Source organism: Daucus carota, chromosome 2, assembly GCF_001625215.2.
Source record: "Daucus carota subsp. sativus chromosome 2, DH1 v3.0, whole genome shotgun sequence".
NCBI lineage: Eukaryota > Viridiplantae > Streptophyta > Magnoliopsida > Apiales > Apiaceae > Daucus > Daucus carota.
Window position 1 is genome coordinate 40,405,119 of NC_030382.2, and position 72,089 is coordinate 40,477,207.

Sequence of the window (72,089 nt, forward strand, 5' to 3'; positions counted from 1 at the left end):
AAAATGAAATTAGGGACATGCGAGCAACTCTCCTTCAAGGTATATACTGTTGCCCAAGGAATGTCATCCTTATCTTGTTTAATAAATCATTTCAGTCATTCTTATTCAAGAGTACCAGGAAGATGAATATGTACTATTATATAAGTATACATTCCTCTAAGCAGTCCCTTTATAAGTTTTTAAATGAATTTCTGGTTTGAACAACAGGCATTGCAGCTGAACAGAAGAAAAACGAAAAAAAGGTTGCCCTAGAGGCTGATGCTGCACTTACTAAATTAGATGATTTAGTCCTTGGAAAGCGTAAAAAAGCCCAACTGCTGATGGAGGTTGCAGATAAGTGTACTTACAAAGCAACTATGGCTCTTAGAATTTCTGAAGCAATTGGGCAAGGAAAACCACTGGTAGATGTTGCCAAAAATCTTCTCGGCTGACCTATCTAACTGCAGTTTAGTTGCTTTATTTCTGCCCAGGACAAACAGTTTCTCTCCCATTTATTTTGGGAAGATTGAAGCCTCTTTTTTGAAGTCTTCCATATCTCTTGTTGCAATATATGCAAGAATTTGTAATATATACAATAATTTTTTAATCTACCACATCTCTTGATTATAATTTATTATTTATTTCACTGTAGATATAGGTAAATAAAATTTTTTAACAGGAACAAAAACATTTAGATGAATAATTTTAACATTCTCTCTTTAAATGGACTATATGATTTGTTTACTTATATTTAGTGATATATAGTTATTATTTCTTACTAGTTTATTTTTGTAGTTGACACTTAAGTGACTGTTTTATAAAATGACATTATACATGGTTCATACCAATATTAACAATTAAGTAATTAATATTATAATGATATCACGTCTTAATTTGATTGGTTTTAAATGAAACTTCTAACCATTTTTAAATTTTCGATTTATTATGTCAAATTACATATATTATATTCAACGATTTTTTTAAAAAATTTGTAGAAAATTTATTTTCAGGCACCATAGAAATTTAAAAAGTTAATGAGACAAAAATTGGAAAGAGAGTATTCTCGATTATGCACATAGAACACTATATTAAAATTTTAGTTATTGAATAATTTAGAAAAATACTATATTGAAATCAATTTTTTAATTAAATTTTCTAAATTTAATTTTAATATTTGATAAGCATAAAATTTCATTGGTTATACTGTATGAGTCAACATTTAACTTTATGCTCAAGATACGTATTTAAAGTTCATTCTTAAGTAAAATAGTATCAAAAATATAATATAAATACTCAAATACACTATATATATCCTAATAAAACTACTTATCATCACCCTATTAAAATATATATGAACTCAATTGAGATGTTAATATATTCAAAAATATCTGTAAAAGAATAATCTCGGACCAACAATTTTTCTTAAATTATCGAGGATTAGTATACACTATGTTTTGTTGGATTCACACAACTAATTTTAAATGATAAATATAATAATTTATCAAATTATTAATTTTTAATATTTCGATGTTTTACAAAATATCTGATAATAAATAAATGATATCAACAATTTTTATTTGGAAATTATTCTTTTAATATATTAAAGGATATATCCATCAAACCATAGAAAATAAGGAAACACCCAATATTATTTAAAAATAAAAAATAAAATAAAATATATTTAATCTTTACTAGTCATGTATATTAATTTATGATTCGTGAGATTATTGAGAATATCTCACGATACTAATAATCTTAAGACATATAGAATAATCCGGAACATACTAGAACTTTAATTTCAATTCAAAATTATGAGAACATTCCGGAACTTGCAAGAACTTTGTTTGTATATTAATCCAACGGCTGAGATGAGAATATGAAAATTATATATGCGAGCTTTCTTCTTCAAATTGTTCGTTGTCCCAACCACAAATAATTGAATACCATAATAAACCCAATTCTCATCTGAGAACCCATCCACAAACTCTCATTAGCAATATCATATACGATTTTCAATGATTCAAACTTTTTCTATTTGTAAATTTTACTTTCACCAAATCCTAGCACTAATTCTTATCATTTAGGTGTGGATCAGGTATGCATTTGTGAATTTATTTATGTTTTATCTTTCAATTAAAGATTAAAAATTATAGTAACAATCAAGCCCACAAGTATATGTTATAGTTTTCATTTTAATTTTTTAATTATTTTTTGGTTGTAAGAACTTGTTGGTAAAATTATAAACTAGATTTTATATTTTCTTATGTTTAACTAATGTGATCTTTTTGCAAGGCAGGTGTTTGTTCCCTCACTCCTTAAACAATGAAGATTATGCTCCAAGTATGGTGATGCCCTTATTTTTAATCCTTTTATAAATTTTATCGGTCTTCTTAGTATCATGACTTGTCTGCAGTGTTTATGTTTACTTTTAACTTGTGCATAAGTTAAATTCTTTCATTTTTTATTATTGGGATGGTAGGTTATGGCCTTTGAAGTTTATAAGTGCAATTCAATGGAGTTTGATGAGCTGAAAACACCCATCAACCTCAACTATAAATGAGGCCTCCCTACATCTCTTAAGGGATATAGGAGGGCATTCTCTCATATTTGGGAAGAGCAGTGGACTCCGAAAGAAAGGTTCATACAAGCTGACGAAAATAATTGCAAGCTTCTTTGTCTAATATGTGATCAATAATTTCAACCTTAGTAGAAATTTTTATAAAGACACGTTGTAAGAGTTTCAAACATTATAAATATGTATTTTACTTGATGTAAGAGTTTCAAGTTTATATACGCATTTTACCCACATAATTCTACTCGTGATGAGAGAAAACTTACATATATTTATGTTCATGGCTTCTATGCTGTCAAAGTGAATGGAGAGGGCATTTTTCAAGAAAAATCAAAACAGGTTAACAAGTAAAACTCTAAATAAAATATATAGAGGAAAATATAAGGTCAATGAATTCAAGGTAAAATGAATGAGGATTATTACATTTGTATGTCTCTCCTATACTTAAATTATAGTGCAAAAATATTTGTAAATATAATTATAATAAATTTATATTGTCTATTTTAATTTATTCCCAAAATCACACTTTATCCTTCTAATTATAATTCATCATTATTAGAATGTCAATAATATTTTTAGAATCACATAAAGAATTATGAAAAATTAAAGTAAAATTCTTACAAATTAAAGCCGATTTTCTTTTTATCTTTCATTCAAAGTTCAAGCTTTAAAATCAAATTAGATTTGTAGTAAATATTAAAAATATATCTAAAAGAGGGTGCATCCAAATGACTCCTTCAAATGTATCCAATTCATATTTTGGATGTCTTTTTAACATTACTTGTACCAACTATATTGTTTATCTAATCAAAACAAGTTATTTTTGACCAGATGGCTAAAATCCACCTTATGACTGACGGCCGATTTCAACTAAATTTGACCAAATGCAGTCAAATTTAACTAAATTTGATAGGAAATGGCGGTAAAATTTACCAGTTTAATTTTTTTTATTTTAAATAATATAAAACATCAAATGATAATATTTTAATTAACATATCCATTTTTAAATTTATAATGAACATAACTTTGGAGACTTTGGCCTAAATGAGCCAAGAACCGCCTAACAAAGTAACATGCTCATCAACAATTTCAACAGTCTATTGATGAATGGAGCATAGTGAAGAAGGTGCTTTAAAGTATCAACACAAGAATTGGTCTCCATCCGAAATAGACAATTTATCAAAGAAAAAGGTGCACCAAATAAATTTAAGGAAGATAACAAGAAATCAATATACCTTCCATGCTCTATCTGAAAAAGAGCAAATCATCTTAAAAAGGATGGCTTGCACAAAAGAAAGCATTAGTGCAAAGTTTGTAAAAAAGTTTGGACCTAGTGAACAAATTTGCAGATTTAGAAAAAGCCACGAGGAGTGATTGAAGAAAATGATTAACATTTTTATGCCTATCATGCAACTAGAACAAAATAGAAAAATGGTTGGTGCACATAATTGTATACAAAATTGTGTACATAATGACATGTGCCGGGCTTTAATTGGAATGTACACAATTATGTGCACCTAGCACTACTCAACAAAATATGATGATACATGGCCCATTAATAATAGATGAACAACACACACGACAAAAATTTAAAGTCTATTTTATAATGTGGATTCTACAATAAATATATCAATCAATTAATATACCAACTTCGAATATAAAGAAAGAGTATCATTGTTATTTAATTTAAGAAAGGTACGTGTTATGGATAAAAACAAAGGACAAGCTTAGTGCTTTAATGACTGCTTAATGTGAAGGGTCAAAGGAGATGAAAAAGAACAGAAGACCTCATGTTCTAGTTCAGGAGTACGAATATTTGAAATTGCAAAACCAAAACAGATATTAACTGATATTTGTGAAAAGTCTTGGAACCTAGTGAGTTAGTGCACTTCAACAAAATTAATGGTGTTTGAAAACTACAATCATAACTCATATTCAAGTGTCTCTTGATGAAGTATATACCATAATGATGACTAATGATTTGGAGATGAAAAAAAAAGAGAAAAAGGGTTAGATAAGATTTTGTATGTTTCTTTGAATGCCAAACAAAGTAAGCAATTAGAAAATATAACTATAATTATATGCAAGGGAAAGTTGTTCAAACTCTCACTCATGTTTTATAATTTAGTGAGCCCTTAGCTAGAGAGTAGGAGTAGAGGTGGATCATATTATCATAACTAATATAAAGTATTATATTGAATTTATATTTAGGATATAATTATGAGCTAGATAATTATAATTATGTTTAATTTTTTTTAAACTTTTTAAATTTGTATAAAATGATTATATATTTAGAAACATATGTGTTATCATTTTAACTAAAATATATATACAATGATATTTAATTTAAAATTAATATATATGGGCTCTCAAAGTAGATCTTTTACTTTTAAGCAACTGATCATAATAAAATTGGTTTTTAATTTATCCATGATTAGGCCTAGCCCAATCCTCAAAACCCTACAAATTTTACTATATATACGTCTTATCCTAATTATTCAATTTGCCCCCTACTTCATCATTTCAATTTTTGCCGCCTATCTCATCATTTTAATATCTGCCTCCTACCTCATCATTTTAAAACCCCCAAAAGATACTCACACATTGTGAGAAAAGCATCTGACAATTAACGAGTGTTAATTCTAGTGGCACCTTTAGACTGAGAGCTACTTCATCGTTCATTGTGAGAAAGACAGTTGTCAGTCTTCAGTACAGTGATGTCTCTCATTGGACTTCCTAATTTGTTTGGGGTGAAATCTCACGTGGAAAATCCTATGGTGAGTGCCATTCCTGTCCCTGCTGCAGTTAAAGTATCTAGCCATGCTGACATCGATTATGTCCCGTTCAGGAGACCAGAGTCTTACATCACGTGCAAAGATGATGAGCTGACTAGAGTGTTGGGGAGGGAAAGTTCAGTTTATGAAATGGATTGTGAGGATGAGGAATGGTTAAACAAATTTTAAGACAGAAAAAGGATGTGAGGAGCCCATTTCTGCTGATATTTTTGAGATGATTATTAGTTCATTCGAGAAGAGATTATTCTGTGATCAAGGTAATCGTGTGGATGTAAAGGCTGCCGTTGACCATTGCATATCTCTGGGAAGAAGAGATGTTCTACGAACCATCTATAGTTACTGGATTAAGAAACGAAAACAGTAGCGTTCGGCCCTGGTCAAGGTTTTCCTGCAGGTACTATATCTTTTTGTGACCCATAAATATGTGTTATTCATCAGGTTTTACAGTATTTGACATGCACTAATTATTCATGATTATGATTGATCATTTCTGATAGTTGTATCAATCAAGAACTCGAGTTTTAAGAAAGGCGGATCATGGCAAGAAAAGATCATTGACTCGAGAAGCTGGAGAAAATGTAATTAGGGAGAAGCGAGCAACTGTCCTTCAAGGTATATAGTACTGTTGCACCAAGAATGTCATCCTTATCTTGTTTAATACATCATTTCAGTCATTCTTATTCAAGAGTACCAGGAAGATGAATATGTACTATTATATAAGTATACATTCCTCTAAGTAGCCACTTAAGTTTTTAAATAAATTCCTGGCTTGAACTACATGCATTGCAGCTGAAGAGAAGAAAAAAGAATTGAAGGTTGCCTTAGAGGCTGGTGCTGCACTTACTAGATTAGAGGATGTAGCCCTTGGAAAGCGTAAAAGAGTCCAAATGCTGATGGAGGTTGCAGATAAGTGTACTTACAAAGCCACTATGGCTCTTAGAATTTCTAAAGCAATTGCACAAGGAAAATCAATTGTAGATGTTGCCAATCAAATTAGATTAGTAGTAAATACTTAAAATATATCTTAAAGAAGGTGTATCCAAATGAATCCTTCAAATGTATCCAATTCTTATTTATGGATGTCTTTTTCTCACATTACTTGTACCAACTATATTGTTTATCTAATCAAAACAAGTTATTATTGACCGAAGATGGCTAAAATCCACTAAGCTATGATTGATCGCCGCTTCCGGTCAAAATTAACTATATTTGACCAAACGTGGACTACAAAAATGTAGGGCAAAACCGACCGCCTAAAACCAACTGGCGCGAAAAACGTGTCGGGTTAAAACAGATCGGCCGAAGTCCGTCGGTTTTGATAATAACTACGTCGTTTTGCTTTGCTGGCTAGACTCCGACTTATTTTAACCGACCACTTTCATCGCGGTCGGTTTTATAGCTGACGTGTCTGGGTCATAACTGACCAGGCCATCGGTCGGTTATGTTTTTGTGTAAATTTAATCAATTTTTTAAAAAATTATTAGACAAGACGACAGCGTTTTTGTGCGTAAATTTGACCGGAAATTGCGGTCAAATTTACCCATTTTTCTAGTAGTGTCAATTTAATTGTTTTTTATTTTAAATAATATGAAACATCAAATAATAATATTTTAATTAACATATCCACTTTTAAATTTATAATGAACATAACTTTAGAGACTTTGGCGTAAATGAGCTAAGAACCCCCTAACAAAGTAACATGCTCAACAATTTCAACAGTCTATCAATGAATGGAGCATAGTGAAGAAGGTGCTTTAAAGTATCAACACAAAAATTGGTCTCCATCCGAAATAGACAATTTATCAAATAAAAAGGTGCATCAGATGATTTTAAGGAAGATAACAAGAAATCAATATACCTTCCATACTCTATCTGAAAAAGAGCAAATAATTAGTGCAAAGTTTGTAAAAAAGTTTGGACCTAGTGAACAAATTTGTGGATTTATTGAAGAAAATGATTAACATTTTTATGTCTATCATGCCGCTAGAACAAAATATGATGATACATGGCTCAATAATAATGGGTGAACAACACACTTGACAAAAACTTAAAGTCTATATTATAATGTGGATTTTACAATAAATATATCAATCAATTAATATACCAACGCATAGTGATGACAGAACCTTGTCGAATATAAAGAAAGATTATCATTGATATTTCACAACTTTCCCTTACATATAATTATAATTATATGTAAAGGAAAGTTGTTAAAACTCTCAAGGAGGGCCTGTTTTATAATTTAGTGAGCCCTTAAAGAGTAGGAGTAGACGTGGATCATATGACATAAAAAATTTAAAAGCTAAATAAATATTATCATAATTAACTAATATAAAGTATTATGTAGTATTGAATTTATATTTAGGATATAATTATGAGCTAGCTAATTATAATCATGTTTAATTTTATTTAAAACTTTTTAAATTTGTATAAAATGATCATATATTTAGACACATATGTGTTATCATTTTAACTAAAATATATATACTATGATATTTAATTTAAAATTAATATATTTGGGCTCCCAAATTAGATCTTTTACGGTTAAGCAACTGATCATAATAAAATTGGTTTTTTAATATATCCATGATTAGGCCCAGCCCAATTCTAAAAACCCTACAAATTTTACTATATATACTACTTATCCTAATTATTCAATTTGCCCCCTACCTCATCATTTCAGTTTTTGCCGCCTATCTCATCTTTTTAATATCTGCCGCCTACCTCATCATATTAAAACCCCCAAAAGATACTCACACATTGTGAGAAAATCAGCTAACAATTAACGAGTGTTAATTCTAGTGGTACCATTAGACTGAGAGGTACTTCATAGTTCATTGTGAGAAAGGCAGTTGTCAGTCTTCATCAGTATACAGTGATGTCTCTCATTGGACTATGGTGAGTGCCATTCCAGTCCCGGCTGCAGTTAAAGTATCTAGCCATGCTGACATCGATTATGTCCCGTTCAGGAGACCAGAGTCTTACATCACGTGCAAAGATGATGACCTAACTAGAGTGTTGGGGAAGGGAGGTGCAATTTATGAAATGGATTGTGAGGATGAGGAATGGTTGAAGAAATTTAATACAGAAAAAGGAAGTGAGGAGCCCATTTCTGCTGATTTTTTTGAGATGATTATTAGTTCATTTGAGAAGAGATTATTCTGTGATCAAGGTAATCGTCTGGATGTAAAGACTGCTGTTGACCATTGTATATCTCTGGGAAGAAGAGATGTTCTACGCATAGTTACCCGGTTCGCGGGTCGACCTAGGGAACCGTGAACTGGTACGGTCGTTCCGGAACGCGGGTCGAAGTCGACCCGGAACACTCGGGATGGCGTTCCAGTTCGCCATTTCCGGCGAACTCTGATCACTTACCGGCGACTATAAAACGAGGATGAAATTAAGAAGAAAGAGGCGAGTAGTGGTGTTTTATCTGACCTGTGATATGTATGTATGTGGATATATGTATACATGACTGTTTGCAGCTGAAGGTGATGTGTGGTTTGTGGAGAAGATGAAGCGGGGGAGAAAACGAAGTGGGGGAGAAGACAACACAGATACCAATGTGATAACTCATGAAAGTTATGGTAGATCGTGCTGGATAATAATAATATATGTATAAGTTTTGTGTGTGTCTATTTAATGTGTAACCCCTGCATTCATTTCTAGACCCACCTAATGCATTTGCTGCTTGGACAAGAGCCCACTATGGAAAGTTTCAGCACTCTCTCCGTTATTTTTTGACGCTTTGTTTTTTTTTTAATTTTATAAATAAAAATATGTGCTGAAAATTTAATTTATAAAAAAATGATAAATAAATATAATAATTTTTACCATCCAATCAACCCGTTTAAAGACGAAAAGGGATAAAAAATTATTTTATTATGCACCTCGTTTCACATAAGAAACAATTCTTATTATTTTTTTATTTATTACTCTAGACTACGCCTTTTAATATGAATTTTTCCAAAATAAGATTTTTATATTTTTTTAATATAAAAATTACGGGATCCTTAATTCGACCCGCGAACCCGATTCACGGCTCCTCGTACCCGATTCATCCATACTCACGTCCCGCGTACCCGAATTCATACCACGTACCGAATCGATCCACGATCCATGTAACTATGGTTCTACGAGCCATCCGTAGTTACTGGATTAAAAAGCGAAAACAGAAGCGTTCCGCCCTGGTCAAGATTTTCCAGGTACTATCTTTTTGTGACCCATAATTAATAGGTGTTATTAATTCATCAGGTTTTACAGTATTTGACATATGCACTAATTATTCATGATTATGATTTATCATTTCTGATAGTTGTATCAATCAAGAACTCGAGTTTTAAGAAAGGCGGATCATGGCAAGAAAAGATCATTGACTCGAAAAGCTAGAGAAGATGTAATTAGGGAGAAGCGAGCAACTGTCCTTCAAGGTATATACTGTTGCATCAAGAATGTCATCCTTATCTTGTTTAATACACCATTTCACTAGTCATTCTAGTTCAAGAGTACCTAAGGTTGGAAGTGTACATTCCTCTAAGTAGCCACTTAAGTTTCTAAATAAATTCCTGGCTTGAACTACAGGCATTGCAGCTGAACATAAGAAAAACGAAAAAAAGGTTTCCCTAGAGGCTTGGAAAGCGTAAAAGAGCCCAACTGCTGATGGAGGTTGCAGATAAGTGTACTTACAAAGCCACTATGGCTCTTAGAGTTTTTGAAGCAATTGGACAGGGAAAATCACTCGTAGATATTGCCCAACTGCTGATGGAGGTTGCAGATAAGTGTACTTACAAAGCCACTATGGCTCTTAGAGTTTTTGAAGCAATTGGACAGGGAAAATCACTCGTAGATATTGCCAAAAATCTTATCGGCTGACCTAGCTAACTGCAGTTTAGTTGCTTTATTTCTGCCCAGGACAAACAGTTTCTCTCCCATTTATTTTGGGAAGATTGAAGCCTCTTTTTTGAAATCTTGCATATCCCTTGTTGCAATACATGCAAGAATTTGTAATATTCTCAATAATTTTTTAATCTACCGCATCTCTTGATTAATTATAAATTATTTCACTGTAAATATACGTAAATAATTTTTTTTAAGAAAATATAAGTAATTATATTTTAATATAGTTTATAATTATGGTTTTGACAGGAACAAAAACATTTAAATGAATATATATATATATATATATATATATATATATAATGATATTTAATTTAAAATTAATATATATGGGTTCCCAAAGTAGATCTTTTATTTTTAAGCAGACTGATCATAATGAAATTGATCTTTTAATTTATCCATAATTAGGCCCAGCCCAATCCTTAAAACCCTAAAAATTTTACTATATATACAAATCATCCTAATTATTTAATTTGCCGCCTACCTCATCATTTCAACGTTTGCCGCCTATCTAATCATTTCAATATTTGCCGCCTACCTCATCATTTTAAAAACCCCAAAAAAATACTCACACACTGTGAGAAAAACAGCCAACAATTAACGAGTGTCAATCCTAGTGGCAGTAAGAAAACGACAATTAGACTGAGAGGTACCTCATTCTTCATCGTGAGAAAGGCAGTTGTTGGTCTTGAGTATACAGAGATGTCTCTCACCAGACTTCCAATGTTTGGGGCGAAATCTCACCAGGAAATTCCTGTGTTGACTTCCATTCCTGTTCCTCCTGCAGTAGAAGTATCTAGCCATGCTGACATCGATTATGCCCCGTTCAGGAGACCAGAGTCTTACATCATGTGGAAAGATGATGAACTGACTAGAGTGCTGGGGAGGGAAAGTGCAATTTATGAAATGGATTGTGAGGATGAAGAATGGTTAAACAAATTTAATACCGAAAAGGGATGTGATGAGCCCATCTCTGCTGATGTTTTTGAGATGATAATTAGTTCATTCGAGAAGAGATTATTCTGTGATCAAGGTAATCGTCTGGATTTTAAGGCTGCTGTTGACCATTGTATATCTCTCGGAAGAAGAGATGTTCTACGAGCCATCCATAGTTACTGGATTAAAAAGCGAAAACAGAAGCGTTCCGCCCTGGTCAAGGTTTTCCAGGTAATATCTTTTTGTGACCTATAAATATGTTTTTTTTGACATGGTTATTCATGATTATTAATTTTATGATTCTTCATGATGGATCATTTCTGATAGGTCTATCAATCAAGAACTCGAGTTTTAAGAAAGGCAAATCATGGCAAGAAAAGATCATTGACTCGAAAAGATAGAGAAAATGAAATTAGGGACATGCGAGCAACTGTCCTTCAAGGTATATACTGTTGCCCAGGAATGTCATCCTTATCTTGTTTAATAAATCATTTCAGTCATTCTTATTCAAGAGTACCAGGAAGATGAATATGTACTATTATATAAGTATACATTCCTCTAAGCAGTCCCTTTATAAGTTTTTAAATGAATTTCTGGTTTGAACTACAGGCATTGCAGCTGAACAGAAGAAAAACGAAAAAAAGGTTGCCCTAAAGGCTGATGCTGCACTTACTAAATTAGATGATTTAGTCCTTGGAAAGCGTAAAAAAGCCCAACTGCTGATGGAGGTTGCAGATAAGTGTACTTACAAAGCAACTATGGCTCTTAGAATTTCTGAAGCAATTGGGCAAGGAAAATCACTTGTAGATGTTGCCAAAAATCTTCTCGGATGACCTAGCTAACTGCAGTTTAGTTGCTTTATTTCTGCCCAGGACAAACAGTTTCTCTCCCATATATTTTGGGAAGATTGAAGCCTCTTTTTTGAAGTCTTCCATATCTCTTGTTGCAATATATGCAAGAATTTGTAATATATACAATAATTTTTTAATCTACTACATCTCTTGATTATAATTTATTATTTATTTCACTGTAGATATAGGTAAATAAAATTTTTTAACAGGAACAAAAATATTTAAATGAATAATTTTAACATTCTCTCTTCAAATGGACTATATGATTTGTTTACTTATATTTAGTGATATATAGTTATTATTTCTTACTAGTTTATTTTTGTAGTTGACACTTAAGTGACTGTTTTATAAAATGACATTATACATGGTTCATACCAATATTAACAATTAAGTAATTAATATTATAATGATATCACGTCTTAATTTGATTGGTTTTAAATGAAACTTCTAACCATTTTTAAATTTTCGATTTATTATGTCAAATTACATATATTATATTCAACGATTTTTTTAAAAAATTTGTAGAAAATTTATTTTCGGGCACCATAGAAATTTAAAATGTTAATGAGACAAAAATTGGAAAGAGAGTATTCTCGATTATGCACATAGAACACTATATTAAAATTTTAGTTATTGAATAATTTAGAAAAATATTTAATTGAAATCAATTTTTTAATTAAATTTTCTAAATTTAATTTTAATATTTGATAAGCATAAAATTTCATTGGTTATACTGTATGAGTCAACATTTAACTTCATGCTCAAGATACGTATTTAAAGTTCATTCTTAAGTAAAATAGTATCAAAAATATAATATAAATACTCAAATACACTATATATATCCTAATAAAACTACTTATCATCACCCTATTAAAATAAATATGAACTCAATTGAGATGTTAATATATTCAAAAATATCTGTAAAAGAATAATCTCAGACCAACAATTTTTCTTAAATTATCGAGGATTAGTATACACTATGTTTTGTTGGATTCACACAACTAATTTTAAATGATAAATATAATAATTTATAAAATTATTAATTTTTAATATTTCGATGTTTTACAAAATATTTGATAATAAATAAATGATATCAACAATTTTTATTTGGAAATTATTCTTTTAATATATTAAAGGATATATCCATCAAACCATAGAAAATAAGGAAACACCCAAAATATATTTAATCTTTACTAGTCATGTATATTAATTTATGATTCGTGAGATTATTGAGAATATCTCACGATACTAATAATCTTAAGACATATAGAATAATCCGGAACATACTAGAACTTTAATTTCAATTCAAAATTATGAGAACATTCCGGAACTTGCAAGAACTTTGTTTGTATATTAATCCAACGGCTGAGATGAGAATATGAAAATTATATATGCAAGCTTTCTTCTTCAAATTGTTCGTTGTCCCAACCACAAATAATTGAATACCATAATAAACCCAATTCTCATCTGAGAACCCATCCACGAACTCTCATTAGCAATATCATATACGATTTTCAATGATTCAAACTTTTTCTATTTGTAAATTTTACTTTCACCAAATCCTAGCACTAATTCTTATCATTTAGGTGTGGATCAGGTATGCATTTGTGAATTTATTTATGTTTTATCATTCAATTAAAGATTAAAAATTATAGTAACAATCAAGCCCACAAGTATATGTTATAGTTTTCATTTTAATTTTTTAATTATTTTTTGGTTGTAAGAACTTGTTGGTAAAATTATAAACTAGATTTTATATTTTTTTTATGTTTAACTAATGTGATCTTTTTGCAAGGCAGGTGTTTGTTCCCTTACTCCTTAAACAATGAAGATTATGCTCCAAGTATGGTGATGCCTTATTTTTAATCCTTTTATAAATTTTATCGGTCTTCTTAGTATCATGACTTGTTTGCAGTGTTTATGTTTACTTTTAACTTGTGCATAAGTTAAATTCTTTCATTTTTTATTATTGGGATGGTAGGTTATGGCCTTTGAAGTTTATAAGTGCAATTCAATGGAGTTTGATGAGCCAATTAAATTCTGAAAACACCCATCAACCTCAACTATAAATGAGGCCTCCCTACATCTCTTAAGGGATATAGGAGGGCATTCTCTCATATTTGGGAAGAGCAGTGGACTCCGAAAGAAAGGTTCATACAAGCTGGCCAATATAATTGCAAGCTTCTTTGTCTAATATGTGATCAATAATTTCAACCTTAGTAGAAATTTTTATAAAGACACGTTGTAAGAGTTTCAAACATTATATATATGTATTTTACTTGATGTAAGAGTTTCAAGTTTATATACGCATTTTACCCACATAATTCTACTCGTGATGAGAGAAAACTTACATATATTTATGTTCATGGCTTCTATGCTGTCAAAGTGAATGGAGAGGGCATTTTTCAAGAAAAATCAAAACAGGTTAACAAGTAAAACTCTAAATACAATATATAGAGGAAAATATAAGGTCAATGAATTCAAGGTAAAATGAATGAGGATTATTACATTTGTATGTCCTATACTTAAATTATAGTGCAAAAATATTTGTAAATATAATTATAATAAATTTATATTGTCTATTTTAATTTATTCCTAAAATCACACTTTATCCTTCTAATTATAATTCATCATTATTAGAATGTCAATAATATTTTTAGAATCACATAAAGAATTATGAAAAATTCAAGTAAAATTCTTACAAATTATAAAACGTAGACAGAAGCCGATTTTCTTTTTATTTTTCATTCAAAGTTCAAGCTTTAAAATCAAATTAAATTGGTAGTAAATATTAAAAATATATCTAAAAGAGGGTGCATCCAAATGACTCCTTCAAATGTATCCAATTCATATTTTGGATGTCTTTTTCACATTACTTGTACCAACAATATTGTTTATCTAATCAAAACAAGTTATTTTTGACCAGATGGCTAAAATCCACCTTATGACTGACGGCCGATTTCAACTAAATTTGACCAAATGCAGTCAAATTTAACTAAATTTGATCGGAAATGGCGGTAAAATTTACCAGTTTAATTTTTTTTTATTTTAAATAATATAAAACATCAAATGATAATATTTTAATTAACATATCCATTTTTAAATTTATAATGAACATAACTTTGGAGACTTTGGCCTAAATGAGCCAAGAACCCCCTACCAAAGTAACATGCTCATCAACAATTTCAACAGTCTATTGATGAATGGAGCATAGTGAAGAAGGTGCTTTAAAGTATCAACACAAGAATTGGTCTCCATCCGAAATAGACAATTTATCAAAGAAAAAGGTGCACCAAATAAATTTAAGGAAGATAACAAGAAATCAATATACCTTCCATACTCTATCTAAAAAAGAGCAAATAATTAGTGCAAAGTTTGTAAAAAAGTTTGGACCTAGTGAACAAATTTGTGGATTTATTGAAGAAAATGATTAACATTTTTATGTCTATCATGCCCCTAGAACAAAATATGATGATACATGGCTCAATAATAATGGGTGAACAACACACATGACAAAAACTTAAAGTCTATATTATAATGTGGATTTTACAATAAATATATCAATCAATTAATATACCAACGCATAGTGATGACAGAACCTTGTCGAATATAAAGACGAATATAAAGAAAGAGTATCATTGATATTTCACAACTTTCCCTTCCATATAATTATAATTATATGTAAAGGAAAGTTGCTAAAACTCTCAGGCAGGGCCCGTTTTATAATTTAGTGAGCCCTTAAAGAGTAGGAGTAGACGTGGATCATATGACATAAAAAATTTAAAAATTAAATAAATATTATCATAATTAACTAATATAAAGTATTATGTAGTATTGAATTTATATTTAGGATATAATTATGAGCTAGCTAATTATAATTATGTTTAATTTTATTTAAAACTTTTTAAATTTGTATAAAATGATCATATATTTAGACACATATGTGTTATCATTTTAACTAAAATATATATACTATGATATTTAATTTAAAATTAATATATTTGGGCTCCCAAATTAGATCTTTTACGGTTAAGCAACTGATCATAATAAAATTGGTTTTTTAATTTATCCATGATTAGGCCCAGCCCAATTCTAAAAACCCTACAAATTTTACTATATATACTACTTATCCTAATTATTCAATTTGCCGCCTACCTCATCATTTGAGTTTTTGCCGCCTATCTCATCTTTTTAATATCTGCCGCCTACCTCATCATATTAAAACCCCCAAAAGATACTCACACATTGTGAGAAAATCAGCTAACAATTAACGAGTGTTAATTCTAGTGGTACCATTAGACTGAGAGGTACTTCATAGTTCATTGTGAGAAAGGCAGTTGTCTTCATCAGTATACAGTGATGTCTCTCATTGGACTATGGTGAGTGCCATTCCAGTCCCGGCTGCAGTTAAAGTATCTAGCCATGCTGACATCGATTATGTCCCGTTCAGGAGACCAGAGTCTTACATCACGTGCAAAGATGATGACCTAACTAGAGTGTTGGGGAGGGGAGGTGCAATTTATGAAATGGATTGTGAGGATGAGGAATGGTTGAACAAATTTAATACAGAAAAAGGAAGTGAGGAGCCCATTTCTGCTGATTTTTTTGAGATGATTATTAGTTCATTTGAGAAGAGATTATTCTGTGATCAAGGTAATCGTCTGGATGTAAAGACTGCTGTTGACCATTGTATATCTCTGGGAAGAAGAGATGTTCTACGCATAGTTACCCGGTTCGCGGGTCGACCTAGGGAACCGTGAACTGGTACGGTCGTTCCGGAACGCGGGTCGAAGTCGACCCGGAACACTCGGGATGGCGTTCCAGTTCGCCATTTCCGGCGAACTCTGATCACTTACCGGCGACTATAAAACGAGGATGAAATTAAGAAGAAAGAGGCGAGTAGTGGTGTTTTACCTGACCTGTGATATGTATTTATGTGGATATATGTATACATGACTGTTTGCAGCTCAAGGTGATGTGTGGTTTGTGGAGAAGATGAAGCGGGGGAGAAAACGAAGTGGGGGAGAAGACAACACAGATACCAATGTGATAACTCATGAAAGTTATGGTAGATCGTGCTGGATAATAATAATATATGTATAAGTTTTGTGTGTGTCTATTTAATGTGTAACCCCTGCATTCATTTCTAGACCCACCTAATGCATTTGCTGCTTGGACAAGAGCCCACTATGGAAAGTTTCAGCACTCTCTCCGTTATTTTTTGACGCTTTGTTTTTTTTTTAATTTTATAAATAAAAATATGTGCTGAAAATTTAATTTTAAAAAACTGATAAATAAATATAATAATTTTTACCATCCAGTCAACCCGTTTAAAGACCAAAAGGGATAAAAAAATTATTTTATTATGCACCTCGTTTCACATAAGAAACAATTCTTATTATTTTTTATTTATTACTCTAGACTACGCCTTTTAATATGAATTTTGCCAAAATAAGATTTTTATATTTTTTTAATATAAAAATTACGGGATCCTTAATTCGACCCGCGAACCCGATTCACGGCTCCTCGTACCCGATTCATCCATACTCACATCCCGCGTACCCGAATTCATACCGCGTACCGAATCGATCCACGATCCATGTAACTATGGTTCTACGAGCCATCCGTAGTTACTGGATTAAAAAGCGAAAACAGAAGCGTTCCGCCCTGGTCAAGATTTTCCAAGTACTATCTTTTTGTGACCCATAATTAATATGTGTTATTAATTCATCAGGTCAAATAGTTACAGTTAAATTGTTAAAATATCTTGTCTTTTTCAATAAGAAAAGCAATTTTATTTTGAACGGAAATATAAACACTACAAATATTATATTGCTTCAATTCAAATAATATTATCAAGGAATGAGGACAACGTCAGAGCTATAATCTAATAACACTGAGGCCATCAAGGAATGGGATGAATGGGTGTGGTACCACGATCCCAATTACCACGCCAATGTCAGTTGAACCCGAGCAAGAGTGACCCTAACCTAACTCTGGTGGTGAGGGTGATTGGCAGAGCTGAAATAGGCTCTATGCATCGCATCAGGTTGGTGGTCATTCGAAGGCTGTTTGGCAAGGTGAAGGAGCTTTGGATGTTGGACATGGGATTAGGCACCAATAAGGGCAACTTTGAAGCCCTTTCGGAAGATGAATATGAAGATTGGCTTTAGGAAGGGGAGGAGCGGGAGGAAAATGGTGGTGAGGAGGTGGTTGAAATTTCTGATGATGACACAAAGGATGCAAGCGAGCTGGTAGCGGGTGCTGGTGGTCCGAGTACCGGGCGTCGTTGAAGGGACAGCAGAATGGCTCCAGGTAGCTAATTCTTCGGGGTTGTTTGGGTAAAACTTTTTGACCCCCGAATTTGGAGTATCCTACTTTCACTTCGGGAGTGGGCCTCGGCTCGGCTTACGAAAGTATCTGATCCTTCCTGGGAGTGGGAGGAGACAGAGTCAAATCAATCGACGCAGCATCAAGGTCTGACCCAAATTGAGCAAGGGCGGCCTATGGGCCGCTATAACTATCCAAGAAGACACTCGGACAACACCTCTCCAACAAAGCCCAGCCTACAAGTGCCCCGTTCCTTCCCCTGACGCTGCTCCTAACCAACCGCTTCCCCATTACTTAGAAAAAGTGAGCCACCGGCTCGCGTGGTTCACCGGTTCCACCGACAGACCCCTACTTCTTCCTCAATAAGGCTAAAGCCATGCACGAATGAAGCTACGCGCAACGAAGGCTATAAGAGAATCAGTAGCTTTATAGAGGAAAGGGCATTATCAAAAAGAATCAAATGCTTCTGCTCAGGAACTTCCATAACGTTGGCGTGATTCGGTTTGAGCAGCAGATCCTGACCGCCCGGCCCCTCTCTTTAATCTTAAGGAAAGTGAAGTAAAATCAATGAAGTGAACAGCCGACTTGAATCTGAACTACGATTTTTCTCAAGTGGTCCGGATTGCTAGCTCCCGTTCATAGTTTTGAAGTAGGCACGGGTATCAACGTCTAAGCCCACAGTAAACCAGGGGCTTTCACTTCGACACGTCTTCGCTCGTGGAATAACTCCTATGAAGAAGGTCAACCCTTTGGTGGGTGAGGTTAGCTTCTTTATTGCTCTGTTTAATCCGCGCAGGTGTGTCCGCACCCCCCTGAGTGGACGAGAAAGAAGTTCCATATTCAAATAGCGGAGATTCACGAAGAAGTATTTTTAACCAGTCCCGCAAGTCAGGAAGACTCTGGCTTAGCGAAGGAAGAAGCTAATCAATCAGAATGGAGACAGGGAGGGGAGGCGAAAGATATATTTTCGAGCCTGCAAGCAGCAATTCGGGAGTTTCATTCAATCCCCGTTTGAACCCCTATATTGTTATCCTATCAAAGGTAGTGCCTCCAATCTTGGTACCCACATAGTGATTTCAAAGTGAAACCGTTGTAGGGATCAACCTATAACAAGGCTTCCCCGGATGATGTCCACCACAAGGAAAGAAAGAAGAATGCACCAAAATGCGTTCTTTTTTCTCTGACAGATGGTCAGAACTCGCGGAGCTTTCTCTCCTAGTTAAAAGGCGTTCTGGCCCACCTCCCGGAAGTCCTTCACTTGGTTCTGGTTCAAATCCCGTCCCCGTAACGAGCGATGACAACCAGGAGGTGGGCTTGGGAAAGACTGACTCCCAATAAGTCTTTGAAATGTACATAAACACATATTACATTTTGGCCTTGTTGGTTCAGAATCGTTTTGAAAGCTCCACCGTCAAGTTGAAGAAAAGTCATTCCGACCGTAAGCTTTGCCAGAAGCAAGACGAGGAAGCGGAGCTGCCTCTTCACTTCATCCGCTGTCTTGTCGCCAACAGCGATTTCTGGGTACAGTGTAACATCCCAGATTTTCAGAATTAGTTTATTAATATAGAAATAAATTTTTGAATATTACTATTGGCTTTAATTGATTTCTTCTGATAAGATGAACGGTCTGTGTAATATGAGTATAATTGTGATGTGAATTATAAGGTTAAAGACGGAATGCATTCTTCTGTTGTGATTTCGTTTATTTTAGCGACCCGGATTTTCAAAAAAAATTGTTTATCTTTATAAAAGTAATTTTCTTAGAAAGAGAGGAATAAAGTTTAATATGTTATTCTAGTTTAATGTGTTTTCAAAATTGTATATTTAAATTCCGGGTTATTGTTTTATCAATACAGGGTTGTCTTTTCAAAATTTTATTTTATATAATTGATTTTAAAGATTTAAAAGATTGCTATTGTTACATGGCTAAGTGTTGCATGTGGAATTGTGAATTTAGTTAGTTATGATAATTTAATGTGAATATTGTATGAATTTTGGTGTAAATTGATTTTCTGTAATTGGTATTTATACGTGCTAGAACTATGGGTTTAATTATTGATATTATCAGAATGAGTCATGTGTTATTTAGATATTTTCAAATGATTTATATATGGATATATGAATATCCTTTCAAAACTTATTTCAAATATTATTTCTGAAAATACAGAGGTTTGTCATGTAAAAGTTAGATGGTTGATATGTGAATATATGTATTACATGATTAAGTGTTACGTGTGTAATGGTCGTGTAACCAGTTCTGATTATTTACGAATATTATTTGAATATTTGGTAAATTATTTGATAACTAGTTTTCTATTTTGATTGCTTATATATGTTGCAATCACGAGTTTTCAATTTTCATATTCTCAGAATAAAATATGGAACATTTGGGTATTTTCTAGATAATTTATAAATAATATGTGATATTTATATGAACATTTGTGAGACTTGTGTTATCTGGTTTATTGAATTGACTGCTCATATGTGTTCGGATTTGAGATATTTCAATTTATATATGATCAGGATAAAATATAGTTTAATTGGATATGTTCATATCGATTATTGGATTGCTATGTGATTTTATAATCGATTTACGGATTTAATCTCGTTTGATTATTAATTATATTTAAATAGTTATTTAACATTTTGAACCCCGTGGGCGTTCGGGAAAATTTCGCCATTAGGCTATTTGGGACATTCTGAGCATTATTCGTGTTTTAACTTTCTCAATCCGGAGTACGGTTTGCCCCGTAAATGATCCGGTACGGTTTTATTAATATTTTTAAAGTTAATGATTATCTGGTTGTCTCGTAATGCGTGAAGCATATTCAAGGAATATTCCAAAGCATATTCAAGGAATATTCTCTTATCTTCTTCTATAAATATCCTTTACCAGTTTATTTCGCACGTACAATCATTTCGTCAGTTTCTCTGCACGAATACCGAGAGAAGACGAACGGGTGTTCTTCGTGTTCTTCATATTCAAACGAGGATTTGAAGGCGTTATTGGAATCCGATGGAGGCGTATAAATAGTCAAAACGAAGCTCTCGACGCGTAGAATCTAGTTTAATCAACCGTAACACTGCAGATTTCACGGGTAAATTATTATTAATTTTCGAAAATTCGAATTATATGGATTTTAAATATGAATTTTTGCAAACGTGATTGTTTGATTGTTTTGATGATTCCATGTTGTAGGGCGTCTCCTGCCATTCGTTTTCATATATTATATGTTGAATTTTGAGTTCGGAATCATATAGAAAATTGTGTTTGATTCTTGAAAAGTGTTCTTGAATGTTCTTGAGGAGTTTATGAATATTTTCAATTGAAATTAGGCGTTTGTTATCTAGTGATTCTGGGGACAATTGCTTGATACCATCATGTTTATTAGCTTGCAAGGAATCGTTTTTGGTGTAAAAATTGTGTGTGGGCTGTCGTATGGGGCCTCGCCGGATGTTGGAATGAAGCTCGCCGCCGGCGAGCTTCGACTTCAATTTCTGGACATGATTGACATCCTTTGATTAATCTGATGCTACCAACGTGTTTAGGACGGTTTGGTTGGCTAATCTGCACTTTATGGGCGTGTTCTGGGCGGTCTGGGGTCGCCCGCGGCGGCCGGTGACGGAAAGGGGGGCGGCGACTGTATAATTACAGTTTAGCCCCCTAACTTATAAAGGTGGTGAAGACTTTGTACCCTAGTTTCATTTCTGGCAAATCGACCCCTGATACTTTTATAAGTTACACTTTACACCCTTGCCAGAAAGTTTTAAAAACTTACAAAATAAACCTTTTGATTTTAATTTTCAGAAATTGTTTTATTTATTTATTTTAAATTCCAAAAATAGTTTTAATTATTCTTTTATTTAAAAATAAATCTAAATTAGTTTCTTAATTAATTTTAATTAGTAATTAATTATTTTAATTGGTCAATTAATTTAAATATTAATTGATTAATTAATTTAGTTAATTATTAATTGATTTTAATTGATTAATTAATTAGATTTAATTGTTCCTTTTGATTTAAAAATTCTGAAAAATAGTTTCGAGCCTTGAATTATTTTTCTAAAATATGTTTGAGGCTCGTTAATTGATTTCAAATGATTTCGGACCCGATCTTGAGCAATCGGACTTGATTATTTATTCAAAAATGGATTCTTTTACCTGTTTTAATTCCGAAAAATGTCTAGAAATTCCAGAAAATTCCCGAAAAATCATTTTTAACCCAAGACTTGATTTGACATCAATCGGGATGGGAAACCTTATATGAAAAATGTTGTCTGCTATATGTTTGATATGTTATGTACCGATAGGAGAGTTAGAAAACGGTTTTGCTCATAACTTTTGACTTGTAATTCAGAATGGAGTGAAACGAAAAAGAGATTAAAGCTTATAAAGTCTATTTTAATGTGACATAATAATATGATGGAGTATAGAATGTGAATAATTGTTGTTAAATGTATAGAATATGATTATATGTGATCTAATTGCTATTAAATGATAATTGCATGGACTATCTGATTGTTCTAGTATTACATACATGTGATAAATGATTAAATGACATAGTGTCGTGTCTTGATAGATGTCAGATAAAAGCATATGGATTATAGTGATTGGATTTGGTTGGTTGATTGTTGATTGAGATAGGATAACAGGTGGATAGTCTAATAAATAGACGAGACGATGTCGGATTTTCGATAAGATTTATATGATATTTAATTGATAATATGTTATGTGAAATATGATTAGACTATATGGTAGAGTCAAAGCATGATTATGTGTTAAGTGATATTTGATGAGTTTAAAGAGTTATATAAGTGGGTATCGATATACGTGATATGTGTATGCGATAGGTTATGCTACCGAGTTGATAAGTAGTGATAAGAATCAATAGATTATTTAGTGATAATGGTAGTATCTTATTCTCGTAAAGGGTTGGACGAGACGGATACGATCGAAGACGTTCAGAAGGTCAAACGATGTTACAAAGCGAATAAGGAACGAATCGAGTAAACGAAGCAGTGTGGCGAATAGAGTATAGCCAAAGATGGTCTAGAGACTTTGATATGCATAGAGTGTGAAAGTGGAAAGATGAGATTGAGATATGAGACTGGAATCGGATTTAAGGCAAGTATTCCTAAATCCTTCCTCATATATATATATATTGCATGTTCTGATTATTCTGTCAAGATTATGATATGGCTTATGCTGAGACCCTTCTCAAACAAACTCTTACTTCTGAGAATGAATCCCATGATGTTTTCTTCTTCCAAGTTTGAAAAGCCAAACACCTAATTACTCTCAACTTTCTATTTTGATCCATTCTTTCCAATCCTCAAGATTTTAACAATATCGGCTTTACAAATTAATTCGAAGTTCAGACCGTCATTGAAGCATGTGTTGCTCAGTGATAGTTAGAGCCTAGAATGAAATGGGATCTTCTTGATTATTCAACCCGCCATTGTCATGCTGGTTTAGCAGGCTAAATTCAGTTGCTTAGCCGATAATGGAGGATACTGAATAGTTAGGAATTTCCTGAACTATGATTTATCAAAAGACAGACTGTGGTTTATGAAATGTTGATTCTCAAAAGTTGATTTGGAATATTTCTGTTGTAGATAATGATTATGATTCTGTTCTGTTGATTAAATTGTCTATTGATTTAAATTGTTAGAATTGGATTAGTTTTTATAAAATATGTGGACCAGATTCGTGGTCAGTTATAGGCCAATGTGTGCCTTGGATCCAGTATAGAGAGCAGGGCTGTGTGCCATGTTCGGGGTTAGTGCGTGACTGATCAGCAGCCTAACCTTTGGTTTTTAAGTAAAAATGTGATGAATCCAATTCGACAATTCTTCTGTAAGTTGAATTCTGATTTCAATTGCTGATAAGAATTGTGAAGTTTTCAATTACATATCCTGAACTTGTGAACCCTGAGAAGATATTTCAGGACTATTGTTGCTTATATACACTTGCTGAGCATTGTTGCTCACCCTTGCTATTCCTTTTTAACCATTTCAGAAAAGCTTAGAGATGAATTGCTTGATTGAGGTTGCGAGTATGGCTAAGGCTAAGCGAGGAGTCAGAGTTATAGAATATCTAGAGGACAAGTGGAATGTCCATGGAGATTGTCAAGGTTGGTTCTAGATAGGATTGTATTGATGAGATTCAGTTGTAAGTCATAATTGAGGTAGACTGGCAGTGATTCTTCTTATCGAAGATGATCTGAGTTTGTAAGATAATGTTTATTAATAGTGGTTGATTCTAATTTCAATATTGTAACCTGGATGCGATCCTGTTTTTAGGGGGTTAAAGTGTTTTCTTTTAAATCTTTTACTAAAGTTTTCAGGTTTTATATCCTTTGATTTTATTACCTTTTTCAAAAATACAGGTTTTCAAAAGTGTTTTAGAATGATTTTGTGTGGTGACGTCAGAATCCAAACCCCCGGATTCTCGGGCTGTCACATACAGTCAGCGTTCTTTAATATCGGCATGGTTCTGTAGTCAAAGCAACTTTTTAGATTGAGATGGATTTCTCTTCGCTATCCATTTGAGCGAAACTTGTCGCCAGCTCGATCAAACCAAGGTGGAGCGATATCCAAGAAAGTCAACGCCTGAGCCTGAGCGCCAGAAGCGGCGCAGCTCGTAGTTCCACTTTTTCTTACTCTAGTTGAGTATCTGGCCGGGATGTCCTGATATGGTTTCTTCTATTCCACCTCTTAGAAAGAAAAGAACTTAAATCCCCCGGCATCGTCCCACACAGAAAGAAAGAATTCAGGTACCGTTTTCTGGAACACTTCTTGTGGCTGTGGACCTGTCTCACGTGCAAAGAATTTTTCGTAGGGATATTGAATAGTTACAGGTAAACGACTCGGTTGCAGCTTCTTCTCTTCGTTCGAGCTGCTTGGAATAAAGCTCCCCCCGCCTCTCGGCGAGAACTGGGCCTTCTCTTTGCCCTGTTGCACTTGAAAAAGTCTTTTATTTGTCTATCATTATAGACCGGTCCCATTTAGATTATCTATGGGACACCCGCGATTTTTTTTATCCCGAAATAATAAATTGAGTTCGCGTTATGAATCCTGTAGACCATCCACACGGGGGTGGTGAAGGTAGGGCCCCAATTGGGGGAGGATGCTGCCGTGGCCTTCTATCAATGAGTGTTCCCTTCTTCTATGCAAGAAGAAGACTTAGAAAGAGCCAAAAACCTTGATGGACTCCCCTTCCCCTTCGATTCTCAGTACTAGAGATGCGCACATCCGCTGCTAGAAGGAGTGAACTCGGGGTGAGATTGGCGAAGCCTCTTCCTCTTCCTTACAGTCGAGATACTACGTTCCTTACTGGGATAGATGGTAGAGGGCTGCCTGCGCCCAAGAATCACTAACCGCAGTTGTGCTAGAATCAGATAGATCCGGGTGGAAGGTTTTCAAGGCAATAGAAAGAGAAAGGGAAAGGTGCCCCGGACCCTGGACTAAACGGCCACTGCCTGAAAGGGGTGAAGAATTCAGTGGAGAAAAAGTAAATTGCCATCTTTTAACATTTTGAAAAAATTCTTATTAAGAGCCTGAGTTTTCCATTTTTTAGATTTCATGGATCTGGATCAATATTAATTTGTCAGTCGCGGCAGATCAATCTTCCCTGTCTGTGGTTGAGTTTACCTCATACTAGCTAGCCTTCCTCTTGATCTGAGGTGCGAAGGGTAGAAGGAGCTTTTTTATGATAAAAAATTCATTCGGCAACAAGAGTTGGTTATGGAATAGTCTTTTGGTCGGCTTTCTCGTTGCCTTCTTTTCAAAGATGGAGTTCTTTTTATGCAGCGGATCGAATTTTGTAGTTTATAGCTCCTGGAATTACGTATATCAATAGTTCAAACCGCACTCATAAGGATAATCGTTCTTATTAGGTCAGGGGCGGCCGGACCGGGGGCTAACGCCATATCCCCTTTTTGTTTTGAGATGTTTTGAGGATCATTCACTCCAGTTCATACCTTCGAGTATGTCCTATATTTTTAATTATCTATCTATTAAGCTGTTTTTGGTAGGGACCTTTGGCTTGTAAAGGTCGCTGTAGATTGGATCGTTTATTAATATAATTCCCTGCTTTCAAAAAAAAAAAGAGTTCATTCATAGTTTTCAATTTTTCATTGTAATAATAGTTTATATCAGACTAGTTATCATATGACTTATATATCTTTTATTGAAAAATTTTGACATTGAAATTTTATTTATGCATCATCATATCCGACCTTATTCAATATATATTGATGATGTCGCAAAGTCACATTTGATTACATAATTCGTCATTAAATATATAATTTAATTTCGAAATAATTAGAAAGAATTTAAATATCACTTATTCAAGTGATTGGAGAAATGCTCGTGTATTTTGTGTCAAAGGGACAATTTCACAACAACAAAAAAAAAAAATTGTCCAAAAGTGATAGAAAATAATTTTCATCCTATAAAATATATTGTGGTAATCATGAAATTTACAAGAATTTTAAAATCAGTTATCTAGAAAATCAAATCACCCCGAGGGTATTTTCAAAGAGGTGTTGTGTTAGGCAATTAGCAATATTGTGTGAAAAGCGATCAAATAATAATTTCTAAACCTAGTGTACCCAACTTTTTTGTTAAGTATTGTGTGAACCAAGTTGGACAAAGGTTCAAAAAAATATTGTTGCAATGAGACAACTGTTGAAAAATTTACGATCTTAACAAGTTTTATTATAAAAACATATAAAATAACTATTAAAATCTTAATTTTTTATGGATGACTAATATTAATAGATATTAATATCCGTGCGGTTAAATTATTGAAAAAAAATTATTTATAACCTAATGCGGAACTAATCATGTATATAACAAAAATTCTGCCCAATACATTCTAAATTGTAACATAAAATACCTATACTAATACTTCTGATATAAAAATATCTTCTTATTATAAAGGAATAATTCACACTTGTATATATGCATAATATAAATATGTTTTTAAAAATAAATAGTACAAAAATAAAAAATTATAAGAAAACAAGGATTTTCATCTCTTAAATAAGAAAATAAATTATACAACGGCCTATTTTAGATAATACATTATCTTACAACTCTATTATATGAGTAACTGTTTTCACTCGTGTGTGTTTAAATACTATTATGTGTTAGATATTAGGAAGATAAAAATTATATTATAATTATAGGACAAAATTTATGATTTTGATTAATTTTGTTAAAAACATACAAAATAAGTATATGAAACTTTAATTTCTTTATGCATGACTAATATTGATAAATATTGATATCAGTGTGTTTGGATTTTGTAAAAAATATTTTATAAATTAACACGGAGCTATTAATTATACACATAAGAAAAAATAATTCTATAGAGCACATTCTAAATTGTAAATATAAGTCTCATGTTTCAATTATATCATTATTACAGATTAACAATACACACTTGCATATATGCATAATAGATTAACAATCTTTCTTCATTTTTTTTAATGGTTTGGAACTAGGGATGATAATATTATGGCCGTGGTGTACTTTGGTTAGATAGAATGTTGCTTCTATTGGATATGATTCGATAAAGAAAAATACAAGTTTTATACTTTTGGAGTGCATATAAACAAATGGATCACATCAAGTCGGGTGAGTGCCACTTCTTTTTTTTATTTTCAAAGTCTCAAATTTTACTGCAACACTTGTGCAATGTTGCTCTACTGTGGGGTATCTTTGGTGACGCCATATTAATTTATTGCAACCAAAACCATGGGGGGTTTGCTGTAGTGAGCATCAGTGCTCCATTTCCATTATTTTCTCAGCAGCAAAATTTTTTGGCTTGCTACTGTGTTGTTAACGTTGTCTTGGTGAATCTATGGCCTAGTGATTCTAATTTTCACTTTCACTTTTCACTCCCAATTTCTAAATAACTATAACCACGGCAACAAAATAGGATTTTTACGACGAAAATTAAGGCGCAATTCCGTCGTAAGTTCCTACTTTACGACGGACTCTTTCCGTCGTTTTTGTCAAGTAGAAAGTTCCAAAACATGTCACAATGTCCAACTTGCATCGTAAGTATTACAAACCCTCGTAAGTTTATGACTTTACGACGGAACATTCTGTTGCTTTGAACAACGTTGAACTTGCGACGGAATATCCGTCGGTAGCTATGTTACGACAGAAGTAATGTATGAACATCCGTAGTAAGTTTTGAGGGAAAACTGGAAATTATAATACATTGTTCTGTCGTAAATTTAAAACTCATATGAAATAACCTACTATATTTGGGTGTATTCCCACCATTTCATTGCATTCAAATTTTTTCCACACCAAATCCTGCTAACAAACAATTCAACTAAAATAAACCAATCCAACAAATAGATATGCAATACCATAATACTTGAATTATGTGATAAACATGGATTTAAAATTAAATATAAATTTGAAATAATATTAAAAATTAAAATCTAAATTTTATACAGAGATATACATAACGTCAAATATTAAAGTGTTAACATTATTCAAAATTAACACTATTTTTGTATATTTAGTAAATAAATTATATAAAATCTTTTTAACATTTTAAAACTATTGAATAATTAATTATGGGAGATAATCAAATTTAAAAAATATATTTCCATCACTATAATCAATGTGAAACAAACACGAGATCCACATATTTTTTTTTATTTTAAATTTATATTTCATATACCGTCCTTCAAATAAATATACTATTGAAATTTATAAGATCGTACTAAATTTAATCTTTCAAGATAAACAACGGATGAAACAATTTAAAACATTAAAATTATTAATTAGAATAATATTAGAGAGATTATAATAATTTTTCCTCTATTAATCCACATTGCACCAGTCAAGACACATAATTTATTAAGTTGATCGGAAAATGAAGTGAAGACAAAGATGTTCACCATAAAAAATATGGATAATATCAATTATGAAAAATGCAAATCAGGAATGGACATGAATATTATATCTTTCGCTAATATTGTGTTAATATATATAAATTCACATATTCATTAGACTAATCCTATATATCTATTTAAATATATAAAATTCTTTTATCTATATATTTATTTTTATAATTATAATATATAAAATATAACAATATAACAAATTCTAAACATTTGAAAATTATTAGAATATGAAATCGAAGTGTAGAAAAAATTTATTATTAACCTTATAGACTAATAGCTGAATCTAAATTTAGTAATAATTATTTTTTTAATTGATAATTCTTTTTTTAATTAATTAATTATATAGACCCAGCTATTATAATAAAAACCAAACACTTGTGTATAAATATTTATGAATGATTTATATTTTTCCTTTTCAATAATCTATTTTCTCCACCTTAGAGGGGTGTATTCGATTGAGATTTTAATTGATTGTTTTTATTCTATGGATTTTAATGGATTGTGTTTGATTTTGATTTTGTGCGGATTCTTGATAAAATGTCGCAGAGTTGATAGGATTTAAGCGCAATGCTTCAAAATCCCATTGATTTTGATGGGATTTCAAAAAACTTAAAATACACTGAAAAATGCTACAAAATCCATCATTTTATGAAATGCAAAAAATCCATCAGCATTTGAATACCATCAGATTTTAATGGATTTTAAACAATCCCAATTGAATACCATCAGATTTTTAAAGCATAATTTAAAATCCCAATTGAATACCATCAGAGCATAATTTGAAATCCCAATTAAATAACTCAAGATTTTAAATAAATTTCAAACAATCCCAATCGAATACCTTCGAATTTCATGAATGCAAAAAAATGCTTTAAAATACCAATATAATACAACCCTCTTAATTTCAATATCACAGTACCGCTCTTATTGCCATCAACATTCAGTATAAGTATCGCAGCTGAGTCTCTTCTTCTCCCCTGCTTAAAATGGAAGCTGAAAGTGTTCTCCCAAAATGGGGTTCTGAGCCTTGCATTATGGGAATCGATGAAGCTGGTCGCGGCCCTGTTTTAGGTACTTCTTGTCTCTGTATCTATACATCTACATATTCATTTTGCATTGATCTCTTTGTTAGAAGGCTGAGTTGTCTTAATTGTTTTCAGGGCCAATGGTGTATGGGTGCTTGTACTGTCCACTTTCTTATGAGAACACCTTGGCCTCACTTGATTTTGCAGGTTTCATTTTCTTGGTCTCAATTTGAATTAATCAAATGTGTGTTTATATGCTTGTAATGTTGATTTTGATAATTTTTTTTGGGGATTAGTTTTAAAAGGAAGTTGTTATTGTGGTATACATTTGGATTGGTCTAATTTGGGTCGAGGTCAGATAATGAGTTTTCCCCAAAATTTGGGAATATGTACTGAAATTATTTGGTTGTTATATCGGGTCGGTCGCTTGTGGTGCTTGGATATCTTTGTTTATTTCACCCTTAAACAACTAATTGACTTCAGTTGTATTTTCTTTGTCTGGTGCTCTGAAATTTGGAGTAGGATTAGGTGTAGTGATGTAGGTGAATTATATTGGTGATTCATCATAGCCCTTTTATTCGCTGGGATTATAGTTACATAAGACTGGGTTGGGAACGAAATCGGGTACGCGGAACATTAGTTTTATTGAATCCGGTACGATGGAACGTATGGGTACGATTGGTCCTTTTAAAAAGAATTCTATAATCATATATATAAATTCCATTATAATATACAATTTTAGTTGATAATTTATACATTTATAATTTTTTTTTAAGGAAAAGATATTGAATAACAAATAAAAGTACACATTGATTGATAAAATAAACTACTTATCATATGACATAGACATGGATCTATTGTTCAGAACAAGAATAAAGTGTATTCTCGTGGGTCATCACTTCCAGCAATCTGGGTCGTGATCCCGAACGTTCCCGTTCGCGTTTGCTCCCGTATCGGGTACGAACGATCTGGATCGCGGTACGTGGCAGCGTACCCGTTTTCTTGTAACTATGGCTGGGATTATGAGAAACAACAAATTTAAACAACAAAAAACTGTATATAAAAAGAAAACTTAATAACGGCACCACAATAATATGTATTAAAGTTCATACATATAATTTGCTTATCCAAAAATTGATATAACAGATGACTGAAATGAAAGATAATATTAAAGCATTTTAGCGAAAATAATGAAATTCATAATTATTAAAAGGACATAATGCAGAAAACTAAACAAGGAACAAGTAAAACATAGCCACTGTAGCATTATGAGTCTAATACATTGAATTGCTACCGTAAAATGTTTCACCTTAACATGATGAATCAATGGAACCCCTCCACCTCAACATTAAACACATGAGGATTTTGGAAAACATATGCACTCAAAACAACCTTGCCCAAGGTGACCATCCTGAATGCTGTCCCGCCAATTAACTCGCCGTTCATCCTGTCCAATGTAACATTAAAAAAGCTTGGAGTTGCTTGTGCCAAAGGAGAGAATACATAGGTACCTGAAAAATTAATCACGGCAAGATGTTCCTTATATACTCTATATGGAGCTTGAGACGATACGTTCCTAAGAACTGCCAGTGAAACCTCGCCGAATCCAGCAGTAACAGCAATACATACTTCATTTGATTTGGCAAAGTTAGCCACCCAATTGATTATATCAACTCCAGCCGGCACTTCGAGAGTAACTGGCCTCATACCCATATTTTCCCCTTTGGGGTCTTCTTTGGGTCGATTTTTGGGCCCACGAGGACGACCACGAAGCTTTGCTGTACCTGCGGCACTATTGCAACTACTATTTCCGATATTGAAGTGTGGATAATTATGGTTTGGTAATGTTGGCGGAACGATATGTGGAGGGTGTACTTCATCTCCCTCGGACGAACCATGAGACAAGTCTCGTGGAACTGACATAGAAGAAGAATTTCCAAAATTATTCATCGTAGAGGATTCAGGTCTACTGAATAAGCTATAGGAAAGAAAGGTGGGTGGAGAAAGAGGTGGGCTAAAAATGCGTTCAACGAAGTCCTTTTTATATATGATGAATACAGAAAATGATGGTACCCTGGTAAATAGAAATATTCATATAATTCAGTAAAATCAAATAAGATTCTTTAGACATGAGTGTGATCCTTTCTTTGTTTTACTTTATTAGGTACACATACAGACACATAGCTTTATTGTAAATAATACACATTGACTTATACTGTGACTAGCACCAATTAAAACAATTTGAATGCTGTGATTCGTTAAATAACTTTAACAGGTCTGAATTTCCAATTGATTGTAAAGTTTAAAATAGCTTTATTCAGTACATATACAGAAATTAATTTGTAAGGATCTTAGATTTTTTTAATCAATTTATTAAAATTATATCCTTATTTGTATGTTTATTGAGGAAATAAATTCGTATAAACTTCTATGTCTTGATTAATACAGAATATATCAGTATTGAATAGATTTGGAATATGGGAATTGATTGATGATGCTTTCTATACAATTGAAAATTTTAGTATTCACGATTCTCGTCTTCCCTATTAGTGTATGTGTTATGGCTGATAAAAATGTGAGGCCATTCTCTACATAGTCGAAAATCCACTCAGAAAGCGGATAACCAGAGAATTCCGAATCCGACCTAGTTGAACAGTTGTGATGATCTCACCACTCATGTTATCTAAAAGCAATAAATTTTTACATTTCTTTTTTCTGACAAGACTCTGCAGTTTCTAGAAAACATTCATTATTATTTTAGTCTCGTCGACAAGACGGCATTGCTGGCTCAAGATGTGGTCTGGCGTGAAAGCAATTGATCATTTAGGGTTTGTGTCTTGTATTCCGGATAAAACTTCATTGTTTCCTTGGGACATAATTAAACAATATGCCTTTGTAAGAATAATATTAATTGAAAATGATTGTAAACGTTCAGCTAGAACTAAAAAGGCGACTCCTGGTTGACAGATCCGTTGCATCATTTGTCGGTGTTGGGTTTTCTATTATAAACTTAGAATTTCATCTCTCATTCAGGTTTGTGGTTTATCAGTCTCCTTGTTGAGATAATAGAAATAGGGTGTTTTGTATAGGTAGATGGCTTTAAATTTGTGACTTTCTTTTTACTGAATGTTACCTTCTTGTATTTATTAGAGATGAGCATTATATTGACATTAATATAGTCAATATTTAATGGCTCAAAAGTCAAAACCTTTTACAATCCAGGGACATGGAATAGTACTTTTATATTGGATTTCTTGGTCAGAGCCTTATGTGGTTGTCATTATAATGTGGAAATGTCTATTTTCGTTAATCAGTGATCTTGTTCAAAACTGTGAGCAAGTATGAGATGCACACTGTATATGTATTAATATATATATTATACTGTTTTTAGTCACTTTTGTATTTTTTTTAAAGCCCCGAAAATAGTGACTTACAAGACACTGAATATTGCATAAACACAGTAGACACCTTTCTTATCTATACCGGTCTCTTTTGATTAAGATTCAAAGACTTTAAAAGAAGAGAAGAGGGAAGAGCTATTTGAAAATTTGAAGGCAGATGAAAGCATTGGGTGGGCAGTTGATGTAATCGATCCGAGGGAACTTTCAGCTAAAATGCTGAAGAAGTGAGTTTCCTCTATATCTATCGTTCTGTAACAGATTTCTAAAACAGTTTCTCATTACATTTCATGACAGAAATAAGATCAACCTCAATGAGATATCACATAATTCTGCAATTGGTCTTGTTAGGAGGGCACTAAATACTGGAGTCCTTCTTACAGAGGTATAAATCTACTACTTTTTCATTCCATGGCTTCCATAAAAAAGTTGAAAATATGACTACTCACGTTTGGAGTGTCCTTGCAACTGACATAACTAACAAAATAGCTAATACCAAATGTCCATAATTGACTGATTTAGCCTATTTCATAGTTAAGCTCGAACATATCATTTAACATTCTAGAACATCCAGTTCACATGATGAATCTTCATTTTAAAATCTAAAATGAAAGGCCAATCAACACAGTTTATTATATTTATCTATATCAAGTCATCTATTTGGCCATACATGTTTTTGAGGGTAGTTATCTAAGTGAGAAATATTAAAAAATGTTTCTATGCGGAATGAAAGAGTGGTAGGTATAAACAAATATCCTGTTTGAAAGATTTAGAACTGAAGTACTACCAAAGTAATATTTCCTGTTATTAAATTTTATATGCCATAGTATCTGTTATTCTGTTGTGTACTGAAATTTTAATAGCTGTTCCACATATATATATATGACAAAATCTTTAACACAAAAGCATTTGAATAATAACTGATCCGTAGTTCTATCATTTACAGCAAAGCATCAAACAAGTGATGGCAGAATCTCTCACATTTTTCTGTTCTATTAAATTTCTAATTTGGGTTAAAGATGTCTATGGGCTGTTCGTTCTTCATAATATGCCAACATGATAAAGCAAAATTACTGAAGCGTTGAAGTGTTTCAGGTATATGTGGATACTGTCGGAGATCCTGAGAAGTACCGGACCAAACTGAGTGATATATTTCCATCTATAAAATTTGTGGTTGCAAAAAAAGCCGATAGCCTCTATCCAGTTGTTAGTGGTGCAAGTATTGTTGCAAAGGTCTGGTTTCTCTTATTTTCGAAAATTTGTGAGTCGTTTTTTAGTGTCTGATTATTGGTAATGCAACAATATTTCTGCTTATTAGGTCACAAGAGATCGAGCATTACGGAATTGGGTGTTTGATGAAAGCACTGAAAACATGCAGAGGAACTTTGGATCTGGATACCCTGGTGGTAAGACATTGCAACTTTTACAGTTTTGATTATTTTGTCAAATTTGTAGATTTCTTCATGACTAATTTTCAAGAAATATCATGCATTTAGACCCTCAAACAAAAGTCTGGTTGGAGCATCACAAACATACTGTATTTGGGTTTCCAACATTAGTGCGCTTCAGCTGGGGTACATGCAATTCCTATTTTAAAGATGGAATTGAGGTGTTGTGGTAAGCTGTTTATATAAACTATGTAGTATTTTATATATATATATATATATATATATATATATATATATATATATATATATATAGTCTTGTTTGGACCAGACATCCCAAATCTTTGCTATATTTTTAAAATTGTTGCTTGTTGATGTACCATATTTACAAGACATGAACCTCCTGACTGTTGCATGAACTGGGCAGCTTTAGATATATCTTCTGTAATTAGCAGTTGTAGAGTTATATATATTTATTGGAATACCAATCATCTCATGATACTTGTGCAATTTATCTATCCTATTTTGTGGTTATTGGTGTTTTAGAGGTTTAGATAATTAGCCCCTTCATAATATTTGAAACTGATGAAATGACATATTATCTGAGTTATCCCCAACTTAAAAGGTAAATGTAGACATGTCACATGAGTATTTGGATACTGATTTTACTTATATTTTTTACGTTCATAGGGAAGCAGATGCAACAGATGAAGACGATTCCTCTGTGAAGACTCGAAAGAAGCAACTAAAACTGAGCAGTGTTGGTTTTACTGGTATGAAGAGGAGCAGTGAAGAAATTGAATCAAGTGGTAAAGGGCGCTGCAAGTTTTTCCAAGCACGGAAACTTGAACAACTTTCTAAGTTTTGAGAATCAAGGTTAAATGTATAACTTATTAATTCAAATACTCATTTTAAACATTTTTAGTTAGATATTTGTCCTGTTTGTTGTGATTTAGATACAGATATTGAGTTATGCTGATATTGAGTTATGCTGATAAAATGTTCTCTTGAGTACACCAGGCACCTGCTTCCATCTGTATTGCTTAAGATATCACCATGCATGCACATGATTTACTGAATCTGTGATCCCCACATTCTTACTTGGTTGTGATGTTAGGATTCAGTTGGAGCATGGTACTTATATTATCACAAGACTGAGTTTTGTAAATTAATCTTTACTTTAAGAGCTAGTTTTTAGGAGCACGTTAATTGGTTGCTATGTGTATTGTTTATTTAAGGCCGAATATGTGAGATCTAGTCTTTAGGAGCTAGTTGGGTGCCTTACACCTTTGGTGTGTTTAATGTCTATGTGCCTGTTACTTCTGTTTGTCTGAACTTTTGCTTGCTGCATTTTAAACTAAATGATAGAACTGGAAAAATTCTGAATGTAGAAGACCAAATGAAATGGGTGAGCAAGGTAAATGGACTGATGATTTCTGTCATTAGTAACTGTAAGCCAACACCATCTAATGAAACATATTGCTACGACAAATTTATGATTTGATGACAGCATACGTAACATCTAATTCATCTTCCCAAATTCTTGACCATCTTTTGAACTACTATTACATTGTGGAAGATGTAACTTTGTCTTTCTTCTCCTTGCAAAGGTTTACGAGCTCCCCAACAACTTCGTCTATTTCTTTTTCGCCCTTTTCTCTAATCATCTCACGCATTTCCTTTGCTTTCCTCCTTACAGTCTCCCCACTTTTCTCTATTACAACGTTTCTTATCACTTTCGCAATCTCTTCTCTCTTAAACCTACCATCCTCATCTCTCTCAACCTCTTGTCCAACTCCTACCTCCTTCACAACTACCGTATTTAATGGCTGGTCAATATGCATAGGCATGGCTATGACCGGAACACCAAACATCATGCTCTCCATTATAGAACTCCATCCACAGTGACTAATGAACCCTCCAGTGCTCGAATGACGTAGGATTCTTGCCTGCGGAGCCCATCCCTCCACGACAAGTCCTCTATCCCCAACCCGGTCCAGAAACCCTATAGGGAGTGCCTCTTCAAGCTTAGTGTTTTCTCCGAAAGGAAATCTGATAACCCATATGAAGTTGAGCTTGCTTAGCTCCAATCCATATGCAACCTCTTGAATTTCCTCCTTAGTTAGGAAATACTCGCTGCCAAAGGAAACAAACACTACTGAAGACTCATCCTTTTTGTCCAGAAATTGGATTGTCTCTGTACAGTCATCACCTGTTTCTTGTAGGAATTCCTGAACAAGTGACCCAACAGGTATCGTCTTCTTTTGAGATAAATTAGATATATAATCCACGTATTTCCCTTCGATTTCTCTAAAAGTCCTGAGCAGAATCACTCTGGATTTCTTGCTAGCTCCCCTTGCACGGTCTATATAATTTGCATCAGCTGGGGAAGACTTGAGTCTGGCCTTCATCTTTTCAGTGAAGTACTTGTGGATGGAAATCGGATTTGGATAAGTCACAGATGAATCGCAGTACAACATGTGACGTGTAAGTGAAGAAAAAATTGCTGAGCTCAAAAGAAATTGAACTGCTGGGATATTATTAGACAAGGCAATATCAGCTGCCCAGGACTGATTATAATCATATATCAGCATATCTGGTTTAACAGAGTCAAAGATCTTGAGGAAGTTAGGACTTGAGTCTGCAAATGCTGTTTCGAGGGAGCCCATGAGATGGGGTGGGACTTGGGAGGCCTTTGGTTGTATGATCGTGAGGAGGAAGATCAACAGATGGGGGTAGACTGAGTTCTACCAACTGTATCGACTCTGACCATTTGCCAGTTACCTTATTCTTGACTGACTCAAAGTTGATCGGAGTGGAACAAAGAAATATATTAAAATTTCTCGTGGAGAGTTTCTTGGCGAGGTCTAGATAGGGAGATATGTGGCCATGGGCCAAGCATGGCAGCATTAGAACACTAAGGTTAGCAGTATTTCTGGTAGCCATTAGAGATGTTTAGCTCTCTGTGTTTCTCTTACACTAAATATAGAGGCATTGAGGGTGATGCATGTCAGCATGTGGAGAATATGTTGCTATATTATATTATTTTGTATTTCCTGTTCAGTTGGTTGTATTCAACTCTTCTACATTCTTGATGCTGAATATGTTGAAAACTAAATGCACTATGTCCAGGCAAAGGATAAAGAAGAGCTTGATGTGTACATGCAACACAGGACAACAGAGTAAAACAAATCAGTATTGTGACAGCAGTGTACACTCTATGCATTATACTCTGCTCTATACTCGAATTTAACTTTATATGAAAAAATTGGTGGTCGACGGAGAGAGGTGCTTTGTAACCTGATTAAATATATTGTGGATTACGTAAATAGATAGAGATGGTTATTTTATTTTATGCCGTCCGTACAAATCAGAGTACTTAAGATCACGTCTCTGGAACAGGGATAGTACCCCCAATCTAAAGAGATGAAGAGATCAGTTTGTGCTTCTGGGTGGCTTTTAGTTGGACGTTAGAAAACGAAGCATAGCAGCCATAAAATCGGCGGGGGGGGGGGGGGGGGGGGGTAACTGGTAAGTGTAGAAATGCAAACGAAAAATAGATGGTAAGTGTAGAAATGCAAACGAAAAATAGAAAATTGATCCGTCTCAATATGAAACATTGGGAAACAAAAGTGTGTTAGGTGGTTGGAACAAGTCGAGTGTGGTCATGTGTGGCTTATCCTGGATGGACTAGCACTAGCGGATAGCCGACTGAAGCGCACGGTGGACTGAATTAGTTTTATTTGTTCAAAATTAATTGGCAAATGCCTGTCAATATCAGATCCGACTCAAAATCCGACCCGAAAAAATTTTATGGATTAGACAAAATCTGAAAGTGATCCGAAAATCACTGATTGACCCGAAATTAGAATTTCATTTCTAAAAATTTTAATTTTCAGTTTTATTCAATTTTAAATAATTTTTGCTTGATCTAAAATTATCTCGACACAAATACGACATGTTACATAAAATTGTCATATTTTGATGCATGTCGTTTTCTCACTAACGTAAGGTTAATTTATTCTCCATTTTTACTGACTCTCTCACATCCCGCTAATTCTCTAACCTCCTTAACTTATTACATTACCTGAGTTTCTTGGACACTGAAGAGGTGTACTATATCTTTTGTAATATGTATAAGTTTGTTGGTATCAGACAGGATGACAATCGGGTCGGGTTTTATTAAAACCATATCCAATCCGTTATATTTTGGGTCGGATTGGGTTCGAGTTCGGATAGTAAAATGTAAAATTCAAATCCAATACGTCGGGTTTTTTCGGGTTTTGGATTGGATTCGGATTTTAACCGGATATCTTTAAAATATTTAAAAATAATAAAATTATAAACCTGTCTAAACTATAATAATTAGATTTTTCTTTTCAAAATTAGGATTACTTGATGAAATTCTATTTGTTTAATTTAGAATAATATAACCTTAAACCATATTGATTTTCATTATTACCAATCATTCAATTTATCAATTATAATAAATTTATATAACACATGCTTATACATGAACTATGAGATAGAAGATAGTGGATCAAAATTTTTTAAATTAATTTTATTTAATAACATTCCTTCATGTCATTTAATGACATATTTTATACAATATAAGTATTACTTATGAAGTATTTGTCTTGAATAGTACCCTCTACCCTTATTCCTTTAACCTAGTCTATTGATATTGAGATTGTTATATTACATTCATTAAAAAAATTAAATAACATATGTTATATATATATATATATATATATATATATATATATATATATATATATATATTATAAATAATTTAATATGAATATATTATATGGTGTATAAATAATGTGTGTGTGTGTGTGTGTTTTTCTGGGTTTCGGGTTCAGATAGGGTACGGATCGGATTTCGGATCGGTAAAGGTCATATCCAAATCCAAATCCAAAAATTTCGGGTACAAAAATCAAATTCATATCCAAATCCAAATCTAAAAAATCGGATTCGATATATCTGAAAATTCAGGTTTCTGATCAGATTATTTTGTCATCCCTGCTGTCGGAGAACAAGGGTAGCCAGTGAAAGGCTTTGTATATGTAGTCCAAATATATATTAAAGATGCAAATCTTGTTCGGTACATATAATTTGCTTGTCCAAAAATTGATATGACATATGCTGAAATGAAAAATAATACTAAAGCATTATAAAAAAGCAATGGAATTCATAATCATTAGAAAAATTGTCTGACCATAGTCTAGGTAAACATGATGAATCAATGGAACTCCGCAACCCCAACAGTAAACACATGAGGATTTCGGAAAACATATGCACTCAAAACAACCCTACCCATGGTGACCATCCTGGATGCTGCCCCGCCAATTAACTCGCCATTCATCCTGCTCAGTGCAGCGTTAAAAAAGCTTGGAGTTGCCTGTGTCAAAGGAGAGAGCACGTAGGTACCTGAAAAATTATTCACGGTAAGATACTCCTTATATTGTCTAACTGGAGCTTGAGACAATACGTTGCTAAGAACCGCCAGTGAGACGTGGCCGAATCCAGCAGTAACAGTGACACATACTTGATTTGAGTTGGCAAAGTTAGTAACCCAAGTGATTATATCAACTCCAGCCGGCACTTCGAGAGTAACAGGCTTCATACCCATAGTTTCTCTTTTGGACTCTTTGGGTTTATTTTTGGAGCCAGGAGGACGTCCACGAGGCTTGGATGGACCTCTCTCGGACGAACCTTGGGGAACAAACACGGAGGAAGAATTTCTAGAGTTATTCATGGTAAAGGGGCTCGGTATAGGGTGGAGAAAGAGGCGTGCTAAAAGTGCTCGCATACAAGTCCTTTTATAATCGATGAGTACATAAAATGGTGATATCCTGATGAATAGAGATATTCATACGATTCAATAAATATTAAATAAGAATCTTTAGATTTGAGTGGGATCTTATTTATCTCTCTTTTCTTTATTATATACATCTATATCCTTGAAAATATCAATATTTAATAGATTTGGAATGTGAGAATTGATTGAGGATGTTTTTTGTAAGTTAAAAATCTTAGGGGTATATTTGATTTAGATGTTAAAGAAATTTTTGGCTTAATGACCTTTTAGCCCACTTCAAGGTGGAAGTTTCGATGCCGCTTCGAAATTTAAAAATGTTCCTTTCGACCCTCAAAATATCTTTATCATACCTTTTAGCCATTATGGCGTATACCGGTATATAACGGGGTGGACAAAGTAGACATTTCACACGTGAGGGTTAAAAGAGGCATTAAACATTAAGGGTTAAAAGGAACATCTAATGTATCTTAATGTATTCAACCACGGGAAGCTGAAGCTGTAGGTCTAAAAGAGGCTTTGTCATGGCTAAAGAGCTTGGCCTCAAGAGCCGTGTGTTTGAGACGGACGCAAAGATTTTGGCAGATGCATGTAAAGGAGTGCAAGGACGAGCCTATTTCCATACAATTGTGTTAGATTGTCTTGAGTTATTTAAGCAATTTGATAATGTGCTAGTCGAGTTTGTTTCTAGGTCTGCGAATGAGGTAGCTCATAAGTTAGCTAGAGCCGCTCATTCTTTGTCAGGCATCCAGGAGTGGGTTGGTACTGCTCAGAATTTTGTTTATGATGTTTTAATTAATCAAAACAAATCAGCCTTAAATGTCACCGTCATCGGTGGCATTAAATGTGGTTGGTAAACTTACGACGGAAGGAACACCATCCGTCGTAAGTTCGTAGCCAAAAACGGCTCAGGCTATAGATTCGGACCAATTTTTATTATTTTTATTTAGGAAATCAATTTAAATAAGGAACTTACGACGGAACGTATATACCGTCGTAAGTTTGGAATATAAAACTGACACTGTATTCGGTATCAGAACATTTAAAATTTTTTTCTAATTCAGTGAAAATAATAAAATAATGAACTTATGACGATTGTGTGTTCCGTCGTAATAATTTAAATCCGTCGTAAGTTGAGGCGCGAAGGTGTTTCGTCGTAAGTTATCCGTCATAAATACCATGTTTTGTTGCAGTGATATTGATGATTTATCTTAATGAAAGCAAGTACGTTTTACTCAAAAAAAAAATTTATTAACATTTATTTATTTTAAATCATCTATTTGGCCCTAAAGCTTTTTCGGGGATATTTATTATAATAATTCAGATTTTATGCAATTATTTATATTTTACTTTAGTTGTTTGAAAATTATTTCTTTATTTTAGTTTAGATTGATGGGTTGTAAAATGTTAGATTCAGAGTTAAGAAGAGTTTAGGTGATGATTTGTATTTCTTGTCAAGTAAAATATATTATAATTAAAAAGAGATATTATTTATATATTTTTTAGAAAATAAAGAATAGAGTAATTTGAAGATGACAAAAAATGTGTAAATCAAAATTTTAGTATTATACACACATGCATGGCGGATAATATATTTTTTATTTAGTTTTGTTACCTACAAATTACAATGTCAAAGTTTACACATATCAGTTTTTTGTGAAATTAATTATTTGTTGTGTCCCTCTGGACGTTACATTAATCAAAACAAATTTATTTATAACCTCGTATTGTGCCCATATCCTTCGATTCATAATGTTCCACTACTTCTTATGTCTTCATAGTAAAGCAACATCAAAAGACCACATATACAATTGATTGCAGCTCACTTTTGTTCTTAACAAATTTTGTCATCTGGTTATAATCATATTTTAAAACCAGAGGACTCACGTTTATGTTAAGAGTAATGCTACGATTTTTTCTCAAATGACCTGACAGAATCTTAGTGAAGTAGTTTATATGCATACAGAGTCTTATATATTATTGTTAATGTGAGTGGAATATAATTTGGATTTCGCCATATTTCATTGAAAGAGACAAGAATTAAGCTTAAGAGAAAGAAGAGAGAACAATCAAGGAGACCCAATCCAAAGAATTTGAGAAAAACAACCTTAAAAACAAATGTAACTGGGTGCAATTTATTTTATTCAAATAATTCCAATCATCATATGGTCATCAAGAAATCACAAACTTGAACAATCACTACAACAAACAGGGTATTTACGTCGTAAATAGCCCAGTTTGTTGTACTATTAATAGTTTCAGAAATATATTTCTACCATAAATGTAATTAAAATGCACCATGCTATGTGAAATGGCACTCAGACTCTAGGCTTGATCATGGCCCTCAGAGGATTCTTCATCACAACAGTGAACTCCAACTTTTCACTGAAATCTACCTTGCTATTCGCCGGATATGCACTCCATTCGAATTCTTGAACAAGCCTTGCTATCTTCAGATTCAGGTGAATTGTTGCCATGCTTGCTCCTGGACAGATTCTTCTCCCCACGCTGAATGGCATCATTTTCACCCCGGTCACACTAGTGATATCCGCGTCCTCGCCACCAGTAAGGAATCGGTCGGGGTTGAATTTTTCGGGATCGGACCAGATTTTTGGATCATTCCCAATTGGCGGAGTGAAAAATTCAACAGTAGTTCCCAAGGGAATGTCGTAGCCTGCTAGCTTCGAGGGCTCAGTAACAGCATGACTTAAAACAAAATATGTAGGAGGGTGTTTCCTTAGTAATTCCTTTGTCACGGCATTTAAATAGGGCATTTTTTCTATATCTTTAAGCTTCTATAAATTAATTTTCTCAGTATATTAGTTTTTCTAATGAATTCCTAGTATTATGTTCTACAGGCATTGTAGCTGGACGAGATACTGCTGATGAACAGAAAAAAAACATTTTAAAAGGTCCAAGAAGCTGGTGCTGCAGCTAGTTGATCAGACGATTTAGCTGTTTTCAAGCGCAAAAGAGCCCAGTTGCTGATGGAAGTTGCAGATAAGTATACTTACAAAGCAACAATGGCCCTCAGAATTTTGGAAGCAATTGGACAGGGGAAATCACATATAGATAAGATGTACATGTATTATTATCATAATTATTATCCGTGTATCTCACAGGCCAACAGTGGAGCGGTGCTTTGAGTGTTGTTTTTTTGGAGATTTAAGGAATATACAGAAGACGAATGAGACCTTGAACTGAGAACTGCGTTTCATTTCCGGCATTTTGTTTATTATGCAGTGTATATCAAAATTAAGCAAAAAAAAAAAGCAATTAAAAAATAAGACGCAACAAAGATGAATAAGTGTGCAACTGTAGTAAACAATGTTTATAAAATATATTTTCAGCTACCATGGATAAATGGATGAAGTTGTATTAATTAAAGCATGTTGGTGAACTACTTTTGGACCTTTTCTAGCCCCCTCGTTTTCTACATCTTGTACCTGTTCTAAAAGTCGGTGATTAATCATGATTAGTCACCGATTAATCCCTGTTCCGTAATTCGTCGAACTGATTAAATCTCCGATTAATCATTGATTATTCCGATTAATTCCCGATCAATTCAATTAATCACCGATTAATCCATGTTCCGTGACTTTACCGATTAAGTCCGATTCCCGCTTTTTACAACACTGGTTTTACTGAATAAAAATTTTGAATAGAAAAAATAATTCAATACTTTTATCATAATATTTACGCCCTCCGTCCCCCTCAATTGTTTACAATGAAAAAGGGGATTCGGCACGTATTCTAATACTCTCATAAAATATAGTTTGATAAATTATTTTGATTTTTTCTTTTGAATAAATATTTACTATCTAAATTTTTATACAAAAAAGAAAATTTTCAAAAATATAAAATCATGTTTATATGCACTTTTTTTTTTGCCACATGTTTATATGCACCTTAAAATGTGTGTCGAGCGATGAAAAAAAGTGTGAAGAAACGAGAAAGACAAAAAGAATAAAAAATACTAAAAATAAAACAATCATCTTCATATCAAAAATTCAAAAAATTATCTCAAACCGAACGATAAATCATCAAATTTAATATACAAAGTTGGAGAGAACTCCCACATCTAAACACCAGTCTGACACAAAATAAATCATCCAAATTACAACGTAACACTCCGCTACTCGTTTCAACAGTTCGAACCAAAAATATAATAAAACAATGACCTCTAAGGCCGAACAAGTAATTATTGTTTGATTGCTAAAATATTATTTTTAAAAATAATTATGCAATCTTCAAATCGATACAAAATTTTAAACATGTCATCTAAAATTTTATTCCCACAATTTAAAGTTACCGCCACACTATATCGCTGACACGGCTTCTATAATTTTGGATGGGGTTATTTACGGTTTCTATAATTGGATGAGGCTAATAACTCTTAGTAATTGAATTGATCATATAATTAGATCACTTGTTAATCTCTCTCGAGTATTAACATTCTCAGAATTCCGGTGATACTTTCGCATTCAAATTCATTCGCTAATCGTATGTGTGCCTCTAAAAAGTATTTTATCTCTCGATTTATTACTCCTATTCTCAGACACTTAATCTATGATATTCACCAATTATAGGAATTAAACATTAAAATATATCAATTAGAATTACTTGTGATCAATCAAACAACTGTGAACATCATGTCATGACTATGGTTAGGGCTGAGCATTCGGACAGTTCGGTTCAAAACCGAACCAAACTGAAAAAAATGAAAACTAAATTGCAGTTTTTTTTAAAACCGAACCGAACAGAACCACTATTTTATATCGAACCGAACCAACCAAATTATTTCAGTTCGGTTTCAGTTTAAAAAACCGAAAGTTATAAAACATGTATACTATACTACTCCCTCCGTCCCACCAGGTTCTTTACGTTACTTTTTGGCACGCATTTTAAGACTCCTATAAAGTATACTTACATTATATATTTATTTAAAAAAATCCTGGAAAAAAGTTTGAAGTTTAAACTTTTATTCAAAAAAAGAAAATTTAAAAAAAAACATTATTGAACCATACTTTATAAGAGTCTCAAAATGCGTGCAAACAGTGAACGTAAACATCCTGGTGGGATGGAGGGAGTATATAAGTCTATAAATCTCTGCGACTTCACGATATAACACATTAATGATTGATTTCACACATAAAAGACGAATATCAGCAATCAGTATATTACAAAGTTTAAAGTTTGAATTAAAAAAAAGGACCAAAGTGAAATTCAAAACTAGGCAACTACGTACTAACACTACAAGAAAAACAGCAATCCGTGAGTATCAGCGACCGAATCCGTTGCTATTTTTTTCGATCAACGACCGATTATAACGACATAGATGGCACTTGGTGGCTATTACTTTTTAGCGACCGAAAATGGTAGCTAATCGGTCGCTATAACTTTGTTCCCTCCCAAAAATGAGCGCAAAAAATTGGAGAATATGCTGATGTTCGTGTGATGCACTGATGTAGTCATGTTCGTGTGAAGAGCCGAAGAGATGCCGCTGGAACTAGGTTAGAAAATAGTTTAGGCGTTTAGTTATCTATTGGGGACTAGAGATGTACTATCTTATGTTATATTTATATAAAATATTTTTTATATGTATCATATTTTTCAGTTCTTTCGGTTTAAACCAAAATATCATATCAAAAATCGAACCGAACATATATTATTTTTGATTAAAACTGAAAATCGAACTAACCGTAATTTTCAAAAAAAATGAAACCAAACCGAACCGAAATTGTACGGTTCGATTCGGTTTTGCTCATGACTAACTATGGCATAAACATGACTTCTCTTGCGTCCTAGAAAAGGATTACTCACTCAACAAAATAAGAAACATAAACAATCATCAAAGACCATAAAAAGAGAGAATAGGAGATGATCAAACCTAATTAGCGTATGTAATCTCTATCCCCTCTTATCTCCTCCCCAAAATTAACAATAAAATTAAAATTGATATTTTCTCCTATTCCTATAATAATAATAATAATAATAATAATAATAATAATAATAATAATAATATTTAAAATAGAACTTCAAAATAAGTAAGACTCTGTGTAAAATTCTTAGCTTAATTTACTCCTTTGTTTAAAGGCTTTTTAGGTAGATTTTGCTTCTTGGACCATCTGTGAACTAAAAAAATTTTCCTAAGCTATGCGTGGGCAGTAAGATCCTCAAGACATGACCTGAACTATATATCAAGAAACCTGGTAACGCTTAACAATTTTTTCATAGATTTAGCTCAAAAATATGTCTTTTTGCTTAAATCTTTCTCGACTTGAATTTCCTATGATAAAAAATGAAAACATATTAAATAAATATCCAAATTAATGCAAATTATAATTAAATATGAAAATAAAATTTTACAAAAATATATGTAAAAAACATTTTATCAATAGTTTTCGGATAGAAACATAATTTACTACAAATTTCCAAATTTACAACATATATACCAACATAATTTAGCCAAACTGATTATACAAATACAAAGGACAAATTTTAACATGTTTGCAAACAGAATTTTAAAAAACTCAAAGAACATAAGTTGTATAACATTCAGAGACCTTTCCAAAAAGTTTGAAATCACTCAATTTGAATATATAAAAAGTTTATTATCAATTTTATAAGGATTCATCACAACTAAAAGTTTTACACATACGAATTTCTTGAAATCACAAGACAAAGACAAAATCAACATATCCGTTATGACATCTGAAATCATGAATAGAAATCAGATTATACACCAATATATATTACTACCAAATATATACTAATTCTAATACAAAAAAAACTTCATAATTACTACAATAATAATCACAATCATTCAAAAATCTATGATTAGTACTAGCCTAAAAACAATCATCAATCTTTAAACAAAATTACACACATGGAGTTGTAAGAGTAACAAGCGAGAAAAAGAAAATTATTACTCTATTTGCTAAAATTTGTTATATTAATCTTTCTACTTCTTTTATCCTCTTTCTCTCAGAGATTGTGTATGTTGTCTGTGATCTTAGATAACTCTTGTTTTATTATAAACCACTACTAACACTTGAATACCCATTAATCTATATTCTATTATTATTATTATTATTATTATTATTATTATTATTATTATTATTATTATTATTATTATTATTATTATTATTATTATTATTATTATTATTATTATTATTATTATTATTATTCTCCTATATGTCTTTTCCTATTTTAACAAACCTTCAAATTGCCAACTTTAGAATATCATAAACAAAAAAAAAAATCTATATCTAATTTCTTGGTCAATTAAGAAAGACATAAAAAATTCTGTTACTAAAACAAATTTAATGATTTACTATTTTTATTAAAATTAGGGGTTTTATAATTTTTTGTTGGAGTTTTTTGAGACCATCTCCAACCCATGATACTAAAATAAGTGTTTTAGTTTAAAATCACATTATTCATAAAATATATTCCAAACCATTAACATTATGATTTACATCAAAAGGAATCTTTATATAACATGAATGGAAACAAATTTGTTTTGTTAAAAAAAAAAAAAATGGCTGATATAATGAAAGATATCAAACTTGGTGTCAAAATTACACCAAATGTACTTCCTACACTAAATTTGGAGTCACTTACACTATCTATCTCAACGATTTCAACGAATGACTTGTAACACCCCAATCTCACATCGAAAAGTTCAATTTATAAGCATAAATACTATTACTGCACCAATAAATAATGATTTTTAGGAGCCTAAGATGAAACAAGTTTCATGCTTTAGTGACTAGCTGATTCAAGTGTCTCTTGATGAAGTATATACCATAATGAAAACTAATGATTTTGGAGATGAAAAAAAGGAGGAAAGGGTTAGGTAAAATTATGTATGTTTCTTTGAATGCAAAACAATTAAAGTAAGAAATTAGAAAATTAGAAGATATTACTATATTGATATGCAAGCGAAAGTTGTTCTTCAAACTCTCACCCAGGGCCTCTTCTATAATTTAGTGAGTCCTTAGAGAGTAGGAGTGCCCTTAGAGAGTAGGAGTAGACATGTGGATCATATGGGATATAAAAAATTTAAAAGCTTCTCTCAAAAAAAAATAAAATTTAAAAGCTAATTAAATAAATATTATCATAACTAATATAAAGCATTATGTAGTATTGAATTTATATTTAGGATATAATTATGAGCTAATTAAAATTATATTTTAAATTTTAAATTTGTATAAAATGAATATATATATAGAAACATATGTATTATCATTTTAACAAAAATATATATAGAATGATATTTAATTTAAAATTAATATATATGGGCTCCCAAAGTAGATCTTTCACTTTTAAGCAGACAGATCATAATAAAATTGTTCTTTTAATTTATTTATGATTAGGCCTAGCCCAATCCTAAAAACCCTACAAATTATATTATATATAAAACTATTCCTAATTATTGAATTTGCCGCCTACCTCATCATTTCAATATTTGCCACCTATCTCATCATTTTTAAAACCCTCCAAAAGATATTCACAAATTGTGAGAATAGAAGCTAACATTTAACGAGTGTTAATTCCAGTGAAACGATGATTAGACTGAGGAGAGGTGCCTCATCGTTCAATATCTTGAGGAGAGTTGTTTGGGGTGAAATCTCACCAGGAAAATCCTATGGTGAGTGCCATTCCTGTCCCTGCTGCAGTTAAAGTATCTAGCCATGCGGACATCGATTATGCGGACATCGATGAGCTAACTGTGTTGGGGAGGGAAAGTGCAAGTTATGAAATGGATTGTGAGGATGAGGAATGGTTAAACAAATTTAATACAGAAAAAGGATGTGATGAGCCCATCTCTACTGATGTTTTTGAGATGATTATTCCTTCATCCGAGAAGAGATTATTCTGTGATCAATGTAAGTGTCTGGATGTAAAGGCTGCTGTTGAGCATTGTATATCTCTTGGAAGAAGAGATGTTCTAGGAGCCATCCATAGTTACTGGATTAAGAAACGAAAACAGAAGCGTTCCACCCTGGTCAAGGTTTTCCAGATACAGTAATATCTCTTTGTGACCCATAAATATGTGTTTTTCTACCATTAGTTATTCAGGTTTTACAGTATTAATTTAACTATTTGACATGCACTGGTTATTCATGATTAATTATTTTATGATTCTTCATGATGGATCATTTCTGATAGGTCTATCAATCAAGAACTCGAGTTTTAAGAAAGGCGGATCATGGCAAGAAAAGATCATTGACTCGAGAAGCTAGAGAAAATGTAATTAGGGAGAAGCGAGCAACTGTCCTTGAAGGTATATACTGTTGCACCAAGAATGTCATCCTTCTTATGTTTAATACATCATTTCAGTCATTCTTATTCAAGAGTACCAGGAAGATGAATATATATTACTCCCTCTGTACATCTCATTATTTCTTTACCCTTTTTTTCACTGTTCGACATGCATTTTAAGGTGCATATCACTACACCATAACTAGCCTTCTACAACAATTTTCCCCACTGTTGCCGTAGAAGATGTTGCCGTAGCTATCTATTAATCTAGCATGTTACAACAATTTTTAATTGCGTTAGCATAGACATAAACAAAGTGTTGCCAAACAATTAAATAGGCAAAGTATATTAATTTTAATAAAGAAATATGTAAAGGAAAAGAAAATATTTTTAATAAAGAAATATTTTTAATCAATATTTTATATATATGCGGGTCCCACTAAAAAATTGCCACGCTGTTTGAACAACTCAGCTCCAAATTACACTAATTCATCATCGACACTCAACCCCCTTTCTCAATGTCGAAAGCTAAAAAATAGGGTTCGAGAGCGGCGAAGAGAGGGCTGGAAATGGAAGCAAGCTGTGAGTTAAGGGAGGATTAAAACTTTATTAGTTCTTGAACTGGGGTTGAATTTAATCTTCTTTGATTTAAGGTACTATTCTTACTCGATTTTGTTTCTTGTACCTGTATATGCATATGCCTGTGTATGTACATCTCTCTCTCTCTCTCCTGAGCTGTTCCTTCTCATGTCTAGGTCAGATTCACTGTTCGATTTTCGCTTGCATCGCTAATTACTACTAATCACACTCTAGATCCGCGAATCTCGGATACGTGTTTCGCCTAATTCAACTCGAATCTGTTGTTAATCTGTTAATTAGTGTTTGACTCAGGTCTTGACTTCATTAATTAAGGCTCAGCTACTTGGATAATGTTTATCTTACTTACTGTGTCTATAGCTTGAATGGCCTGATGATATAAAACCCCAGGTTAGCTGTAATTTTATTGATTTTTTACATTGTTATTTCTATTTATGCCTCTTTGAAATAATTTGCTCCTCAATCAGGGTAGTATGCACTATGCACTTTAAGTATTATTGCTGATATTGTTTAATTTACTTACTGTGTCTATAGCTTGGGATCATTTGCTCATTTGGGTTCTTGTTTAAGTAGTGCAACCGACAGTTTGTTATGTTTATGTTGCTTTGGAATCTTCCACACAAGCTTAAGATTGGTTTGTTCTTGCAGGGTGATGGTTGATAATGTTGGTTGTGCTAATGCCACCAGAGTTATAGTATGCACTACAGTAGTTTCTTAGAACCACCCAACTTTTTGTATTTAAATAAAAAGTCTTGTTTTTTGACTAATAATAGTTGATTTCTTGACTAATTGTCCTGTTTTTCTCAAAGATTGGTAGTGCCAGAAAACATGGAATTCTTTTAGAAGCCATTTAAATCCTCACAGATCTTGACATGTCGATTAAGAAAGCTTATATTTCTTCTTATGAAAGATGGTTCATGGATGGTAAGTTTAATTATCACTAATCCTTTTCAAAAACTTAAACTTTACAATCTTTTTTTTATCACTAATTATGATGTATATTATTTTGTTGGTCACAATTTTTCATGTGAATGATTGTTATTGAATTTGTGTTACTTGTTTTGATTTTACAGTCTCTAGGTAAAATCCAATTTGCTGGATCGAAAAGTATTGAGAGGTTAACACCGGAGCAGGTACTGCCATACTTATATCCACTTATCTTGCTGATTTGTTTGCTTTTATCCAGTAAACTTTAATAATAATTTTAATGTTGTGTGTTAGTTCCAACACAATATGATTCAGAGACCATTCCAATTCTTGTTGTGCCATCCCTTTTAATAGTTGACATGCTAGTAATTAATTACGAGCAATACAGAGCATTATTAATTAATTTTGTTTATGTTCTGTTTCTCTGATCTAGACACTGATTATAACTTATATTTGGTCTAACCTCTAACAATAGCAAGACGTTTGTTCTTGGAATCTTGCTTCATGGAAACAAATATTTGAGTGTGGAGTGTTGGTTCAAAGAAACAGGTTTCTGAGTTTAAATTGAATAGCATGCTTTCCTTGGATTTAGATCAATTGATTGACCCTTCTAATGTTTTGGAACATAATAGGTGCTTCTGATTGACAAGTTTGAAAGATTTATCTTTAAGCCAATGTTACATGAGCTTCTGAGTGGAGGTATGACTAAAATTAAACATTTACTTAGTTGTATAATGCACCTGCTAACGGACATAATGTTTAAGTGCAGAAGTAGATTCATGGGAAATAGCTCCACGGTTTTCAGATCTTCTAGCAAAAACTGGTGTGCAATTTTTACAAGATAGAGTGAAACTTCTTCATCCATATGATAATTTGCGACTGAGCGGGCCTACAAGAATGGGAGACTTGCTATGTTTGCGGTGCTCGGATTCTTTATGATTTGTTAAGTGTTTGACATAAGTAGTAGTATGGATGTATATTTTGGATGTTTTTGGAATGTATGGAAATCTATGTATTCAAATAGTACCTTTCAATTTGATAATTTTTAGAACCTATTGCAATAGTCATATAAAATGTGTTGTACTCGCTTTATATTTACTGTGTTATCTGTACAGCAGTGGGACCCACCAAACAGTGGACCTAATATATGGACCCACTGTTTGGTGGGTCCCATATTTTTTTCAAAATTGTGCCTTTTTGGCAACGAAATTAAGATGTTGCATAAACTGTTGCCTTTGCTGGCTAAGGCAACGCCAAAAATACTAACAGCCCAAAATCGTTGCCATTGCAAATTTTCAGCCTGCTGCAACAATTTATGGGCCTCTGGCAACGTATTTGTAATGTTGCTGAAAGCCATTTATGGCGTAGTGTATAAAACATAGTTTTATGGCTTATATTTAAAATTTTCTTTTTTGTATAAAAATATACACATCAAATTTTTATTCAGAAGAGAAATAAGTTAAAAATAATTTATCAAACTACGTTTTATGACGTTTTATGAGAGCATTAGAATGCGTGCCGAGCCCCGTCCACCAATGTAAACAAATGAGGGGGACGGAGGGAGTATTATACAAGTATACATTCCTCTAATTAGCCACTAAAGTTTTTAAATAAATTCCTGGAACTTCAGGCATTGCAGCTGAAGAGAAGAAAAACTAAAAAAAGGTTGCCCTAGAGGCTGGTGCTGCACTTACTAAATTAGATGATGTAGCCCTCGGAAAGCGTAAAAGAGCCCAGCTGCTGATGGAGGTTGCAGATAAGTGTACTTACAAAGCAACTATGGCTCTTTAGAATTTCTGAAGCAATTGGACAGGGAAAATCACTTGTAGATGTTGTCAGAAATCTTCTCGGCTGACCTAGCTAACTGCAGTTTAGTTGCTTTATAATTTCTACCCAGGACAAACAGTTTCTCTCCCATTTATTTTGGGAAGATTGAAGCCTCTTTTTTGAAGTCTTGCTATATCTATTGTTGCAATATATGCAACAATTTGTAATATATACAATAAGTTTTTAATCTACCTCATCTCTCGATTATAATTCATTTCACTCTAAATATAGGTAAATAAAATTTTTTAAGAAAATATAATATATATAAGAGTAAAATGCAAGGTGTGTACCTATACTTACACCCTTGTGCACTTTGTGTACTTCATTTTCTCAAACTAGCAAAGTGTGTACCTCCAACATCAAAATTCTTGCATTGCGTGTATTTCTGTTAAAAAGCAATTAACCGAGTTAGTTGTGCAAGGGCAGGGATGGTAATTACATGACCAACAGCTATCCATGTGCGTATACACTGCTTCTGCTCTGCTCTCTCAACCAAGGAAAAACAAAATCAAGATTTCTTTTTCTATAAATATTCAAAATTAAATTTTTGTTTGGAATTAATTTTAAACACAATTTATTAAATTATATTTTTTAAAAATTTATAAATACGTACTTAACCTATCTCCCAATATAAATAATTAGGGGAACAAAGAGAATAGTAATTAATTATACATATTATATTTTTGGATCCCAATTCCTAATTACAAATATTTATTTCATGAAAAAATTTAAAATATTAGTTTTCTATAAAATATATTATAATAATTTATATAAATACCTATTATATTTATGAAACAATTTTTCAAAATTATTTAATTAAACACAAAAAATAGTATAACATAAATTATGAATCTACTTTTTATAGGAGTTTTAAAATTCGTGTTAAATCCTGTCTCCCAAGATAAGCAATTAGGGGGTCATAGTGAGTAGTAATTATATATCTTATATTTGTGTATCCCAATTTATAATTACAAATATTTATTTCATAAAGAAAGGAATTACAAATATTAATTTTTCTATAAAATACATGATAATAATGTATATAAATACATATTATATTCATGAGAAAATTTGCAAAAAAAATCTTTTAATTGAATATAATAATTTATTAATTATATATATATATATATATATGTAATAAAGAAGAATATATTTAAATTATAATTTATTGTCAACTTAGGCCACTGTATTTTAATGCTTCTCTAACATATAGTTCTACGAATTATGTTAAATTTTTTTTCTTAATAAAATTTAAATATAAAAAATAAGTTATAGAATTATATTTTTCAATAACATTAAAATGTATCCCATGTCTCGTTTTTCGATGTATACAACTCAGATAGAGCGGTGAGAGTCTTCTCCCCAAGGTCGGGGATGATATACATTTTAATACACCAACACATTATAATTTTATAAATTATTTAAAAATAATTTGAATAAAAATGTAATGTTTAAACATTTATAAAAAAAATTATAAATAAATTATTAAATTATATTGTATATACATATTAAAATCATGTCAAATAATATTAGAAAATCGTAAATAATTTATGGAGTACTTAACTGCATCAGAAAATGAAAAGGAGCCCTCATGGTTAGACAGTTCGGGTCCCTTCGAAACAAAAACAAGCTGAACTTATGCAGTACATACACACAGTGACGCAGACCTTTAGTCACAATTACCACCACTGCCCCTGCAATACTAACTCCATTAAATGATTTCTAACGGAACTACACATAGTGCTAGAATTTTAAAACTGGAGATAGACACTTTGCTAGATTGGAAATCATAGGTACACAAAATGCATAAGTGTATAACTAGAGGTACACACCCTGCATTTTACTCTATATATAATTATATTTTAGAGTGATTGATAATTTGCACCCCTTATGTTTAGGCGCTTTTTCGATTTGATCTGAAACAAGTTTTTTTGGCAGTATGCATCATAAAGTTTGAAAAGCGCTTCGCTTTGCAGCCCTTTGACCACTGATGTGGGATTTACACTTTGCACCCCACAGTTTTAATTTTTTTTTCATGAGTATTTTGACTTTTTTTTTCATGAATGTGAGTACTTGTTTGAATTTATGTGTCTTAAGTACTTTTGTGTGTCGTCCCACTATTATTTTCATAGATTCATGTCATGTTAATGTGGTGGTGAGCCAAAAAAATATTTTTTTTAGAAACCCAGTCCTCAAGATCTCCAAGTATAATGGTGAAAAAGATCTCTAGCAAAAATATTATGAAGATCAATACATGGTTATCAAAGAAAACCGTGATGAGGGACGCCAACGTTAGTGCATCAGATCGTGTCAACTTATATTTTTATTGCCGAATGACCTTTCGGTAGTAAGCTGTAGGAGTACCCATTAAAAACCCGAACAAAATAGAAGTGTCGTAAAACAGACCGAGAACACCCTTTATGTTTTTTTGCTCACCAAACAAAATCACCGCCACATTAACATGACATGAATCTATAAACATAATAGTGTGGTGACCCACAAAAGTACTTAAAACACACAAATTCAAACAAGTACTCACATTTATGAAAAAAATATTTCAAAATACACATGAAAAAAAATTAAAACTGTGAGGTGCAAAATATAAACCCCACATCTGTTAACTTTTACGGTCAATTAAACGGAGAGTGGTCAAATGGGTGCCAAACGAATCCCCTCATCAAACTTTAGGGTGCATACTGTCAAAAAAAATTGTTGGAGACCAAATCGAAAAAGCGTCTAAACATAAGGGGTACAAAGTGTCGATCACTCCAAATTTTAATATAATTTATAATATGATTTACACAGGAACAAAAACATTTAAATGAATAATTTTAACATTCTCTCTTAAAATGGACTATATGATTTGTTTACTTATATGTAGTGATATAATAGTTATTATTTTTTTACTAGTTTATTTTTGTAGTTGTCACTTAAGTGACTGTTTTATAAAATGACATTATACATGGTTCATATCAGTATTACCAATTAAGTAATTAATATTATAATGTTATCACGTCTTAATTTGATTGGTTTTAAATGAAACTTCCAACCATTTTTAAATTTTCGATTTATTATGTAAAAAACTACATATATTATATTCAACAATTTTTTTAAAAAGAATTGTAGAAAATTTATTTTTGGGCACCATGGAAATTTAAAAAGTTAACGAGACAAAAATTGAAATAGAGTATTCTCGATTATGCACATAGAACACTATATTAAAATTTTAGTTATTGAATAATTTATAAAAATACTTTATTGAAATCAATTTTTTTTATTAAATTTTCTAAATTTAATTTTAATATTTGATAAGCATAAAATTTCATTGGTTATACTGTATGAGTCAACATATAAATATATGCTCAAGATACATATTTAAAGTTCATTCTCAAGTAAAATAGTATCAAAAATATAATATAAATACTCAAATACACTATTTATACTAATCCTAATAAAACTACTTATCATCACCCTGTTAAAATAAATATGAACTCAATTGAGATGTTATATTAGTCAAGCAGATATATTCAAAAATATCTGTAAATGAATAATATCGGGCCAACAATTTTTTTTTAAATTATCAAGGATTATAAGTATACACTATGTTTTGTTAGATTCACACAACTAATTTTAAATGATAAATATAATAATTTATCAAATTAATAATTTTTAGTATTTCGATGTTTTACAAAATATTTTGATAATAAATAGATGATATCAGCAATTTTTATTTGGAAATCATTCTTTTAATATATTAAAGGATAATCCATGGAACCATCGAAAATAAGGAAACACCCAATATTATTTAAAAAATTATTTAAAAATAAATAAATATTTATAAAATATATTTAATCTTTACTAGTCATGTATATTAATTTAAGATTCGTGAAATCATTGAGAATATCTCACTATACTAATAGATTAATAGTCTTGAGACATATAGAATAATCCGCAACATACTAGAACTTTAATATCAATTCAAAATTATGAGAACATTCTAGAACTTGCAAGAACTTTGTTTGTATATTAATCCAATGGCTGAGATGAGAAAATGAAAATTATAAATGCAGGCTTTCTTCTTGTTGTTCGTTGTCCCAACCACAAATACTTGAATACCTTTATAAACCCAATCCTCATCTGAAGACCCATCCACAAACTCTCATTAGCAATATCATATACGACTTTCAATGATTCAAAGTTTTTCTATTTGTAAATTTTACTTTCACCAATCCTAGCACTAATTCTTTTCATTTATGTGTGGATCAGGTATGGATTTGTGGATTTATTTATGTTTTATCTTTCAATTAAAGATTAAAAATTATAGTAACAATTAAGTCCACAAGTATATGTTATAGTTTTCATTTTAATTTTTTAATTATTTTTTGTTGTAAGAACTTGTTGGTAAAATTATAAACTAGATTTTATATTTTTTTTATGTTTAACTAACGTGATCTGTTTGCAAGGCAGGCAAGCGTTTGTTCCCTCACTCCTTAAACAATGAAGATTATGCTCCAAGTATGGTGATGCCCTTATCTTTAATCCTTTTATAAATTCTTTCGGTCTTCTTAGTATCATGACTCGTCTGCACTGTTTATGTTTATTTTTAACTTGTGCATAAGTTAAATTCTTTCATGTTTTATTATTGGGATGGTAGGTGATTATGGCATTTGAAGTTTATAAATGCAATTCAATGGAGTTTGATGAGCGAACTAAATTTTGAAAACACCCATCAACCTCAACTATAAATGAGGCCTCCCTACATCTCTTAAGGGATATAGGAGGGCATTCTCTCATAGTTGGGAAGAGCAGTGGACTCCGAAAGAAAGGTTCATACAAGCTGGCGAAAATATATAATTGCAAGCTTCTTTGTCTAATTTGTGATCAATAATTTCAACAGTAGTAGAAATTTTTATAAAGACAGGTTGTAAGAGTTTCAAACATTATAAAAATGTATTTTACTTGATGTAAGATTTTCAAGTTTATATACGCATTTCACCTACATATAATTCTACTCATGATGAGAGAAAACTTACGTATATTTATGTTCTTAGCTTCTGCATTTTTTAAGAAAAATCAAAACAAGTTAACAAGTAAAGCTAGGAAATATGAAATATAAAGAAAATATAAGGTCAAGGAATTCAAGGGAAAATGAATGAGGATTATTGCATTTGTATGTCCTATACTTAAATTATAGTGCAAAAATATTTGTAAATTTAATTATAACAAATTTATATTGTCTATTTTAATTTATTCCCAAAATCACACTTTATCCTTCTAATTATAATTCATCATTATTGGAATGTCAATATTAGAATAACATAAAGAATTATGAAAAATTCAAGTAAAATTCTTACAAATTATAAATGTAGACAGAAGCCGATTTTCTTTTTATTATTCATTCAAAGTTCAAACTTTAAAATCAAATTAGATTTGTAGTAAATACTAAAAATATATTTAAAAGAGGGTGTATCCAAATGAATCCTTCAAATGTATCCAATTCATATTTTTGGATGTCTTTTTATCACATGTACCAACTATATTGTTTATCTAATCAAAACAAGTTATTTTTGACCAGATAGCTAAAATCCACTAAGTTGTGTTTCCAACTAAATTTGATCAAACACCGTAAAATTTAACTAAAGTTGACGGGAAATGGCGGTCAAATTTACCGGTTTAATTATTTTTTGTTTTAAATAATATGAAACATCAAATGATAATATTTTAATTAACATATCCACTTTTAAATTTATAATGAACATAATTTTGGAGACTTTGGCCTAAATGAGCCAAGAACCCTCTAACAAAGTAACATGCTCATCAACAATTTCAACAGTCGATCGATGAATGGAGCATAGTGAAGAAGGTGTTTTAAAGTATCAACACAAGAATTGGTCTCCATCCCAAATAGACAATTTTTCAAAGAAATAGGTGCATCAGATATATAAATTTAAGGAAGATAACAAGAAATTATTATACCTTCCATGCTCTATAAAAGGATTGCTTGCACAAAAGAAAGCATTAGTGCAAAGTTTGTAAAAGAGTTTGGACCTAGTGAACAAATTTGCAAATTTAGAAAAAGCCACCGGGCGTGATTGAAGAAAATGATAAACATATTTATGCCTATCATGCAAGTAGAACAAAATATGATGATACATGGCTCATTAATAATAGGTGAACAACACACATGACAAAAACTTAAAGTCTATTTTATAATGTGAATTTTACAATAAATATAGCAATCAATTAATATACCAATGCATAGTGATGACAGAACCTTGTCGAATATAAAGAAAGAGTATCATTGTTATTTAATTTAAGAAAGGTACGTGTTATGGATAAAAACAAAGGACAAGCTTAGTGCTTTAATGACCGCTTAATGTGAAGGGTCAAAGGAGATGAAAAAGAATAGAAGAGACCTCATGTTCTAGTTCAGGAGTACGAATATTTGAAATTGCAAAAGCAAAACAGACATTAACTAATGTTTGTGAAAAGTTTTGAACCTAGTGAATGAGTGCACTTCGACAAGATTAATGGTGTTTGAAAACTACAATCATAACTCATATTCAAGTGTCTCTTGATGAGGAATATACCATTATAAAAACTAATGATTTGGAGATAAAAAAAAGAGAGAGAAAGGGTAAGATAAAATTTTGTATGTTTCTTTGAATGCCAAACAAAGTAAGCAATTAGAAAATATAACTATAATTATATGCAAGGGAAAGTTGTCCAAACTCTCACTCAGGGCCTGTTCTATAATTTAGTGAGCCCTTAGAGATCGCAGACGTGGATCATATGACATAAAAATTTAAAAGCTAAATAAATATTATCATAACTAATATAAAGTAGTATGCAGTATTGAATTTATATTTAGGATATAATTATGAGCTAGCTAATTATAATTATGTTTATTTTTTATAAAACTTTTTAAATTTGTATAAAATGATTATATATTTAGAAATATATGTGTTATCATTTTAACTAAAATATATATACAATGTTATTTAATTTAAAATTAATATATATGGGCTCCCAAAGTACATCTTTTACTTTTAAGCAACTGATCATAATAATATTGGTTTTTTAATTTACCCATGATTAGGCCCAGCCCAATCCTAAAAACCCTACAAATTTTACTATATATACTACTTATCCTAATTATTCAATTTGCCGCCTACCTCATCATTTCAATTTTTGCCGCATATCTCATCATTTTAATCTCTGCCGCCTACCTCATCACTTTAAAAACCCCAAAAGATATTCACACATTGTAAGAAAAGCAGATAACAATTAACGACTGTTAATTTTAGTGGCACCCTTAGACTGAGAGGTACTTCATCGTTCATTGTGAGAAAGGCAGTTGTCAGTCTTCAGTATACAGTGATGTCTCTCACTGGACTTCCTAATTTGTTTGGGGTGAAATCTCACCAGGAAAATCCTATGGTGAGTGCCATTCCTGTCCCTGCTGCAGTTAAAGTATCTAGCCATGCGGACATCGATTATGTCCCGTTCAGGAGACCAGAGTCTTACATCAGGTGCAAAGATAATGAGCTAACTAGAGTGTTGGGGAGGGGAGGTGCAATTTATGAAATGGATTGTGAGGATGAGGAATGGTTGAACAAATTTAATACAGAAAAAGGATGTGATGAGCCCATCTCTGCTGATTTTTTTGAGATGATTATTACTTCATTCGAGAAGAGATTATTCTGTGATCAAGGTAATCGTGTGGATGTAAAGGCTGCTGTTGACCATTGCATATCTCTGGGAAGAAGAGATGTTCTACGAGCCATCCATAGTTACTGGATTAAGAAACGAAAACAGAAGCGTTCGGCCCTGGTCCAGATTTTCCAGGTACTATCTTTTTGTGACCCATAAATATGTGTTATTCATCAGGTTTTACAGTATTTGACATGCCCTAATTATTCATGATTATGATTGATCATTTCTGATAGTTGTATCAATCAAGAACTCGAGTTTTCAGAAAGGCGGATCATGGCAAGAAAAGATCATTGACTCGAAAAGCTAGAGAAGATGTAATTAGGGAGAAGCGAGCAACTGTCCTTCAAGGTATATACTGTTGCACCAAGAATGTCATCCTTATCTTGTTTAATACACCATTTCAGTCATTCTTATTCAAGAATATACTATTATACATATACATTCCTCTAAGTAGTAAGAGCATCTCCAATAGTCTCTTAACTCTCTCCTAAATATAATATAAAATAATAGCTCTTAGTGATTTAATGTGGGTTTAACTCCAACAACACTTCTTATATTCACTCCTCATTTTATTTATATTATTAAAAGTAAGTCATGTGCATAAAAGTACAAAAAAAAGTGGATGGAGAGAGAATGTTTTCTTACACATTTATTATAAAATATTAGTTAAGAGTGACTAGTAGCTCTTAGAATTGAGGAGAGTAAGAGTGACTAGGAGTCTATTGGAGCAAGAAAAATGACCATCCTCTTCAAATTTCAATTTAAGAGCCACTCTAAAGAGGCTATTGGAGATGCTCTAATGTAGTTGCCATTGTTGTTGGTTTCGGTCGTCATTTAAGTTTATAATGAATTCCGGGTTTGAACTACAGGCATTGCAGCTGAAGAGAAGAAAAAAGAATTAAAGGTTGCCCCAGAGGCTGGTGCTGCACTTACTAGATTAGATGATGTAGCCCTTCGAAAGCGTAAAAGAGCCCAGCTGCTGATGGAGGTTGCAGATAAGTGTACTTACAAAGCAACTATGGCTCTTAGAATTTCTGAAGCAATTGGACAAGGAAAATCACCTGTAGATGTTGCCAGAAATCTCCTCGGCTGACATTACTTAAAATACTTTAAAATCAAATTAGATTTGTAGTAAATACTTAAAATATATTTGAAAGAGGGTGTATCCAAATGAATCCTTCAATTGTATCCGATTCTTATTTCTGGATGTCTTTTTCTCACATTACTTGTACCAACTATATTGTTTATCAAATCAAAACAAGTTATTATTGACCGGAGATGGCTAGAATCCACTAAGCTATGACTGATCGCCGATTCCGGTCAAAATTAACTAAATTTGACCGAACGCGCACTACAAAAAAATAGGGCAAAACTGACCGCCTAAAATCAACCGACGCGAAATAAGTTTCGGGTTAAAACAGACCGGCCGAAGTCGGTCGGTTTTGATAATAACGACGTCGTTTTGCTTTGCTGGCAAGACTCCGACTTATTTTAACCAACCACTTTCATCGCGGTCGGTATTATAGCTGACGTGTTTGGGTCATCACCGACCGACAGCCATCGGTCGGTTATGTATTTGTGTAAATTTAATCAAATTTTTAATAAATTATTAGACAAGACGACGATGGTTTTGTCTGTAAAATTTGACCGGAAATGGCGGTCAAATTTACCCGTTTTTCTCGTAGTGTCAATTTAAATATTTTTTATTTTAAATAATATGAAACATCAAATGATAATATTTTATTTAACATATCCACTTTTAAATTTATAATGAACATAACTTCGGAGACTTTGGCCTAAATGAGCCAAGAACCCTCTAACAATGTAACATGCTCATCAACAATTTCAACAGTCTATCGATGAATGGAGCATAATGAAGAAGGTGCTTTAAAGTATCAACACAAGAATTGGTCTCCATCCGAAATAGATAATTTATCAAAGAAAAAGGTGCATCAAATAATTTTAAGGAAGATAAGAAAAAATCAATATACCTTCCATGCTCTATCTGAAAAAGAGCAAATCATCATAAAAGGGATTGCTTGCACAAAAGAAAGCATAATTAGTGCAAAGTTTGTAAGAAAGTTTGGACCTAGTGAACAAATTTGCGGATTTAGAAAAAGCCACCTAGCACGTGTAATTGAAGAAAATGATTAACATTTTTATGCCTATCATGCAACTAGAACAAAATATATATGATAATACATGGCTCATTAATAATGGGTGAACAACACACATGACAAAAATTTAAAGTCTATTTTATAATGTGGATTCTACAATAAATATATCAATCAATTAATATACCAATGCATAGTGATGACAGAACCTTGTCAAATATAAAGAAAGAGTATTTTTGTTATTTAATTTAAGAAAGGTAAGGGTCAAAGGAGATGGAAAAAAAAAAGACCTCATGTTCTAGTTCAAGAGTAGGGATATTTGGAATTGCAAAACCAAAACAAACATTGACTGATGTTTGTGAAAAGTCTTTGAACCTAGTGAATGAGTGCACTTCGACAAGAATGGCGTTTAAAAACTACAATCATAACTCATAAGAACACTGATTCAAGTGTCTCTTATATACCATGATGAAAACTAATGATTTGGAGATGCAAAAAGAAGAAGAAGAAAGGGTTAGGTAAAATTTTGTATGTTTCTTTGAATGCCAAACAAAGTAAGCACTTAGAAGATATAACTATATCTACTTCTATATATTAAAAGAAGACCAAGGGCAAAAAGAACAAAGAAATACTCGTGAATTGACAAATATGCCCTCGATTTTGCACAAAATTAATATAATACCATCAACTCTTCATTTTCTTCTTTATTTGTAGCAGTTTCTCCTTATTATTCGTTGCTATCATTTTCAGATAGTGATGACTGATGACCAAAAAATGTAGTTTAAAATAAAAAATGTTGACTATAATCAAATTTAAAAAATTATAATTCCATCACTATAATCAATGTGAAACAAACAAGTGATTTACAACAAGAGATTTTTTAAATTATAATAAAAAATGTGAAACAAAAAATGTTGATAGTGATGACTGATGACCAAAAAATTAATTTGTAGCAAGCCAAAAAATGTTGCTGCAGAGAAAATAATGGAAATGGAGCACCTTTTTTCAGTGTGACATTTTTCGCCCTGGTTGTAGGTGTCTACTGCAACCCTGATGCTCACTACAGCAAACCCCCCATGGTTTTGGTTGCAGTAAATTAATATGGCATATATATATATGATATATTCATAATAATTTGAACTCTGTGGAACTGAAATTGAATATCTAATTTAATCAGATTAACAAATTATTGCATATATATACTGACAACTACCTTTCTCACAATGAACGATGAAGTACCTTGCCCCATCAAGTAAACTAAGTCCAATTGCGTATCAGCAAAATTGTTTTGTAGTGTAGAGGGCGCCAGAATTTGAGAGCGGAAGGAGATAAACAAAAGCTGCCACGCAGATTGATTGAACTTTCCTCATCATCTGGTCTCAGACTAATTTTGTTTGTGCTTCGTCGAGCACTATTCATTCACTTCAACGGCCTTCCCTTGCTAAATCGAGAACGCAAAAAATGCCCATAAATATTAACTACTCTATATGCCAACTTCATTTGGGCTCTGATTTGGCTTCAACTTCGTTCCGGATCGAATTTTACGACATTTAAATCTTTATCTTGATAGAGGCCTAAAAGGTACGACCGATCGTTATAGAGTTTCAAACTTACTAAAGCTACTAAGCCGTAGATGTTTTGTCATATTGTCAATTTCAATGTGTTTATACACTAATTGTATATCGCAACCAGTGTTAAGAACATACGATCATTCATTTTTTTGTTAAGTTTCCGTATATAGTTTGAACCACAAGAAAATAATCTATAACAGCGATAATTTATGTATATTTTCATATTTTTTATTTCAAGATTTTGAATCATTTGGATTTTCGGTGTGAAATGTCATAAATGATCAATTGAATACTGGTTTTATGTGAATGGGTTTATAGGAGCAACTTCCTTCCTTTTCACGTAGTATCAGTGTGTTGGTACTTGACAAGGCTGTCGCCTGCCTATCAAATAATAAATATCTAACAAAACCTCCTAACTATGTAGTAGGGTAAGTCAGAGTCGATCCCACAGAGACAAACGTATCAAACACTAGTTATTCCCGATTCAATCCAACTAACAAGTAACACAATAAAAATATTGAAAGATTATTAAACTAATAAAAATAAAATCTAGAAAAAAATCAACTAAAAATATCTAGAATCAAGTATCCCCACTAGCATGAATTGATGCAATTATGATTTTCTCCCCCAATTAATCAGATAAATCACCCAAGAGGAAAGATGCGCCCTATAAAATACCAATAACCTCTTCCGAGTATTAATGGCTTCTCTAAAATACAATCAAGCCTATTTCCATGGTATCATGCAGTTTAGAGACATTAAACACAGCATCCTAACTTCCAAACAATCCATTCTACCTATTTCCATGGAGAATTTCATGTCCCTATTGGATAAATCACAACCATCTAAATCCAACTTCCGATGGTAGATAGATATTGGTTCGAACAATACACAAAATCACGTCTGACCTGTAATTGTTATTGAGCACAACTCAATAAGCGAGAGCAATTAACATAATCAACTAGAGATCATCGAAAATCATGCATCAATCACAACTAGGGTTCAACTCAATTCCAGAATAAAATCTACTCTAGCATAATAATATAAAAGAAAAGCAAAGATGGATTATACAATGGATTCTTCAACCTCCAAGTCTTGAAGAAAAAGAGACAAAAGTGTTTTAAACCTAACCTAATTATACAATACTCTCCTTTTCTAATGTCTATCCCTATAAATATATATGATTTTAATGCTTACAAGGAAATACAAAACAGTTGCCCAAACGGAATTGGTTTTTTTCCAATGAAAATTCGCAGCAGATTATTCTGTCCTTTTTCTGGGCTGATTCTATTGGATTTTGGATATTGGACCATCTCTGAATTAAAGAAAATTCTCTAAGCTTCGCGTGGGCTGTAAGATCACCCAATTCTGACTTCTAGAACCCAAGATATGGCCCAAACAGTGAGTCATGTGCAAGCAATCCAATAAATCCGAATTTCCTTCGAATTAATCTCCAAATTAAGCTTTTTATTCCAATTTCCTCCAAGTTTAGGAACTCCTTGCTTCCTACAATAAAACATTAAAATCTATTAAATAAATATCCAATTCAATGCAAAATATAATAAATATGAGAATAAAATCATCTAGAATATATGCAAATATATACTCTATCAGTACTGTTGGAATTTAATCGTAGCATGTTTATTATATTTGAATAATAGTCAGCTTCATGATCTGTAGGGGTTATGACTTAGTCAAATGAGTATTTAAGTTTGTTAGGTGGGTTAGTCGGTCAAGTGGTAGAGTGGCTATTTCCCAGGAGTTTAAGTTGCATGTTCAACGTCTAGAAATAGCAGTAGTTTTTCATTCTGTAAGTCACGAAGTTCAGAAATACAATTTGCTTTTCCCTTGCATTATTTTGTATATCTATTCTGGTTTCATCACTTGGTATCAGAGCCTGAACAAGGTATATGCCAAAGTACATACCCAGAGTAATGGCTACGGAGACGGACAAGAGCAAGGAGAGTGCAGTGGGATTGAACTACCCGATGTTGACAAAAAGTAACTATACTGTGTGGTCACTGAAGGTGAAAGTCTTTATGCAAGCACATGGTATTTGGGAGGCAGTTGAACCGAAGGACCCTGAGGCTGTGATAGAAGAGAAGAAGGATAAACTAGCCTTAGCTGCGATATATCAGTGCATTCCAGATGACATGTTGCTTACTATTGTAGAGAAGACGACAGCCAAAGGAGCTTGGGACGCAATCAAAACTATGTGTTTGGGTGCAGATCGGGTAAGGAAAGCTAAAGTGCAAACAATGAAGGCAGAGTTTGAATCCCTACGGATGACAGATGGTGAGGCGTTGGATGATTTTTGTATGAGGTTAAATGCTCTGGTCACTAAGATACGTGAATTGGGAGAGGATATGGCAGAGTCATACGTGGTTAAGAAGCTGTTGAGAGCCATGCCTCCAAAGTTTCTCCAAATTACGTCGACAATCGAACAATTTGGGGACCTTGAGGTCATGACCGTTGAAGAAACTATTGGGTCTCTTAAGGCTCATGATGAAAGGCTAAAAGGATCGACTGAGCACACAAGCAACCAGTTGTTGCTGACAAAAGATGAGTGGAAGAAACGTGAGATTGGTGAAAGGCAATTACTAATGACCAAAGAAGAATGGGCCAAGAAATATGAGAAGGGAGGCACTGAAACATCAAGGAGTCAGAGAGGTGGTAACTACTACAATCGAGATGGAGGACGTGGAGGTCGTGACAGACGAAACATCAGGTGTTTCAACTGTGGAATTCTTGGCCATTTTGAACGTGAATGCAGAAAGCCACGACGTGATCGAGAAAGCAAGGACAAAGATACATCTAAACAGGAGGCAAATCTGAGCTTTACCCAAGACGACGAACCCGCCCTGTTATTTACAGAGTCCACCAAAGAGGGATCGAAACAGTTGTTGCTAAATGAGAAGAATATGGTGCCTAAAATTAGTCAAGGGAACAATCAGAATGTGGACTCGAATGTTTGGTACCTGGACAACGGAGCAAGTCAACATATGACTGGGTATCGCACTAAATTTAAAGAGTTGAATGAGGAAGTGACGGGAAAAGTAAAGTTTGGGGATGGGTCTACAGTTGATATAAAAGGTAAGGGTACAGTGGCATTTTTGTCCAAAGATGGGAACGAGAAAATGTTTCACGATGTTTACTACATCCCCGAGTTACGCAGTAACATTATATCGTTGGGTCAGCTTTCGGAATTGGGCAATGAGGTCGTGATAAAAGGGGAGTACGTGTGGGTTTATGATGATCAAAGGCGGCTTCTCATGAAAGTTAAAAGGTCTGGAAATCGTTTGTATAAGATCCTCTTGGAGACGAGTCATGCAGCGTGTTTGATGTCTAAGGCGGAAGAATCAACATGGCTATGGCATACACGATTTGGGCATGTGAATTTTCAAGCAATGGCTTTAATGTCTGCAAAGGGTATGGCAGAGGGGTTGCCAGAGCTCATACAACCAAAGAAATTGTGTGTTGGGTGTTTAATGGCGAAGCAAACGAGAAAGATATTCCCTCGACAAGCTGATTTTCGTGCAAAGAAAAAACTTGAGCTCATTCATGGTGATCTTTGCGGACCAATTTCACCACCAACTGCTGGAGGAAATAGGTACTTCCTACTCTTGGTTGATGACTTTAGTCGAGTTATGTGGATATATATGTTAAAAGGCAAAGATGAGACATTTGAGGCTTTTAAGAAATTTACAAGGCTTGTTGAAAAAGAATCAGGAGAAACAATCAAGATTTTCCGAACTGATAGGGAAGGTGAATTCATGTCTAAACTTTTTATTGAGTTTTGTAATGAGGAAGGCATCACACGACATTTCACCGCTCCATACACCCCTCAACAAAATGGGGTTGTGGAGCGACGAAATCGTACTGTAGTTGCCATGGCTCGTAGCTTTCTAAAGGAGATGAATTTGCCTTCAAACCTTTGGGGTGAAGCTGTACGCCATTCGGTGTATATATTAAACAGGTTGCCAACAAGATCTCTGTCTAATGTGACTCCGTATGAAGCCTGGAATGGTGACAAGCCGAATGTTGCACATATTCGAGTGTTTGGTTGTGTGGCACACATGAAAGTGCCAAGTGTGCATACAACGAAGTTGGACAATAGAAGCAAATTGGTTGTGAATCTTGGCAGGGAAGCAGGGACCAAGGCCTATCGGTTGCTTGATCCTACTCAAGGCACAATACATGTCAGCCGTGATGTAGTTTTTGAAGAAGGGAGAGCTTGGGACTAGAGTAACCAGGGGACCAAAGAGTCAAATGGGCCTGCAAATATGTTCAAAGTTGTTGATTCTCAGACAAGATATGACACTGGTAACACCGCAGATGGGGATGAACTCAATCCACCACAAAGTATGGAGAATGTTGAGGTACAGACTCCAGCAGTTTCCTCGACAGTTGAAAGAGCAAGAACAGATAGACAAGACACTGCAGATGTCACCAGTGATGAAAGTGCCCCGCGAAAATTTCGTTCTATTGATGAAGTGTATAATGAAAGTGAGGAAGTGTTTCTTGATGATGATATGCTGTTGTTGGGGGTAGAAGAGCCAACAAATTACAAGCACGCACTTGCAGATCCAACATGGACACAAGCTATGAAATCTGAAATCGAGTCCATCGAACGAAACAATACATGGAACTTAGTGGAGCTCCCGCCTGGACACAGGCCAGTTGGTCTGAAATGGGTTTTTAAATTGAAACGAGACACCAGCGGGAATATTATCAAGTATAAAGCACGTCTCGTGGCAAAGGGGTACGTTCAAAAACAAGGTGTAGATTATGAGGAGGTGTTTGCACCTGTTACCAGGCTTGAAACAGTACGTCTTTTACTGGCATTGGCAGCTCGAAATGGATGGGAAATTCACCATTTAGATGTTAAATCAGCCTTTTTAAATGGTGAATTGCAAGAAACGGTGTTTGTATCTCAGCCACCTAGTTTTGAAGTAAGAAACAAAGAGCATCTTGTCTACAAGCTATTGAAAGCTTTGTATGGTCTTCATCAGGCACCACGGGCCTGGTACGCTCGTCTCAATAGATACTTAGAAAGCCTTGGTTTTAGCAAATGCCCTTATGAGCAGGCAGTATACACGAAAAAGGAAGGGCCAGAGGTACTGATTATAGGTGTGTATGTCGATGACCTTCTGGTTACGGGTACAAATATCTCCAATATTCAAAAATTTAAAAGGCAAATGGGGGAGGAATTTGACATGACGGATCTTGGCAAACTATCTCATTATTTAGGAATGGAGGTCAGTCAACAGTTGGGATACATTGAACTCAAACAGGAGTCGTATGCGAAGAAGTTGTTAGTTCGAGCTGGGATGGCAGAGTGCAGGTCAGCAAAATACCCAATGGAAACTTCAATTCAGCTGGACAAGGACGAAAAGGGAAAAGCCGTAGATGCCACTCAATTCAAGAGTATCGTGGGTGGGTTACGTTACTTGGTTCATACACGCCCGGATATAGCGTATGCAGTTGGAATTGTAAGTAGGTATATGGAGCGACCCACGGTTCTTCATCAAGCAGCAGTGAAGCGTATTTTGCGTTACATTAAAGGGACTACAAACTATGGCTTGATTTATTCAAAAGGAACAGGTAATCATTTGTTGGAGGGGTACTCGGATAGCGATCTTGCTGGGAACACCGAGGATAGGAGGAGCACTGGAGCAATGGCGTTTTATTTGAATGATAATCTGATTACTTGGGTTTCTCAAAAGCAGCGATGCGTGGCTCTTTCTTCCTGCGAAGCTGAGTTCATGGCAGCTACTGCTGCTGCCTGTCAAGCGGTTTGGTTAAGAAATTTGTTGATTCAGATAACAGGGGTGACACACGGTCCAGTGATCATCTATGTGGATAATAAATCAGCTATCGACCTCGCAAAGAATCCGGTTTTTCACGGTAGAAGTAAGCATATCGACATTCGATACCACTTTATTCGTGAGTGCGTTGGACGTGGGGAAATTGAAGTCAAGTATGTGAGTTCGAATGAGCAGCGTGCAGATGTTCTTACGAAAGCTATGGCGACAGTGAAGTTCGAGCAGATGAGAGCTTTGCTTGGAATTCAGAATCTGCAGAAACATGCTTAGATTAGGGGGAGCATGTTGGAATTTAATCGTAGCATGTTTATTATATTTGAATAATAGTCAGCTTCATGATCTGTAGGGGTTATGACTTAGTCAAATGAGTATTTAAGTTTGTTAGGTGGGTTAGTCGGTCAAGTGGTAGAGTGGCTATTTCCCAGGAGTTTAAGTTGCATGTTCAACGTCTAGAAATAGCAGTAGTTTTTCATTCTGTAAGTCACGAAGTTCAGAAATACAATTTGCTTTTCCCTTGCATTATTTTGTATATCTATTCTGGTTTCATCAGGTACATGGTTGCTTTCGCGTTTTTTATATTTCTTTTTCTTGGATCTGTGGAGGGGTTCAGCACAAAAGAGCCGACCTTGTACGTATGATGCCAGCAGATGTGCAAGCCTTTTCTTGCAACGGTTGTATTCACACCATTTCCTTCTTACTTGGTGTTGTCACATCTGTTGTTTCTGGCTTTCTTGGAATGAAAATTGCCACCTATGCAAATGCTAGAACTACCTTAGAGGCAAGGAAGGGTGTTGGGAAGGCCTTCATTGTCGTATTTAGATCTGAAGCAGTCATGGGTTTCCTCCTTGCTGCAAATGACGTTCTTGTTTTGTACATTGCCATCAATCTGTTTAAGCTATACCATGGTGATGACTGGGAAGCCCTCTTCGAGTCAATAACTGGTTATGGCCTTGGTAGATCTTCAATGGTCTTCTTTGGAAGAGTTGGAGGAGGTATCTACACCAAAGCTGCTGATATTGGTGCTGATCTTGTAGGCGAGGTGGAGAGGAATGTTACAGAAGATGATCCTAGAAATCCTGTGGTAGGATATCCATATTGTTTATCTAGCTATGAGTAACTTATCATCGGGATTCAGACTAATGGTATATTTGATCAGGTGATTGCTAATAATGTTGGAACAATGTTGGCATTGTGTGTTAAAATCTCGTGTTTGTGTGTAATTACAGAAGATAATTTAGTAAGTTGGGAGTCTTGGTCATGACTTAAAAGGTTGAATGTTCCCGAGTCTTTTAAAATATCAGGGTCTAAATTGTATTC

At 33.0% G+C, this 72,089-nt stretch overlaps 5 protein-coding genes, 1 long non-coding RNA gene and 1 pseudogene across 17 annotated transcripts in view; 4 read left to right on the forward strand and 3 right to left on the reverse strand.

Moving 5' to 3' along the window:
* The first annotated feature begins 21,182 nt into the window (after positions 1 to 21,182).
* On the forward strand, positions 21,183 to 24,684 carry LOC135150678 (uncharacterized). Its single transcript, XR_010288911.1, has 3 exons — positions 21,183 to 21,457; positions 23,291 to 23,484; positions 24,379 to 24,684. It is a non-coding gene; the product is annotated as an uncharacterized LOC135150678 (long non-coding RNA).
* A 5,528-nt stretch (positions 24,685 to 30,212) lies between these two features.
* On the forward strand, positions 30,213 to 36,123 carry LOC108209104 (ribonuclease H2 subunit A). Of its 2 annotated transcripts, none has more exons than XM_017379847.2 (8): positions 30,213 to 30,367; positions 30,457 to 30,528; positions 33,823 to 33,946; positions 34,017 to 34,104; positions 34,815 to 34,952; positions 35,038 to 35,125; positions 35,216 to 35,336; positions 35,795 to 36,123. In XM_017379847.2, exons 1-8 carry the CDS (start codon positions 30,283 to 30,285, stop codon positions 35,970 to 35,972), a joined length of 894 nt encoding a protein of 297 aa, XP_017235336.2. In that variant the 5' UTR covers positions 30,213 to 30,282; the 3' UTR covers positions 35,973 to 36,123. The 2 variants fall into 2 exon arrangements, with proteins under 2 accessions (XP_017235336.2, XP_017235339.2); XM_017379850.2 differs by having other exon boundaries at positions 34,071 to 34,104.
* A 541-nt stretch (positions 36,124 to 36,664) lies between these two features.
* On the reverse strand, positions 36,665 to 38,050 carry LOC135150677 (UDP-glucosyltransferase 29-like; annotated as a pseudogene).
* Positions 38,051 to 40,349: 2,299 nt separating this feature from the next.
* LOC108207562 (AT-hook motif nuclear-localized protein 17) lies at positions 40,350 to 41,289 on the reverse strand. Its single transcript, XM_064086893.1, has 2 exons — positions 41,279 to 41,289; positions 40,350 to 40,962 (listed from the first exon to the last, which is right to left on the reverse strand). Exons 1-2 carry the CDS (start codon positions 41,287 to 41,289, stop codon positions 40,350 to 40,352), a joined length of 624 nt encoding a protein of 207 aa, XP_063942963.1.
* A 1,919-nt stretch (positions 41,290 to 43,208) lies between these two features.
* LOC108207563 (cytochrome P450 77A1) lies at positions 43,209 to 44,152 on the reverse strand. The gene is made up of 2 exons (XM_017378001.2): positions 44,120 to 44,152; positions 43,209 to 43,720 (listed from the first exon to the last, which is right to left on the reverse strand). Exons 1-2 carry the CDS (start codon positions 44,150 to 44,152, stop codon positions 43,244 to 43,246), a joined length of 510 nt encoding a protein of 169 aa, XP_017233490.2. The 3' UTR covers positions 43,209 to 43,243.
* A 6,281-nt stretch (positions 44,153 to 50,433) lies between these two features.
* On the forward strand, positions 50,434 to 52,793 carry LOC135150679 (alternative NAD(P)H-ubiquinone oxidoreductase C1, chloroplastic/mitochondrial-like). Of its 10 annotated transcripts, none has more exons than XM_064087516.1 (6): positions 50,486 to 51,182; positions 51,441 to 51,498; positions 51,602 to 51,716; positions 51,866 to 51,925; positions 52,352 to 52,418; positions 52,489 to 52,793. In XM_064087516.1, the coding sequence occupies exons 3-6, from the start codon at positions 51,696 to 51,698 to the stop codon at positions 52,656 to 52,658; spliced, it is 318 nt and encodes a 105-aa protein (XP_063943586.1). In that variant the 5' UTR covers positions 50,486 to 51,182; positions 51,441 to 51,498; positions 51,602 to 51,695; the 3' UTR covers positions 52,659 to 52,793. The 10 variants fall into 10 exon arrangements, 8 of the variants coding, with proteins under 8 accessions (XP_063943586.1, XP_063943588.1, XP_063943587.1 ...); XM_064087518.1 differs by having other exon boundaries at positions 50,486 to 50,848; XM_064087517.1 differs by having other exon boundaries at positions 50,486 to 50,848; positions 51,441 to 51,486.
* An 11,903-nt stretch (positions 52,794 to 64,696) lies between these two features.
* LOC108207564 (pyrophosphate-energized vacuolar membrane proton pump-like) overlaps positions 64,697 to 72,089 on the forward strand; it is a 7,977-nt gene continuing 584 nt past the window's right edge. Inside the window, exons 1-3 of one of the 2 annotated variants that reach the window (XM_064087519.1) lie at positions 64,697 to 64,957; positions 65,266 to 65,304; positions 71,323 to 71,853. In XM_064087519.1, the coding sequence (XP_063943589.1) occupies positions 71,407 to 71,853 (447 nt within the window). In that variant the 5' untranslated portion in view covers positions 64,697 to 64,957; positions 65,266 to 65,304; positions 71,323 to 71,406. The remainder of the gene's footprint in view (positions 64,958 to 65,265; positions 65,305 to 71,322; positions 71,854 to 72,089) is intronic. The other variant, XM_064087520.1, reaches the window with a different exon arrangement.

Excerpts from the sequence above, each read along its gene's own strand:
- LOC108209104 (XM_017379847.2), top strand. The coding sequence starts at position 30,283 with ATGGAAGCTGAAAGTGTTCTCCCAAAATGGGGTTCTGAGCCTTGCATT. Across the intron at positions 35,126-35,215 it reads TGGATCTGGATACCCTGGTG|ACCCTCAAACAAAAGTCTGG; the intron begins GTAAGACATTGC and ends TCATGCATTTAG. Across the intron at positions 35,337-35,794 it reads GATGGAATTGAGGTGTTGTG|GGAAGCAGATGCAACAGATG; the intron begins GTAAGCTGTTTA and ends TTACGTTCATAG.
- LOC108207563 (XM_017378001.2), bottom strand. The coding sequence starts at position 44,152 with ATGCCGGAAATGAAACGCAGTTCTCAGTTCAAG. Across the intron at positions 43,721-44,119 it reads AACGCAGTTCTCAGTTCAAG|AAGCTTAAAGATATAGAAAA; the intron begins GTCTCATTCGTC and ends ATTAATTTATAG.
- LOC135150679 (XM_064087516.1), top strand. The coding sequence starts at position 51,696 with ATGAAAGATGGTTCATGGATG. Across the intron at positions 51,717-51,865 it reads TGAAAGATGGTTCATGGATG|TCTCTAGGTAAAATCCAATT; the intron begins GTAAGTTTAATT and ends TTGATTTTACAG. Across the intron at positions 51,926-52,351 it reads AGAGGTTAACACCGGAGCAG|GTGCTTCTGATTGACAAGTT; the intron begins GTACTGCCATAC and ends GGAACATAATAG.